Genomic DNA, 72,089 nt, shown 5'->3' with positions numbered 1-72,089 from the left:
GATCCCCCTGATGCCCTATCCCGTGGTACATATGCCAACGCACATGTGGACCGACTGCGGACTCTCCACTATGCCTCTGCCACCCGGGTCACCTGGTTCTTCCATTTTGTCAAGGCCCACAACCTGCCCTACTCCACTGAGGAGGTCAGGATCTTAACCAGAGACTACCAAGTTTGCGCAGAGTGTAAGCCGCACTTCTACCGGCCAGATAGAGCCATCCTGCTGGCCCTTTGGTCTAGAAATCTCCCGGTCTCCCGCTGGCAGGAGGTCCTCCCCGACACGCTGCCCTCCATCCCGTGGCTCCTCTACACTGCCACTAATGAGACCCCTCACGAACATGTGTTTGCCTTCCCTATGAAGGCCACCGCTGGGCTCTCTCTCCCAACATGGCTGACAGTTCCTGGACCCTTTCTCCTCCGGAAGCATGTGCGGAGCCATAAATCAGATACCTTGGTAGTGAAAGTCCACCTCCTCCATGCAAACCCACAGTACGCCTACGTGGTTCACCCCTCCGGGCGACAGAACACAGTCTCCCTCCGGGACCTGGCACCCTCTGGGTCCCCACCCAGAACCCCCGACCTGATACCGCTGCTCCCCCCCCCCCCCCTCCCACCAGCGAACCTCACCGCCGCCCCCACCCCAGCAGGATCCGTCCCTTCACTGGATCCACTAAGGGGTGACATGCTCTCGGCGTCGCAGGTGACCATGTCGGCACCCACACCACCACCAGGACTGAGGCGATCGTAGCGGAGACTCAATCTGTAATGTTGTTCTTCAACCCCGCCGGACTCTTTTTTTAATCAGGGGCTGAATGTGGTAAACACAACGAGTAACACATTTCATGTCTTACGGTACTGCCACTGCATTGCTGGTACAACAGTAAATCCCAGCCTGCTGGCTCCTCCCAGTAGGCGGTGTATAAAAGTGTGTGGTCTCCTGCGCTGCTCCCATTCTGGTGCCAGCTGCAGGAGGCATAACATCTTGTGCAATAAAGCCTCGATTGGTTCACCACTCTCGTCTCGTGGTAATTGATGGTACATCACAGAACATGTAAGGGAGAGACAAATACAAAGACAAAAGAGCATTAGGTGCGAGAAAAGCTTGCATAATGTCACCTCCAGCATGAGCAGCCACCACAACTGGCACTCTTCCTCTTCTTGCGCAGGTTTCTTCAATGGGGCTGGGGAGGGAAAGAGAGCTGACAAACAGCCTCTTCCTCCACGGTGGCAGACACTTGTCACAGAATCCCTACAGTGCAGAGGTGACCATTCAGCCCATCAGGTCTGCATGACCCTCCGAATGAGCACCCGAACTAGGTCCAAACTCTCCATCCACCCCGCCCCAACCTCATAACCTAACCTGCACATCCCTGGACACTAGGGACAATTTGTCATGGCCAATCCACCTAACCCGCACACCTTTGGACTGTGGGAGGAAACCGGAGCACCCGGAGGAAACCCACACAGACAGGGGGAGAGCATGCAGACTCCACACAGACAGTCACCGGAATGGAACCTGGGCCTCTGGCGCTGTGAGGCAGCAGTGTTAACCACTGTGTCATCATGTCTCGAGCTGAGGTGATCTTAACTGGTAAGATTAGGAAGAGTCTGTGAGATGTTAGAGAGTGTGTTTATGGTAAGGTCATGTGACCTGTAACTCCCCCTACGGTCAGTGACTTAGGTCACTGGTGCAGCGCACATGCATGAAGTGCAGGCGTATGGGCATGCGCCCTGGAAGCGCGGCCGTTTAAACTCCCGGTTGTTTTTTTCTCTGTTTGAAGCCCTTTGCTGCACTGGAGCTGTTGAATGAAAAATCCTGGGGCAACGCTAACTTGGACCACCTACTCAGATGTTAAATGAGTTTTTCCACCTTTTTATTGGCCCTTTTATTTTTTGGTCAAGCAGAGGCAGGAGACATCGGGAGACATTTTTTGGAAGGTTAATGTTTTATATTATAAGTGTTTTGGGTTTATAAATGGGTTTATAAATCGGGGGCAGCACGGTAGCATGGTGGTTAGCATAAATGCTTCACAGCTCCAGGGTCCCAGGTTCGATTCCCGGCTGGGTCACTGTCTGTGCGGAGTCTGCACGTCCTCCCTGTGTGTGCGTGGGTTTCCTCCGGGTGCTCCGGTTTCCTCCCACAGTCCAAAGATGTGCAGGTTAGGTGGATTGGCCATGCTAAATTGCCCATAGTGTCATAAAAAAATGTAAGGTTAAGGGGGGGTTGTTGGGTTACTGGTATAGGGTGGATACGTGGGTTTTGAGTAGGGTGATCATTGCTCGGCACAACATCGAGGGCCGAAGGGCCTGTTCTGTGCTGTACTGTTCTATGTTCTATGTTCTAAGGGGTGGCATGTGGCGCAGTGGTTAACACCGGGACTGCAGTGCTGAAGTCCCGGGTTCGAATCCTGGCCCTGGGTCACTGTCCGTGTGGAGTTTGCACATTCTCCCCATGTCTGCGTGGGTTTCACCCCCACAACCCAAAGATGTGCTGCTTAGGTGAATTGGCCACGCTAAATTGCCCCTTAATCGGAAAATGCAAATAATGTAATATGGGGGCGAGGCTGCATTCCTCCTGTGCCATGCTGGAGCTGGAGGCTGCCACACAGAGAGGAAAGTTCATTGCATTATCTGAGAGCAGGTCAGTGAGCATTTTAACTTCGAAAACCGACGGCCCGTGGCTGGCCAGCCGGATGTTACGGTTCATGGAGATGCAATGTGTCAGATCTGAGCTGTGGGGAAGTGAAAATCCTTTGCGAGTTATGCGATGCTCCAAATGGTATGTCGTAAATGTGATTTAATTACTGGAGTAGAATGAAGAGAATCTGCAGAGGAGAGTATTGTGAACAGCACAACTGGAGGTGGCGGCAATGTCAGCAGAATGTAAGAAAGAAGCAAAACTTACCTCGAATACTCAAGTGAGCTGATTGAATTCTTTCCAACTATATCCTTGGAGCTAATCTCCTGACATCTGCTAACTCTGCAATTTAGTCCCGCCAGCGATAGAATTGATGCCTGTAGGGATCTCTCTCCTGTCCATTGCCTCGACCAAGAGTGACAAAATATTTCCAAACCTGGGTAGTCTGATCAGCAACTATTTCTTCAATTCAGGGTTGTTTCCCTGGTGTTTGCTGCCTGAATGAAGTGCTGACAGTCTTTAAGTGGTGTTAAAGTGAATTGATATCTCGCTCTAAAACAGGAATATAGCCATTAATAGTGCAGGTTTGTAGCAGGGTAATAATAAAAATATTATATTATATGCTGTATGAATCAATGCTGAATAAACTCCTGAAGTACCTTTATCAACCTATTTTTTAGTGCAATCAAATTTTCGACCAATGTGTTAAAACATTTTTTTTTAAATTCTTGAAACTGGTTTGCAAAGCTTTCCATGGACTGGAAAGTTTACCTTTCTTATTCACTCAAACAAGATAGAATTAGTTCGTAAGGCACTTTATTATTTGAACTCTCGTGATGCAAAAATTTAATTTGATTGTGAAGTATGCACTATTTACTTTTCAATGTTTGAGGCTCTACTTTCTAAATTGGATCTCTGTCCATTACATTATCACCCAAGGGCTCCGATTTCCAATTAAGCACACAATAACAGCAACAACCATTTGCATTTATATGATACCTTTAATATTGTATGAACCTCCCATGTCACTGTGTTCAAACACAGTTTGTCAATAAGCCTCATAAAGCAGACAGTTAACTCAAAGCTTGGTCAAAGCATTCTTTTAAGGAGGAACTGAAAGGAGGTAGAGACAAACATGTTTAGGGAGGGAACTCAAGAGCTTTGGGCCTAATCTGCTGAAGGCATGCCTTCCAATGGCATAGCAACCAGAATCAGGGATGCTCGGAGGCCAGACTTAGAGAAGCACAGAGATCTGAGGGTTGTATTCTTCAAGGAGTTTGCAGAGATAGGGGAGGAGTGGGGGGATGGCAAACAAGGGTGAACATTTAAAATCCAATGTGTTGGCAAAACAGGTTCAGGAGCTCAGAGGAGGTGGGTGAATTGGATTTGGTCAAATCTGATCCACCTTCCCCCTATCTAGCCTACTCGTGGTCAGAATTGTAAGAAGTCTTACAATACCAGGTTAAAGTCCAACAGGTTTGTTTTGAATCATTACCTCAGGTGAATGAAGAAGTGGGCTCCAGAAACATATATATATATATATATATGGGCAAAGTCAAAGATGCAATTCGAATGCAAGTCTTTGCAGGTGCTTGAGTCTACAGGTCCAGACGGAGCAACTGGAGAGACGACTAATCCCAGGTTAAAGAGGTGTGAATTGTCTCAAGCCAGGACAGTTGGTAGGATTTCGCAAACCCAGGCTAGATGGTGGCGGGTGAATGTAATGCGACATGAATCCAAGGTCCCGGTTGAGGCCTTACTCATGTGTGTGGAACTTGGCTACAAGTTTCTGCTCGGCAATTCAGCGTTGTCGCATGTCCTGAAGGCCACCTTGCAGAACACTTTGATGAACCATCAATCGAACGCGAGACGAGTTGCTGTACAAAAGTTAGGCTTTAATAAGCTAGAAGTTAGCCCTGCGGTCGACTACAGTAAATGGACGACCGCCGGGCGTTCTGGTTATTTATACCTCGCTCTGGAGGTGTGGTTAACTCAGCCTCTCGACCAATCGGAGAGCCGTCACATGACTGGTCTCAACCAATTGGTCGAGAGGCACATGACCGACCAGGGCCAATGGTAAGCTGGTGTTCTGCACCAATGGCAGACAGCTATGCAAATCATACCACGACAAACTTACCTCATTCACCCATTGCGGAGAAAGAAGCCGCGGGGGGGGGGGGGGGGTATCAACGAGAGCCGGGGGGTGCGGGGGGGGGGGGGGGGGGAGAGAGAGAGAGAGAGAGAGAGAGAAAGAGAGAACTGGTGGTATGACTAGCAGCCAGAGAAGGGATAAAGAATTTTTTTTTGGCTTCCCACTGGCCCAGACTATTAGCAATAGTACAAAATGTCCCAACAAGGTCCATGGAGTTGTTGTAAATTAAATCGACTCGATCAGTCTTTTCGAGGCCCGTGATGTTCTGGCAGACCGCTGCAGTGGAGTAGGTGACGTCGGTTCAGCCGATAGTGGTGGTTCCGCTGACGTCCTGGAGTCCGGGAGCGATGGTCCTTGAACAGTCTCCGTCACCCGAGCTGGCGGTGGAGACGTCATGGATGGGGAAGGGGTGGCCAGGGTGGGGCACTGGGGGAAAAAAAACAGGGGGGGGTCTGTGGTGAAGGGGGGGGGGGGGAAGGCCGCATGCCGGCGGGTGCCAGGTCCCGGAGGGAGACCGTGTCCTGCCGACCGTCGAGGTACGCCACATACGCATACAGTGGGTTAGCGTGGAGTAACTGGACTTGTTCCACCAACGGGTCGGACTTGTGCACCCGCACATGCTTCTGGAGCAAGATGGGCCCGGGGGTGACCAGCCAGGTCAGGAGAGGGGATCCGGAGGACGACTTCCTGGGGAAAACAAGAAGACGTTCATGAGGTGTCTGATTTGTTGCGGTACAGAGGAGTGAGCGGATAGAATGTAGGGCATCGGGGATAACCTCTTGCCATCGGGAAATAGGGAGATCTCTGGACTGGAGGGCCAGTAGTACGGTCTTCCAGATGGTACCATTCTCCCGGTCGACCTGCCCGTTACCCCGAGGGTTATAGCTGGTCGTCCTGCTAGAGGCAATGCCCCTGTTCAGCAGGAATTGACGCAGCTCGTCGCTCATAAATGAGGACCCCCGATCGCTATGTATGTACGCGGGGTAGCCGAACAGGGAGAAGATGGAGAGGAGGGCCTTAATGACGGTCGATGTGGTCATGTAGGGGCAGGGAATGGCAAAGGGGAAGCGGGAGTATTCGTCGATTACCGCCAGGAACTAAATGTTGCGGTTGTTAGAGGGAAGGGGCCCCTTGAAGTCAATGCTGAGACGTTCGAAGGGGCGGGATGCTTTGATCAGATGTGCGCGCTCGTGGCGGTAGAAGTGCGGCTTGCACTCTGCGCAGATGTGGCAGTCACGGGTTACTGTCCTGACTTCCGCGATGGAGAAAGGCAGGTTGCGGGCCTTAATGAAATGGTAGAAACGGGTCACCCCTGGATGGCAGAGATCCGCGTGGAGGGAGCGGAGGCGGTCTATCTGTGCGCTGGCACAGGTACCGCGGGACAGGGCATCAGGAGGCTCATTGAGCTTCCCAGGACGATACAAGATCTCATAGTTGTACGTGGACAACTTGATCCGCCACCGTAAGATTTTGTCATTCTTAATCTTGCCCCTTTGTGCATTATCAAACATGAAGGCTACTAACCGTTGGTCTGTGAGGAGGGTAAACCTCCTGCCGGCCAAATAGTGACTCCAATGTCGCACAGCTTCGACTACGGCCTGGGCTTCCTTTTCCACTGAGGAGTGGCGGAGTTCGGAAGCCTGGAGGGTTCTGGAGAAGAAGGCCACGGGTCTGCCCGCTTGGTTCAGGGTGGCCGCCAGAGCTACTTCTGATGCGTCGTTCTCGACCTGGAAGGGGAGGGACTCGTCGATGGCGCGCATCATGGCCTTTGCGATGTCCGCTTTGATGCGGCTAAAGGTCTGGCAGGCCTCTGTCGACGGCGGGAAGGTCGTGGTTTGAATGAGGGGACGGGCCTTGTCAGCGTAGTTGGGAACCCATTGGGCGTAGTAAGCGAAGAAACCCAGGCAGCGTTTGAGGGATTTGAGGGTATTGGGGAGAGGGAGTTCCATCAGGGGGCGCATGCGTTCGGGGTCGGGGCCTATCACTCCGTTACGCACTACGTAGCCGAGGATGGCTAGACGGTCGGTGCTAAACACGTACTTATCCTTATTGTATGTGAGGTTAAAGAGTTTTGCGGTTTGGAGGAATTTCTGGAGGTTGGCGTCATGGTCCTGCTGGTCGTGGCCGCAGATGGTGACATTATCGAGGTATGGGAAGGTAGCCCGTAATCCGTACTTGTCGACCATTCTGTCCATCTCCCGTTGGAAGACCGAGACCCCATTTGTGACACCAAATGGAACCCTAAGGAAGTGGTAGAGGCGCCCATCTGCCTCAAACGCGGTGTATATGCGGTCACTCGCGCGGATGGGGAGCTGGTGCTAAGCGGACTTAAGGTCCACAGTGGAGAAGACTTTGTATTTCGCGATATCATTTACCATGGCGGAAATATGGGGGAGAGGATACGCGTCCAGTTGCGTAAACCGGTTGATGGTCTGGCTATAGTCGATGACCATCCGGTTTTTATCCCCTGTCCGGACCACCAGCACTTGGGCTCGCCAGGGACTGTTGCTGGCCTCGATGACCCCTTCCTTCAGCAACCTCTGGACCTCGGACCTGATGAAGGTCCGGGTCTGGGCGCTGTACCGTCTGCTCCGTGTCGCGACGGGTTTGCAATCGGGGGTGAGATTAGCAAACAAGGAGGGGGGGTCCACTTTGAGGGACGCGAGGCTGCAGACAGTGAGGGGGCTATAGGGCCACCGAATTGGAAGGTCAAGCTCTGCAGGTTACACTGGAAGTCCAGTCCTAGGAGTGCCGGTGCGCAAAGGTCAGGGAGGACAAGGAGTTTGTAATTTTAAAAAATCTTCCCTTGGACCGTGAGGTCCGCGATGCAGCAGCCGGTGATGCGGACGGAGTGCAAACCTGAGACTAACCCGATTTTGTGTTTTACAGGATGGACAGGGAGCGCGCAGCATCTTACCGTGTCAGGGTGAACGAAGCTTTCCGTGCTCCCGGAGTCCAGCAGGCAGCCCATCTCGTGGCAGTTGAGGTGGATCAGCGTTGTTGTTTTGGCGAGAGTGCGTGGTCGTGACTGGTCGAGTTGAATGGCCGCGAGCTGTGGAGAAAAACCATCATCGCAGTCGTCGTCGCCCGAGTAGGCAGAACCTGGCAGAACCTTGCGTGCCAGTCCAGGAAGGTGGTGCCCAGTATCCGCACGTGGAGTCGGGGCCCCAAGATGGCGGCGCCCAGGACCCGCACGTGGAGTCGGCGCCCCAAGATGGCAGCACCCAGGACCTGCACGTGGAGTCGGCGCCCCAAGATGGCAGCACCCAGGACCTGCACGTGGAGTCGGCGCCCCAAGATGGCAGCACCCAGGACCTGCACGTGGAGTCGGCGCCCCAAGATGGCGACGCCCGCGGGGCCCTCGTAGTTGAGGGGGGCGGAGTTAGCGGTGCCGGCAGGCCGACCGGAACGGCTGAGAGCGGGGGCAGAGAGGCGCGCAGGCCAGGCGCAGGGGCCCGGGGGCGGCGAGGAGTGAGTTGCGCAGTGCGCTGTGGGGGCCCGGAAGGGCCGGAGGAGAGGGGGAGGCGCGCAGGCCGGGTGCAGGGGCCCGGGGGCGGGGTGGAGAGATCGGCGCAAGGGCCCGGAGGGGGGGATCCCCAGTCGCTGCGCGGTACAGCAGCGACTGATTTGGCCTGGCAGACGGAGGAGAAGTGGCCCTTCTTCCCGCAGCTCCTACAGTGAGCGGAGCGGGCTGGGCAGCGCGGGCGAGGGTGTTTCACGAACCCACAGAAATAGCAGCGGGGCCCCGCGGACTTGTCGGGGCGTCCCGCAGCACAGGCCTGAGGGGGGTTGGGAGCGGCGGATGGCAGTGGGGAAGCGTGCCAGGAGGCCCAGGGTGCTGCAGCGCGGCTGGGGACATAGGCGCGGGCGTTTAAATCGGCGACCTCCAGGGAGGTGGAGAGAGTCCATGCCTCAGTTAGGCTGAGGTCGTCTTTCTCCAGCATCCGCTGGCGGATAGCGGCAGACTGCATCCCAGCTACGTAAACATCTCTGATCAGCAGTTCCATGTGCTCCGTGGCTGAAACTTGGAGGCAGGAGCAATTCCTCCCCAGGATGACGAGGGCCTGGTAAAATTGGTCTAATGGCTCACCGGGGAGCTGTTGTCTGGTAGCCAGCAGATGTCGGGCGAATACTCTGTTGACTGGTTTAAGAAACTGTCCATTCAGCTTAAGCATGGCCGCATCGTAATCTTTTTCTTCCCTGATCATCGCGTAGGCTGGCGTGCCCACGCTGGAATGGAGGATGTGAAGCTTCTGTGCCATGGTGGAGGGGCTGTTTGCGGATTCCAGGTATCCAGGTATCCCTCGAGACATGCCAGCCAATGCTTGAAGATTTCTGAAGCGTTCTGAGTTTGCGGGCTGATGCGGAGGCATTCGGGCTTGATCCGGAGCTCCATCTTCAAAGTTCTAGCTTATTAAATTGATGAACCATCAATCGAACGTGAGACGAGTTGCTGCACAAAAGTTAGGCTTTAATAAGCTAGAAGTTAGCCCTGCGGTCGACTACAGTTAATGGACGACTGCTGGGCGTTCTGTTTATTTATACCTCGCTCTGGAGGCGTGGTTAACTCAGCCTCTCAACCAATCGGAGAGCCGTCATATGACTGGTCTCAACCAATCGGTCGAGAGGCACATGACCGACCAGGGCCAATGGTAAGCCGGTGTTCTGCACCAATGGCAGACAGCTATGCAAATCATACCACCACACACTTACCTGAAGATCAGAGGCTGAATGCTCTTGACTGCTGAAGTGTTCCCCAACTGGAAGGAAACATTCCTGCCTGGCGATTGTCGCACGATGTCCGTTCATCTGTTGCCGCAGCGTCTGCATGGTCTCGCCAATGTACCATGCTTCGGGTCATCTCCATATTGTGATCAGAATTGACAAGAGTATTCACAGGAATAGTAAGACATTGTGAACACAGAGCTGCAAACTATAGATATTCTGAAAATATAAATTAAACAGAGTTACGTTTACTGTCTCTCTCTCTCTCTCAATAGATGCTCCAATTCTTGCTGAGCGTCTCCAGCATTTTCTGTTTCCATTACAGGTACTCGGTAAAAACTCAACACCTCAGGTCCTCATTAATAGTGGAGTGGCTGTTAATGAGCAAAATCAAAAACATAATTAATGCTAGTTAATAGTTGCAGTAATTTCCCTCATAGGTGATATTCATGGCTTCATTATTGAGCTACGTTTTTCTCATTGATAACCAGTATTATAAAATCAGAAACAATTTGATGGCTTGACCTCCTTTATTTCCAGAATGCAGGGCCTTAAAATAAACATAAGCTCCCTAATTAATTATTTACAAAGCCTGAAAATGTTGACTAGTCCCATGTTCCCCTTTGATCGGTTGAACAACTCGATATATCCATTTACTTGCAAGGGTCAGGGCTATTGAATTAGTTTCATTGCACTGAAGCTTTCTAAGGACAGAAAAGGTTGGCAGCTTCAGGACCCTGTATGTACAGCATGAGTGTTCTCATGCAGGCCGAATCCTGAAGGACATAAACACCGAACTGGGATTGTGGCAGATGGTGTGAAAGCAAACTGCAGGGAAAATAAACTACTTAAAAACATCCTCATCAAATTGCCTGTTGCCGATGCATCTGCCTGTGTCAGTATTGGTCAGCCTGACTCCCAGAACTTCCTTTTGAAAACAAAGTCTGAGCTTCACACTGAAGATAATCTTCCATCCTGTTTGTGGCAAGCTACCGTGCTAAATTGCAATAATTTCAGGACAGATCCAGCAGCTCAACACTGTTATTGTGGGTTAATCTCAGACTTTACTGAGTTTTTTAATCTAGAAGAGATCTTGCTGGAGGCACTGTTCTTTTCTTCAAAATCATTTATTGTCAGGCTAACTATTTACAAAGGCTAAATAAGACCAAGGCATAGCTGGAGCTACTCTCGGAAATGCTTCACATCATCTCCTCTCAATGAGTTACATTATTATGACTAAAGGTCCTTACACACATGTTCAGTAGCTATCTTTACAGTTAACTCTATATTGTGCAAAAGCTGGGCATCCATGAGGTACAGTGGGCCATCAGTAGCAGCAGAATTGTATTCACCCTCAATCTATAACCTCATTACCCAGCATATCTCTCATGTTTACAACAGCAGAAAGCCAAGGAACCAACCCTGTCTCAATAAAGGATGCAGGAGGGCATGCTTGGAGCTGCATCAGGCATACGTAACAATTAGGTGCCAACCAGTTGAAGATACAACACAGGACTAAATGCATGCTAAACAGCAGATAAAGCACGTGCTAAACAGAGCTAAGTGTAGTAGAACGATCGGGGACCTAAAGGGTTAACATGACACTGAGTCGAAAACAATCCACAGGATGTTGCATGAAGCCATGTGACCGAGAGCTAGGGCCAGTCTAGATATGATCAATGTGTAAGGATGTAGAAAGGAGTCCTCTCCATACCTGCTGTAAATCTGTGGATAGTGTTACAACACCCTGGGCGAGTGCGCAATCAAATTTCAGCCTCACGGAACCCGGAATCCCAACACAAGTGAATTAACCAATAATTTATATATTTTCCTGAGATATTTAACATTTGACTGGTCGAATGAATTATAGGCACAAGATTTATCTGTAAAACATTTTAAAACTTTATTTATAACAAGAAAAACGATGAATATATAATGGTAAAAACGGAACAATGGTCTGCTAATCTAACTATTCCCCAAACCCCGTTGCGCCCTCCACCAGACACACACAAGACAAACATGTGGAAGGGGTAGAGAAAGGATTGAAAATAACAAGGATTAAAATACGTGAGATGGCTCTTTGCTGCCAACGTAGTGGTCCTTGTAGCCAGCGATCATCTAATAGTGGTCTTTAACCTGCAAGCTTTACAAAGCTCTCTTTATGTCACTTTCACTTTTCACACTCAGGTCTTCACATTGAGATTTCCCCCTCTGGGAACTGCAATTATAGTCTTTAACCGACCTAGCTGCAAAGATTAAAGGCAGAAGTTACTTCTCCTGCCTGGATGGTAGCATTCAAGTCACCCAGTTGGGAGTTGAGAGAGAGAGAGCGTAGACTGGTTGTGTGCTGATTCCTAGGATTTCACAGAACTGAGACAAAACGGAGCTTGCTTCTTCTGCCCCAAAACCTCCTGAAAGGCTCCACCAATGCCAAAGGAGAATCCGTCAAAGGCCCGGATTTCAAATGAGCTGATTGACTGCCGGCCAAGGTCATCGACATGACACCACGGGCTTTGCCAAAGAACATCAAGGGGATACCTGGGTTAGTACATTCGCCCAGGGGTCTGCAATCTGAAGAATTGCAAACTTTGTTCCAGTCAGTTAAATTCAGTTTTGTGTTGTTGTAAATCATGCTCAGGGTGGTAAAGATCTCTCCCTTTTCTGTGACGTAGCACATAGACATAGACATAGAACAGTACAGCACAGAACAGGCCCTTCGGCCCTCGATGTTGTGCCGAGCAATGATCACCCTACTCAAACCCACGTATCCACCCTATACCCATAACCCAACAACTCCCCCCCCCCCCCTCCCTTAACCTTACTATTAGGACACTACGGGCAATTTAGCATGGCCAATCCACCTAACCCGCACATCTTTGGACTGTGGGAGGAAACCGGAGCACCCGGAGGAAACCCACGCACACACGGGGAGGACGTGCAGACTCCGCACAGACAGTGACCCAGCCGGGAATCGAACCTGGGACCCTGGAGCTGTGAAGCATTTATGCTAACCACCATGCTACCATGCTGCCATAGTTGTAGTTGTTGCAGTGTAATCACCTCAATCCCAGAACATTGATACAGTAGGTGAGACACAGGGTAAAGTCTGTGACCTAATCATTTTCTGCTGCTTTCCTCCATCATAAAGGCAGTAATGAGGGCATTCACTAACAATTGGGCTTTAACACTGAGTATTTTCAATTCTTCAAATAGCAAAATAGTCTATTCTGACATGTAACAAGACCAGACAATGTTCATACCTAGGCTGATTCGTGGCAAAGTAACTTTGTCTTCATGCAAGTGTCAAGAAATGACTATCACAAACAACAGAGAGTTGAACCACCCCTCTTTGATATTTCGTGGAATTATGAGCATTAAATTGCCCATCATTAATTCTGGGGATCACCATTGAACTGAACCTTAAAACATAAATTCTATGGTTACAAGAGTAGGTCAGAGGCTGGATCTTCATTGACATTGCTGGGACAGGGAAAAAGTAGTTTAAAAAAGCCATATGGCAATATGGGATTTATAAATAGAAGTTATGATGAACATTTATTAAACACTCATTTGGCCTCAACTGGAATTGTGTCCAATTCTGGCCAACTCACTTTAGGATGGGTATGCAGGCTTGAGAGATGGCCCAGGAAAGAGTTGTGAAGAATGGTTCTAGAATGTCTAGAATGAGAGACCAGTTACTCATTGGAGAACCCGGAGTTGTTCTTCTTAGAAACAAGGACCTTGAGAGGAGTTTTAATAGATATGTTCAAAATCATGAGGAGATTGGAGAGTGTAGTTCGAGAGCGTTCTCTTTGGGGAAAGGATCGAGAACCAGAGGACACCATAAGGTGTTTGGCAAAAGGAGCAATTACAACGTAACAAATGCATTTTTAAAGCAGCAAGCCATTGGGCTTTGGAATCCACTGCCTCAAATTGTGGAGTAGGCATATTAAATCATGGCTTTCAAAAGAGAATTAGATAAGCATCTGAAGAATAAACAATTGCAGGGCTATGGGAAAAGGGTAAGGGAATAGTAGTAGTTGAGTTGTTCTTGCACAGCCCAGCATGGACGCAATGGGCTGAATGACCTTCTTATGTGTTGTAACTATTCTGTGCTTCTGTGGTTCAATGATTCTGTGGCAAGTGACTCCAACTCCTGACTCCGCAAAGCCTATCCACTACCAACAAGAATAAGTTAGGAATATTATGAAATAATCTACAATTGCCTGGAGAAATTCAAAACACTCAAGAAACTTAACAACGTCCAGCACAAAGTGGTCCATCTGGTTGTCACCACATCTACCAACTCAAACACTCATTTCATGCACCATTGAACAGTGGCACCAATATGTATCATTTACCAGGTGTACTGCATCAATTGCACAGTTTCTTTGACAACACCTCACAAATCTGTAACTTTTACTGTTTGGAAAGACAAGGGCAGCAGGCACATATGGGAGCACAACCACTTCCAAATTTAATCGAAGTTACACACCACCCTGATTTTTAAAAAAAACTGCTTGTTCCTTTATTGTCATTTTGTCAAGATCTTTAATCTCCCTGAAACCACACACACTGCAGTGATTTAAAAAGACATCTCACCATCAGTTTTCCAAGGACAATTATGGTTGAGCAATAAATGTTGACTGTATTGAATATGCCTAGCAACAGCAGTAAAATGAATTTAACAAAACATAATAGGATGCAAGATGTCCGGCAACAAGTAGAAATTTGCCTGGAGGCACCAATAGCGAGTATTCAAAAGGCCCCAATGTAATGCGTCTCCCCCCCACAACAAATTTAAAAGGCAGTTTAGATAAGAATCAGATGTGAATGGCTTATGAGAGACAGCTTATATGCATTTTGGAAGATCAATGAGATATACATATGTTAATGTATGGTCAAGGAAGTTGATAGCGGCAGACATCCAAATACACAGAAGGCATAATTAAAGCGGTACAAAGGTATATTTGGCTGCACGATCAGAAGCCAGGAAGGCAGTGAACATCTATTAGCCTCAGAAGCAGACAAGCTAATTTTCCAGCAAGCAGCCGAGAGGTTAAGTTTACATGAAAGAAACCTCTAAGTCTCAGAGCCAAGGCAGTGCAGAAATCCTTCGTGGTCGCAGTTTGAAATATCTTCGCTGGGCCAGGAAAAGACGTTTCTCAGACTTGAGTATCATCCCTGTATTGTGTGGTAACTAGAACATAGAACATAGAACGATACAGCGCAGTACAGGCCCTTCGGCCCACGATGTTGCACCGACATGGGAAGTCAAAAACTATAAGGTGGTTATTTAATATGAATACTGTTTGGCTAAGTCTTATGGCGATCGGATAAATTTCGGAATAAGGAGTGCGTTCTACATAAACTGGATATGATTTAGTAATTCATATATCGTATTGACTAAGAGTAGAGTAGTCCTGTTGGTATGTGTTTGTCTTTTCTTTACTTCAATACGTAGTCTTTAATAATTGTTACACAATGACTGTGCTGGTTATTCTCACTGGGGTTTCACTTGTCTCCTCACACCAAGGCAAAACTATACACCCCCATGAACCAGTGTTTCAAGTTGGGATACCGTTGCAAATAATGTCAGTATGCTTCATGATGGCCTTGCCATCAATGTTAACATTTGGTGAAGGACTAAATAACAAACAAAGATGACTCCTGCCTGACTTCTCCATTCATTCTCATTGCATTTAGTTCAGACAATTTCAGTGTTCTTCACCAAAACCAAAACAATTTAGTGGAATTTAATAACATCTATTAACAATTTCACTAAATTAACCATTTTTAATGACTCTATGGCAGTCAATTCTTTGGTCCAAACCATTTATTACAATTAATAGTCAATGCAGGATAAATGTGCAGATTCAGTGATGAATTTATAGTTGGGTGATTTCAGATCTATTATCAAATTGAGGAGGGAATTTAATCTTTTAAATGAAGGTCTCGAAGTATTTACAATTCTGTCAAGCTATTAATGTGATGGATGGATCTCTTGCCTTCCCTCAGAGGTAACTATAGAAAGATTATTTCATTAAGCAATCAATAAAGGTACACAGCCCAATGATGAGCAATTAGAAAACAGAATACTCTGTGGCAAATCTACGGCAGATGCCCTTGAAAGTGTTCAAGTGCCCCCTATCAACTTTATGCTGTGGATCATTGAAGAGCTAATTGAGTTTTTCCAAGGCAGTGAGAGAAATAATATTTTTGAGCTGTATTCAAACCCAGATTCAGCGTTAACAACCCAGTCTGTACTCCATCCCAATTTAACAAAAGTAACCAAAATAAGGATCATACAAATTCAGATTAATCCGATGCTTAATATATTATCATAACATCAAAGGTTTACAGAATCCGACAGCACAGGAGGCCAGTCAGCCCATCATTCTTATGCCAGTTGGTTGAAAGCCATTCGATTAGTCCCACACCACTGCTCTTTCCTCATAACTCTGTTAATTGTCCCTTCCAAGTACACATCTAATTACCTTTTGAAAGTTACTATTGAATCTACTTCTACTGTCCTTTAAAATCAGGTTAAAGTCCAACATGTTTGTTTCAAACACTAGCTTTCGGAGCACTGCTCCTTCACCTGAGGAAGGAGCAGTGCTCCGAAAGCTGGTGTTTGAAGCAAACAAGTTGGACTTTAACCTGGTGTTGTAAGACTTCTTACTGTGCCCACCCCAGTCCAACACCGGCATCTCCAGATCATGTCCTTTAAAATGGTACACTCTAAATCAAGCATTTAAACTCAAACAACCGGCTTCTTCAAAGAATTCACCTTCACTCCTCTCCAATTCCTTTGGCAAATATCTTGGCAATTCCTTTTGGAAAATATTGGGCGGCATGATAGCATAGTGGTTATCACAGTTGCTTCACAGCTCCAGGGTCCCAGGTTCGATTCCCGGTTTGGGTCACTGTGAGGAGTCTGCACGTTCTCCTCGTATCTGCGTGGGTTTCTTCCGGGTGCTCCGGTTTCCTCCCACAGTCCACAGATGCGCAGGTTAGGTGGATTGGCCATGCTGAATTGCCCCTCGTATCCAAAAAAGGTTAGGTGGGGTTACTGGGTTACTGGGATAGGTTGGAAGTATGGGTTTAAAAGGGTGTTCTTTCCAAGGGCCGGTGCAGACAAGATGGGCCGTATGGCCTCCTTCTGCACTGTAACTACTCTATGATCTTAAATCTGTGACATCTGGTTACCAATCCCCCTGCCAGTTATTCCTTATTCACTCATTCAAAATGCATCATAATCATAAGCCGCCCTTTAACCTTCTCTGCTCGAAAGAGAACAATTCCCAACTTCTCTACACAACTGAAGTCCCTAATCCCTCGCATTATTCTAATGAATCTCTGCTGCACCCTCTCCAAGATCTTGACATCCTTCTTAAAGTTTGCTGCCCAGAAAAAGACAAAATACCCCATCTACTCCATCTACTTCAGTAGACTTTGAACACCTTGTATATTTCCTTTAGATTTTTTGGCTGAAGAACTCTGTTCTGAGATGCCTATGTTTCGGGGGCACAGATCCCATATCATGGCCAACATAGCATTTGCACTGAATGGAGGATTCTATTTGTGACCACACTGGATCTGGTTTTGGATAAGGCTGCAGCTGGGGCACTGGATGCAGAAGATGTAGATTTTGATGTCAGTCATTGTGTAACACTGATTTTACTCTCAACCCGAATGCCCCCAGCTAAGCCTCACACAGTTGACCGTGCAAATTGGCATCATTAGGTGCGCAGCCGTAACGCCGTTGGCGCATCATCAGCCGGCCCACCCGCGATGCTCTGCCCCCGATGGGCTGAGTTCCCAATGGCTTGGGTCAGCGATCGGGAACCTGGCGTGCTGGCAGCGGACAGTGTCCAGTGCTGCCACGCTCATTTGGGATCCGTGCTGTTGGCGGGGGGCCTGCTGCTGGGGCTGGGGGAGGGCTGTGGGGTCAGGGTGGGTGGGTTAGGGTGCTGTTGGCGGGGGGCCTGCTGCTAGGGCTGGGGGAGGGCTGTGGGGTCAGGGTGGGTGGGTTAGGGTTCCAGCACGGCTGGGTGCCATGTTTGCCGGCGCGACTGGTGCAGCTCGTCAGCTCTGCACATCCGGGTCCCGGCAATTCTCTGGCCGTTTTCCGTGCGATCCGTGGGTGTTCCACGCGGCACCGGTGCTAGCCCCTCACCAGTCACCGGGATAGGTGAAGGGTTCATGCCAATATTCCTGTCGTGAATCACCCATGGTTTCTCCGGTGGTGCCGGCACTTAGCCTCAGGGAGAGAGAATTCCACCCAAGGACTGCAGCAGTTCAAGAAGGCAGCTCACCATCACCTTCTGTAAGGTAACTAGGGATGGACAAAAAATGCTGGCCTAACCAGCGATGGCCACATCCTGTCAAATGAATGTTTAAAAAAGGACCACCAAACCCTTCCACACTAGTCCCATTTAACTTGACTATTAGACACTCTCAGGTTAGTTGCTGATTAATTTCTATGGACTGCCACTGAGTTGAAATGTTCGAGGTTTGGATTGTGAGGTGAAATTGAGGAATTCCCCAAGGAATGTTTAACATATTGTAAAGGCCTTGGATTTTATTTCAAGGGCTTCATTCAGATCATTACTCCCAGATATGGGTGCTGCAGTTCCCATCACTATTGGCCTGCAGCCTGACAGTTGGAGTGAGAAGAGGTGGCACAGAAGAGTGCAAGTTTCTTGACTGGGGAGGTGGGATGGAGTGGGGATGGGCTCTTTGCAGAAACTTAAACCCAGCCAAAGTCTTCAGGGAAGAATTCCCCTGCCTCAACCTTGTCTCCATTTCACTAAGCAGATGGTCACTGAGATTCACCACTGATTGCAGACAGACTTGCCTCAGTGCAAATTTACCTTGCTGCCATGCACACTCAGACTGGTACCATCACCGCCACAGACACCAGTGGCTGTGAAAGTGATCACGGACATGAACTATTTCACGTTGGGCACTGTCTGGGCTGGAACAGGTGAATTTCCAGCATTTTGCAGTTCACTGTCCTATGTTCTAACAGGAGGATGACTGATGCAACAAATGTAGAGAGAGGGAAAACATGTCTTCTATCCAGAGTAAAATAGACAAAGACTGCACTCATCTGGGTAGTAGTCCTGTGTATTCATTGCACACTCTTTGGGCTTCCTTCTCCGTCAACGGGATCCTCCATTTCACCGGCAGCGCACTCATGCCTGACGGATTTCCCGACCGCATGGGTGTGCCCACAACGGGTAATCCCATTGGCCAGCTGCCGGGATGGAGAATGCCACCCACGGTGTTGCAGGAACTACATTTAAATTCAGGACTGAACCGCAACTGCAAAGGGTTCCACTTCCTTAATGTTCATCCAGAGTATAACCATACTCAGCGCATCATGAAAGTCAATACCTGCTGTCCTGTAAGCAATCATGGTGCCTTCATTATCTTTATAACCATGGCACCATTAGCTTATCGGCTATAATGAGAGACCAGGGGAAAGGGCTATCCATGGACAATCTGGTTTATGATTCTGGTGCACAACCCATTCACTCGGGGGTAGCATGCAAATAATAACAATACTCCCATATGGAATTGCAGCGAGCAGATCATTGGGGTGCTTGGACTGCTGTGGAAGAACCTGTAGTACTTTCCAGAGTGTGGATATTGATTTGTCAAGGTTTGCTGCATCTTGTATCACCTAATAGTCATGAGAAGACATCTCTTGCCGCTCGCTGAAAAGGAGGAGGAAGAGGAAGTGACAGAAGAGGGCAGCACGGTAGCATTGCGGATAGCACAATCGCTTCACAGCTCCAGGGTCCCAGGTTCGATTCCGGCTTGGGTCACTGTCTGTGTGGAGTCTGCACATCCTCCCCGTGTGTGTGGGTTTCCTCTGGGTGCTCCGGTTTCCTTCCACAGTCCGAAGATGTGCAGGTTAGGTGGATTGGCCATGATAAATTGCCCTTAGTGTCCAAAATTGCCCTTAGTGTTGGGTGGGGTTACTGGGTTATGGGGATAGGGTGGAGGTGTTAACCTTGGGTAGGGTGCTCTTTCCAGGAGCCGGTGCAGACTCGATGGGCCAAATGGCCTCCTTCTGAACTGTAAATTCTATCTATGAAAAAGAGGAGGAAGGCGACGAGGCAAACATTTCCCCTTCCTGGTCAGGGTGTCTGTGATTGGATGATCTGACCCAATTCCTCGTTCAGGAATCGTCACTCACCTTCTGTTCCTTTTGTCACTTCTGCATTCTCATGACTACGGTATTTAAAATATATACCGCAAAACAAATACCCTAAATCAACTTTATCAATCAAACCATCAAATGTTCCATGCAAAGGTTAAGTAACCGCCTTGTACATTCCCTGAGTGGCTATCTTTCATGTGCCTTTGTCGATCTGAATGCACCTGTGCACTTGCTATTCCAGTGACAGCGGGATGGTTGCTGGAAGGTTACTGATTTGCTCTGGGCAGATAGCCTTGTGGGATCAGGCAGTTCCATCCCTTGGCTGCTGGTTTTGGAGTGCAGTACTTTGCCATGGACAGCAGCTGTCTGGGCTGGCTGGCTGCCTGGCAGGCAACAGCAAGGGCACTGGCAAAGTAGCAGTGGTTGGAGGATGAAATCGCCACACTGGGAGAGAACAGAGTGCTCGCGCTCCACCGATTCAGTCAGCGCCCAGTATGGTGTCTCACAAATCATTTAACTTGCTAAAGCACAGACTCCTGCACTGCTGAGAGTCCCTGCAGGCCTCTTCAAGCACCGGTATCTGCAGTGATGATGGTACCAGTCTGAGTGTGCATGACAGCAAGCTGAGTTTGCATTATTTCAGTCTGAGTCTTTCAATGCAGCACTCAGTTGTGGTGTGTCTTCTGCTCGTATTGCAATGGAAGTTGAGGCATGTGATGCTCGGATCTGTGGATAATCTCATGGATTTGGCCCCTAACTCCTGCTGGGAAGGATAGATTTCAAGCTCTGTACAGCTCTGTGTCAAGTTGGAGTTGAGCTTCACAGCAGTGCCAGCAGGTTTTCTGACAGACCTGCCAATGCATCAAGACGTTTTGTGAATGCTCACCAGGTTTTTTCTTCACCTTGCACCAAACTCCTCACTCCAGATCTCTGCAACAGAACTCATGTGTGACTCACTCTCTGTCAAGCTGGCTCCTGTGCCATTCTTTCCCCCTTGCCCCGACTGTGGGCCATGATGTCTCACCATGTGCCAACCCTGCCTCTATATGTATAGTGTCAGTTTTTGAGAGGCTGGCTTTGAGTGAGAGTCAGTAATGTTGTTCTTCATCATCAATGTCTTTGTGCTCTTCCACTTCTTGCACCTACTGCAATGCCTGGGCGAGGTTGGGGTTTATAGTAAACTGAAAGCAGAAAGGCACAAGGGTAGCATCGCCTGTTTTAAATCTGAAGAGATTGTGACTGAGGAGAAAGTGAGGGGAGCGTCAGATATAAGCGAATTATCATCTTCAAAGGATTCAGTGCTGCTGCTGATCATGGCCTCAATCATGGCCATCCCAATAAAGTTGAGCACTATCCTCTCCAGTCGACCCTGCTGTCTCCTGCCAGTTAGTTTTGTTCCTTGTTCTGTAAGAGGCACGGACATTTTTCAGTGGGTGTGGTGCAATATGTTCGGGTGATGTTTCTGACATAATTGAATAGCTGCAAGCTGAGATGTGTATGCGAGGGCTTGCAGCAGTGCCAAGTGTGTCGGGTGAGGTGTTGCAATGAATGTGTTTGATAGAGTTTGTTAGTAGTTAAGTGTATGGGGCTCGAGGTTCAGCTGTAACTGTATGACAGTTCTGAATGAATTCTCTGACCACGGACACTATTTTTAAAATGTGTTCCTGGGATGTGGGCATTGCTGGCTAGGCCAGCATTTATTGCCCATCCCTGATAGAATTTTTCAAGAGTTAACCACATTGCTGTGGGTCTGGAGTCACATGTCGGTCAGACCAGGTAAAGGTGACAGAGTTCCTTCCCTAAAGGACATTAGTGAACCAGAAGGGTGTTCATGACAATCGACAATGGTTTTGTGGTCATTAGACTTTCATTTGCAGATTTTTATTGAATTCAAATTCCACCAACTGCCCCGGTGGGATTTGAACCCAAATCCCCAGACCATTATCCTGGGCCTCTGAACTACAAGGCCAGTGACAATACCACTCTGCCACTGCCTCTCCTACAGACATGATATCACTTGTGAGATCACTTGTCTTTCTACACCACATCCAAATCCTCAAAGACACACTTCTTAAATTGACACGGACGACCACCTGGCCCAACTGACTTTGTAAAGTTTGTCTGTATGGCCTCCAATCCCCCTGTTAGGAGAGGGCCTCTTTCCTCCTATCCACTACCTGCAACAAGACCACCAGTACTGTATCGGAGACTTGGAATGTACCAGCTCTCTGGCCTGCAATCATTCTTCTTGCAAGCCAGACACCCATCTCCAGCGACTTCCAGCACCTGTTGCAACCAGAATGCACTCCTCTTTAAGTGAAACAGGTTGGCTTTAAGAAATGTAGGTTGGATCGAAATATCCTTGCACAAAATGGAGACCCATGCTGAAACATGCAGTCATACAAGGGGCTGCACGTGACTAATGGTTCAAGTAGCAGGCAGCAGGTAAATCCTCAATTGCAATCCCCGTGCAGCTATTCAGGGGTCATCAAAATTGTATTTACCTACATAAAATAAAACACTAGCTGCAAAATCGATTATTAATAATAATAATAACAATAATCTTTATTAGTTTCACAAGTAGACTTACATTAACACTGCAATGAAGTTACTGTGAAAATCCCCAGTTGCCACATTCCGGCATCTGTTCGGGTACACAGAGGGAGAATTCAGAATGTCCAGTTCACCTAAGAAGCAAGTCTTTCAGGACTTGTAGGAGGAAACCGGAGCACCTGGAAGAAACCCACGCAGACACGCAGGGAGGAGGTGTTTTTTATCCCTGGTAGGTGACTGGTAAGTAGTTTTTCTTTTCATTTTTCTATTTCTTTCTTTTCTTTTCTGGGGGAGAGAGAGAGAGAGAGAGCCGGGGAGCAGCTTGGGAACAGGTTAGGGCGATAGTCGTAGGGGATTCAATTGTAAGAGGAGTAGATAGGCGGTTCTGTGGTTGAAAACGAGACTTCCAAATGGCATGTTGCGTCCCAGGTGCACGGGTTAGTGATGTCTCAGATCGGCTGCAGAACATTCTGAAGAGGGAAGGTAAACAGCCAGTTGTCGTGATGCATATAGACACCAATGTTATAGGTAAAAAACGGGATGAGGTCCAACAAGTAGAATTTAGGGAGTTATGAGTGTCATGTGAGAGTACCTTTAAGAAATGAAGCAGCTCATATTACTGAAGTGATGTCAGAGGGTGGGGGAGCTGAGCTCACTTCTGCTTTTAGTTTCAGTTTCAGAGAGAGTAGCTGAAAAGTGCCTGGATGGTTTGCTGTGAGCTGTTTGAAAGGAGAAAGCCAGTTTTTGAGGAAAAGAGCTTGGGTGTGTCTGTGTTTTGCTGTGAGCTGGATTTGCTGTGATCTCTGCCATGAAAGACAATCCTTGAATTATTTGGGTGATGTAAACTCATAATAATAATGTCTTTAACCTGATGTGTTTCTGTTTCAAGGTGTTAGGTCTTTTGGAGGTTTGAAGAAACATTTTGAAGGATTATTTAGTGTTGTATTATTTTCGGGGTTATCTTTGAAGTAAGGGGTGTTAAGGGATCCAATGTTGATTTAAAAGGTTAGGTTGAATTCATGGAATAAACATTGTTTTGTGTTTAAAAAGCAACATGTCTATAATTGTAATACCACACCTAGGGAACAAGCCGTGTGCTTTAAAAGCAACAATACATTGAAGGGTGTTGGTGTTGGTTGAACACCATGATACATTTTGGGGTTCTGAAAACACCGCTCCCATAACAGGAGCCAAGCTAAAAAATCAGACCTCAGAGTAGTAATCTCAGGATTGCTACCAGTGCCACATGGTAGTCAGAGTAGAAATGAAAGAATAGACAGGATGAATGCGTGGCTTGAGAGATGGTGCAGGAGGGAGGGTTTCAGATTTTTGGGACATTGGGCAGGTTCTGGGGGAGGTGGGTCCATTACAAATTGGACGGTATACACCTGGGCTGGACTGGAACCAATGTCCTTAGGGGTGCTTTTGCTAACGCTGTTGGGTAGGGTTTAAACTAATGTGGCAGTGGGATGGGAACCAAATGAGGAGGTTAGTGGTAAGTAAGGAGGTAGTAATTAAAGCCTGTAAGAAACTAGATCAAGAAGTCAGCGTGACTCAGGGGAAGAGTAGGCAGGGAGCAGATGATGAACACAAAGGAACTGTTTTGTTTTAATGCAAGAAATGTAGTATGTAAGGCAGATGAACTTAGGGCTTGGATTAGTACCTGGGAGTATGATGTTATTGCTATTACTGAGACTTGGTTGAGGGAAGGGCATGATTGGCAACTAAATATCCAAGGATATTGATGCTTCAGGTGGGAGAGAGATGGAGGTAAAAGGGGAGGAGGAGTTGCATTACTGGTCAGAGAGGATATCACAGCTGTGCTGAAGGAGGGCACTATGGAGGACTCGAGCAGTGAAGCGATATGGGCAGAGCTCAGAAGTTGGAAGGAAGCAGTAACTATGTTGGGGCTGTACTACAGACCTCCCAACAGCGAGCGTGAGATAGAGATATAAATATGTAAACAGATTATGGAAAGATGTAGGAGCAACAGGGTGGTGGTGATCGGAAATATTAATTTTCCCAATATTGACTGGGATACACTTAGTGTCAGAGGTCTAGATGGAGCAAAATTTGTAAGAACCATCCAGGAGGGTTTTCTAGAGCTGTATGTAAATAGTCCAACTTGGGAAGGGGCCATACTGGACCTACTGAGCCAGGCCAGGTGGTTGAAGTTTCAGTTAGGGATTACTTTGGGAATAGTGATCACAATTTCGTAAGTTTTAGAATACTCATGGACAAAGACGAGAGTGGTCCTAAAGGAAGAGTGCTAAATTGGGGGAATTATGCAGGAGCTGGGGAGTGTGGATTGGGAGCAGCTGTTTGAATGTAAATCCACATTTGATATGTGGGAGGCCTTTAAAGAGAGGTTGATTGGAATGCAGGACAGACACGTCCCTGTGAAAATGAGGGATAGAAATGGCAAGATTAGGGAACAATGGATGACCGGTGAAATTGTGCGACTAGCTAAGAAGAAAAAGGAAGCATGCATAAGGTCTAGGCGACTGAAGAAAGACTAAGCTTTGGAAGAATATAGGGAATGCAGGACCAATCTGAAATGAGGAATCAAGTGGGCTAAAAGGGGTCATGAAATATCTTTAGCAAACAGGGTTAAGGAAAATTCCAAAGTCTTTTATTCACATATAAGGAGCAAGAGGGTAACTAGAGAAAGGGTTGGCCCACTCGAGGACAAAGGAGGAAAGTTATGCGTGGATTCAGAGAAAATGGGTGAGATTCTTAACGAGTACTTTGCATCGGTATTCACCGAGGAGAGGGACATGGCGGATGTTGAGGTTAGGGATAGATGTTTCATTACTCTAGGTCAAGTCGGCATAAGGAGGGAGGATGTGTTGGGTATTCTAAAAGGTATTAAAGTGGATAAGTTCCCAGGTGCAGATGGGATCTACCCCAGGTTACTGAGGGAAGTGAGAGAGGAAATAGCTGGGGCCTTAACAGATATCTTTATAGAACATAGAACATAGAACAGTACAGCACAGAACAGGCCCTTCGGCCCTCAATGTTGTGCCGAACAATGATCACCCTACTTAAACCCACGTAACCCGTATACCCATAACCCAACAATCCCCCCATTAACCTTACACTACGGGCAATTTTAGCATGGCCAATCCACCTAACCCGCACATCTTTGGACTGTGGGAGGAAACCGGAGCACCCGGAGGAAACCCACGCACACACGGGGAGGACGTGCAGACTCCACACAGACAGTGACCCAGCCGGGAATCGAACCTGGGACCCTGGCGCTGTGAAGCATTGATGCTAACCACCATGCTACCGTGAGGCCCTTTGTAACATCCTTGAACACGGGTGAGGTACCGGAGGACTGGAGAATTGCTAATGTTGTCCCCTTGTTTAAGAAGGGTAGCAGGGATAATCCAGGTAATTATAGAACAGTGAGCCTGACGTCAGTGGTAGGGAAGCTGCTGGAGAAGATACTGAGGGATAGGATCTATTCCTATTTGGAAGAAAATGGGCTTATCAGTGATAGGCAATATCGTTTTGGGCGGTGAAGGTCAAGTCTTGCCAACTTAATAGAATTCTTTGAGGAAGTGACAAAGTTGATTGATGAGGGAAGGGCTGTAGATGTCATATACATGGACTTCAGTAAGGTATTTGATAAGATTCCCCATGGTAGGCTGATGGAGAAAGTGTAGTTTCATGGGGTCCAGGGTGTACTAGCTAGATGGATAAAGAACTGGCTGGGCAACAGGAGGCAGAGAGTAGTAGTGGAAGAGAGTTTCTCAAAATGTAGAACTGTGACCAGTGGTGTTCCACAGGGATCCATGCTAGGACCACTGTTGTTTGTGATATACATAAATGATCTGGAGGAAGGTATAGGTGGTCTGATTAGCAAGTTTGCAGGTGACACTAAGATTGATGGAGTAGCAGATAGTGAAGGGGACTGTCACAGAATACAGTAGAATATAGATAGATTGGAGAGTTGGGCGGTGAAATGGCAGATGGAGTTCAATCCTGGCAAATGCGAGGTGATGCATTTTGGAAGATCCAATTCAGGAGCGAACTATACGGTAAATAGAAAAGCCATGTTACAGTTGTCTAAGACTTTGGTTCGGCCACATTTGGAATACTGTGTACAGTTCTGGTCGCCACATTACCAAAATGATGTGGATGCCTTGGAGAGGGTGCAGAGGAGGTTCACCAGGATGTTGCTTGGTATGGAGGGTGCTATCTATGAAGAGAGGTTGAGTAGATTAAGATTATTTTCATTAGAAAGACGGAGGTTGAGGATTGACCTCATTGAGGTCTCCAAAATCATGGGAGGTATAGACAGGGTGGATAGCAAGAAGCTCTTTCCCAGAGTGGGGGACTCAATTACCAAGGGTCATGAGTTCAAGGTGAGAGGGGAAAAGTTTTAGAGAGATATGCGTGGAAATTTCTTTACGCAGAGGGTGGTGGGTGCCTGGAACGCATTGCCGGCGGAGGTGGTAGAGGTGGGCACGATAGCGTCACTTAAGATGTATCGAGACAGATACATGAATGGGCAGGGATCAGAGGGATACAGATCCTGAGAAAATAGGTGACAGTTTTAAATAGAGGATCTGGATCGGCGCAGGCTGGGAGGGCCGAAGGGACTGTTCCTATGCTGTAATTTTTCTTGGTTCTTTGTTCTCTGTGTAAGTGATATAAAAACTTACCCCCTGGTTCCAGCGGCCTGCATTTTCGGGAGCGGGAGAGAAAGAGAGAGAGAGCCGGGGAGCAGCTTGGGAACAGGTAAGTGATAGGTATTCTGCTATTCTGAGTGTTCCGGCTGGGGGGGAAACAGAAAAGTGACCTGATTGGCTGGTAGGGAATCTGCACTAAATTTAAAAATTAAACATTGCTAAACCAATTAAACATAATTAATTCATTTCTCAATCATAATTTAGAGGGGTATCTGAGCCAGAGACCGGAGAATACTGTATTTAGCATTTACATTTATGGTAGAAATCTAGTGCTCGGAAACATATGGTTAACAGTAACTTTTAGGTTTTTTTAATTATATTTTTGAAATTAATTAATTTATTAGTTAACACAATGTCAATTAGAGGGGTGCAGTGCTCTGACTGTGAGATGTGTCAGGTCCAGGAGGCTACCAGCGTCCTGGATGGCTACATCTGCAGAAAGTGCACCCAACTGCAGCTCCTCACAGACCGCTTGGTTCGGTTCGAGCAGCAGTTGGATGCACTTAGGAGCATGCAGGTGGTGGAAAACGTCATAGATAGGAGTTACAGAGATGTGGTCACACCCAAGGTGCAGGTAGAGAGATGGGTGATCACCAGAAGGGGCAGGCAGTCAGTGCAGGAATCCCCTGTGGTTGTCCCCCTCTCGAACAGGTATACCCCTTTGGATACTGTCAGGGGAGATAGCCTATCAGGGGAAAACAGCAGCAGCCAGAGCAGTGGCACCACGGCTGGCTCTGATGTTCCGAAGGGAGGGTCAAAGCCCAGAAGAGCAATAGTCATAGGGGACTCTATAGTCAGGGGCACAGATAGGCGCTTCTGTGGACGTGAAAGAAATTCCAGGATGGTATGTTGCCTCCCTGCTTCCAGGGTCCAGATGTCTCAGAACGGATAGCAGGCGTCCTGAAGGGGGAGGGCAAACAGGCAGAGGTCGTGGTACATATTGGTACTGACGACATAGACAGGAAGGGGGATAAGGTCCTGCAGCAGGAGTTCAGGGAGCTAGGCAGAAAGTTAAAAGACAGGACCCCTGGGATTGTAATCACGGGGTTACTCCCTGTGCCACGTGCCAGTGAGGCTAGAAATAGGAAGATAGAGCAGCTAAACACGTGGCTAAACAGCTGGTGTAGGAGAGAGGGTTTCTGTTATCTGGACCACTGGGAGCTCTTCCAGAGTAGGTGTGACCTGTATACGAAAGAAGAGTTGCATATAAACTGGAGAGGCATACATATCCTGGCCGCAAGGTTTGCTAGTGTCACATGGGAGGGTTTAAACTAGTATGGCGGGGGGTGGGTACTGAAGCAATAGGTCAGAAGGTGAAAAAATTGAGGGAAAACTAGGGAATAGGGCCAGTATGGCTCTGAGGCAGAGCAGACAGGGAGATGTTGCTGAAAACAGCAGGACTGGTGGCCAGAAGCACATATGTTTTAATGCAAGAAGTATAACAGGTAAGGCAGATGAACGTAGACCTTGGATTAGTACTTGGAACTATGATGTTGTTGCCATTACAGACGCCTGGTTGAGGGAAGGACAGGATTGGCAGCTAAATATTCCAGGATTTAGATGTTTCAGGCGGGATAGAGGGGGATGTAAAAGGGGTGGCGGAGTTGCGCTACTGGTTAGGGAGAATATCACAGCTGTACTACGGGAGGACACCTCAGAGGACACGAGGCTATATGGATGCAGATCAGGAATAAGAAGGGTGCAGTCACAATGTTGGGGGTTTACTGCAGGCCTCCCAAAAGTCAGCGGGAGATAGAGGAGCAGATAAGTAAACCGATTTTGGAAAAGCGTAAAAGCAACAGGGCTGTTGTGATGGGAGACTTTGGGCAGAATTCTCCGATAATCGGCGCGATGGCTGGAACCTGGCGCCAAAAACAGCGTGAATCAGTCTGGCGTCGGCCCCCCCTGCCCCCCCCCCCCCCCCCCCCCGAATGGGCTAGCAGCGGTGTGACACCATTCACAATGGCATCACAGCACAAAAGACGCCGCATCCCCCCCAGCCCCCCGGAGACCCGTCAAGATGGTCGCCCGCCGCACAACGCCAAGGTTCCAGGAGCACGACATCGAGGGCTAGACGCAGTGGAGCAGAGGAGGGAGGCCCTGTACCCCAGACACGGCCGCAGGGTCGCTCCACGCCTCAGCCGGCGCCTGTGGAGGGAGTTGCCAGAGGCCGTCAGCGCCGTGGCTGTAACACCAAGGACAGGCGCCCAGTGCCACAAGAAGGTCAATGACCTTGCCAGAGCAGCCAGGGAGACCACCAACCATTCATGAGGAGAGGGCCCTGGAACTCGCAAGCGGACCCGAGGAATGGGAGGTTGCGGATGCAGAAGTCGGGGGCGCACCACCAAGTGAGACCCCCATGGCCTGTCCCCCCCCCATTTTCCCCTTCCCCCATATCCCCCATATACCCCTTCCCCATATCCCCTTCCACATATCCCGCATGTCCCCCTTCCCCCATATTCCCTTCCCCATATCCCTCATGTCCCCCTTCCTCCATATCCCCCATACCCCCCTTCCCCATATCCCCCTTCCCCAATATCCCCTTCCCCCATATCCCCATATCCCCCTTCCCCCATATTCCCTTCCCCCATATCCCTCATGTCCCCCTTCCTCCATATTCCCTTCCCCCATATCCCTCATGTCCCCCTTCCTCCATATCCCCCTTCCCCATATCCCCCTTCCCCAATATCCCCATCCCCCATATCCACATATCCCCCTTCCCCCATGTCCTCCATATCCCCCATATCCCCCATGTCCCCCTTCCCCCATATCCCCCTTTCCCCATATCCCCTTCCCCATATCTCCCTTCCCCCATATCCCCATCCCCCATATCCCCATATCCCCCTTCCCCCATATCCTCCATATCCCCTTCCCCCATATCCCCCATATCCACATTCCCCCATATCCCCATATCCCTTCCCCCATATCCCCATCCCCATATCCCCCTTCCCCATATCCTCCATATCCCCTTCCCCATATCCCCCATATCCACATTCCCCCATATCCCCATATCCTCACGGTAGCATGGTGGTTAGCATCAATGCTTCACAGCTCCAGGGTCCCAGGTTCGATTCCCGGCTGGGTCACTGTCTGTGTGGAGTCTGCACGTCCTCCCCGTGTGTGCGTGGGTTTCCTCCGGGTGCTCCGGTTTCCTCCCACAGTCCAAAGATGTGCGGGTTAGGTGGATTGGCCATGCTAAATTGCCCGTAGTGTAAGGTTAATGGGGGGATTGTTGGGTTACGGGTATACGGGTTACGTGGGTTTAAGTAGGGTGATCATTGCTCGGCACAACATCGAGGGCCGAAGGGCCTGTTCTGTGCTGTACTGTTCTATCTATCTATCCCTTCCCCCATATCCCCTTCCCCATATCCCCATATCCCCTTCCCCCATATCCTCAATATCCCCATTCCCCCATATCCCCATATCCCCTTCCCCCATATCCCTCATATCCACATTCCCCCATATCCCCTTTCCCCCATATCCCCTTCCCCATATCCTCCATATCCCCATTCCCCCATATCCCCATATCCCCCTTCCCCCATATCCCCCATATCCACATTCCCCCATATCCCCATATCCCCATATCCCTTCTCCCATATCCCCATTCCCCCATATCCCCATATCCCCCTTCCCCCATATCCCCATATCCCCCTTCCCCCATATCCTCCATATCCCCCTTCCCCATATCCCCCATATTCCCAGTCCCCCATATCCTCCTTCCCCCATATCCCCCTCCCCCATATCCCCCATACCCCCTTCCCCCATATCCCCATATCCCCCTTCCCCCATATCCCCAGTCCCCCATATCCCCCTCCCCCATGTCCCCCATAGCCCCTTCCCCCATATCTCCCCTCCCCCATATCCCCCTTATCCCCCGATTCCCACCTGCGTGTCTAACCATGCATTCTGTATTGTGTATTGCAGGACCAAACGTCGAGGCACCCGTCCCCGTGGATGCCGACCACCCCCAGTACAATCCAGGGCCGCCACGGGACAGGGAGAGACCTGGACCATCAGGCATACGGCACCGCCAGGACATCCCAGAGCGGCCACGGGATAGGGAGAGACCCGGCCCCTCCGGCATACGGCACCGCCAGGACGTCCCAGGGTAGCCACGGGACAGGGAGTGACCCGGCCCCTCCGGCATACGGCACCGCCAGCACGTCCCAGGGTGGCTACGGGACAGGGAGAGACCCGGCCCCTCCGGCATACGGCACCGCCAGGACGTCCCAGAGCGGCCACGGGACAGGGGCAGACCCGAAGCACCAGGGAGACAATGCCCCTGTCGCAGCCGACCCAGGACATCGCTACCCAGGACACCCCTACCCAGGACACTCCTACCTAGGACACCCCTACCCGGGACACCACTACCCAGGACACCGCAACCCAGGACACTCCTACCCAGGACACCGCAACCCAGGACACTCCTACCCAGGACACCGCAACCCAGGACACTCCTACCCAGGACACCGCAACCCAGGACACTCCTACCCAGGACACCGCAACCCAGGACATTCCTACCCAGGACACCGCAACCCAGGACACCCCTACCCAGGACACTCCTACCCAGGACACCCCTACCCGGGACACCACTACCCAGGACACCGCAACCCAGGACACTCCTACCCAGGACACCGCAACCCAGGACACCCCTACCCAGGACACCCCTACCCAGGACAGCCCTACCCGGGACACCGCAACCCAGGACACCCCTACCCAGGACACCGCAACCCAGGACACCCCTACCCAGGACACCGCAACCCAGGACACACCTACCCAGGACACCCCTACCCAGGACAGCCCTACCCAGGACACTCCTACCCAGGACACCCCTACCCGGGACACCACTACCCAGGACACCGCAACCCAGGACACTCCTACCCAGGACACCGCAACCCAGGACACCCCTACCCAGGACACCGCAACCCAGGACACACCTACCCAGGACACCCCTACCCAGGACAGCCCTACCCAGGACACTCCTACCCAGGACACCCCTACCCGGGACACCACTACCCAGAACACCGCAACCCAGGACACTCCTACCCAGGACACCGCAACCCAGGACACCCCTACCCAGGACACCGAACCCAGGACACACCTACCCAGGACACCCCTACCCAGGACAGCCCTACCCGGGACACCGCAACTCAGGACACCCCTACCCAGGACACCCCTACCCAGGACAGCCCTACCCGGGACATCGCAACCCAGGACACGCCTACCCGGGACACCGCAACCCAGGACACCCCTACCCAGGACACTCCTACCCAGGACAGTCCTACCCAGGACACCCCTACCCAGGACACCCCTACCCAGGAACTCCTACCCGGGACACCGCAACCCAGGACACTCCTACCCAGGACACCCCTACCCAGGACACCGCAACCCAGGACACCCCTACCCAGGACATCACTACCCAGGACACCCCTACCTAGGACACCCCTACCCAGGACACGCCTACCCAGGACACGCCTACCCAGGACACTCCTACCCAGGACACCCCTACCCAGGACACCCCTACCCAGGACATGCCTACCCAGGACGCTCCTACCCGGGACACCACTACCCAGGACACGCCTACCCAGGACACTCCTACCCAGGACACCGCAACCCAGGACACCCCTACCCAGGACACACCTACCCAGGACGCTCCTACCCGGGACACCACTACCCAGGACACGCCTACCCAGGACACTCCTACCCGGGACACCACGACCCTGGACACCGCTACCCAGGATACTGACACACACAGGACACTGACACCCAGGGGACAGGTGGACAGGAACCACCATCCCGGGGGACCATGGACTTTGGGTCGGATGAGGAGTACGACACAATGCCACTGCTATCCCCTACACCCTCCACCATCGCAGAGACACTCACCTCAGTTGGACACTTTAGTGATGAGGCTTCTGGTACACTCACTGGTGCGCACAATACTGCTGTACCGGTACAGCAGGTGGAGGTAGCTGCGGGGCCGGGAGGTCGGTGGGCATCCCGGCGCGAGCAACCATCTGCCGCCCAGACGGGTCCCGGGTTCCTGGAGTTACCACACCCACCCATAGACCTGATGCAGTCACGGACCCAGGGACGATCGAAGGGGGTGACGGTTGGCTTGCGGCAGCTGCAGACGCAGGTGGAGGAGTTCACCCGTGTCCAGGAGCTGGGAGTGGTGCCGGTCATGCGTGCCACCCAGGCCGAAACCGCAAGGGTGGCATCCGCGGTGGAGGCATTGGGGGTGACGGTGTCAGGCATGGGGAGCAGTATGCAAGGCCTGGGACGTTCCGTGTTGGCAGCGTCCATGGCCCAGGACATGGCTTCCCTCTCACAGGAAACGATGAGCCAGAGCCAGCAGCAGATCGCAGAGGCGCTCAAAGCCATGGCTCAGTCTCAGTAGGCCATGGCTCGGTCTCTGCAGGCCATGGCCCGGTCTCTGCAGGCCATGGCTCGGTCTCTGCAGGCCATGGCCCGGTCTCTGCAGGCCATGGCCCGGTCTCTGCAGGCCATGGCCCGGTCTCAGCAGGCCATGGCTCGGTCTCTGCAGGCCATGGCCCGGTTTCAGCAGGCCATGGCTCGGTCTCTGCAGGCCATGGCTCGGTCTCTGCAGGCCATGGCCCGGTCTCTGCAGGCCATGGCCCGGTCTCAGCAGGCCATGGCTCGGTCTCTGCAGGCCATGGCCCGGTTTCAGCAGGCCATGGCTCGGTCTCTGCAGGCCATGGCCCGGTCTCTGCAGGCCATGGCTCAGTCTCAGTAGGCCATGGCCCGGTCTCTGCAGGCCATGACCCGGTCTCTGCAGGCCATGGCTCAGTCTCTGCAGGCCATGGCCCGGTCTCAGCAGGCCATGGCCCGGTCTCTGCAGGCTGTGGCCCTGTCTCAGTAGGCCATGGCCCGGTCTCAGTAGGCCATGGCCCGGTCTCTGCAGGCCATGGCCCGGTCTCAGCAGGCCATGGCCCGGTCTCTGCAGGCCATGGCCCGGTCTCAGCAGGCAATGGCCCAGTCTCAGTAGGCCATGGCCCGGTCTCTGCAGGCCATGGCCCGGTCTCAGCAGGCAATGGCCCAGTCTCAGTAGGCCATGGCCCGGTCTCTGCAGGCCATGGCCCGGTCTCAGTAGGCTGTGGCACAGTCTCTGTAGGCCATCGCTGAGGGCATCAGTGCCATTGCCCAGGTGCTGTCCAGCGTCGCCCAGACACAGACAGGGATGGCCAACTCCCTGAGCTCCATGGCTGCAAACGTTCAGGCCCTTGTTGATACCAGGACGGGACTCGAGGACTGGCAGCGCCAGGTGTCAGGGGGGCATTGGATGGTCGGCCCGTGCACATCCCCGACCCATGTAGAGGCCCGGGGGACATCGGGCACCCCGAAGGAGGAGGAGGTGCTGAGGCCCGTTTGGGCCCCCCTGTAGGGGAGGTCCCGGAACACCGCGACACCTGGGCCACGGACGCCGCCAACACGGAACGCCCCAGGTGCATCTGGTGGGCAACAAGCAGGACAGGCTGGCAGCTCGCCATCCCAGTTGCCCAAGCCGCAGCCTGGCCCATCTGGGCCGGGCCGCCCCAGGAAATGGCCGCCAAAGGGATCGCAAGTCACAGGGCAGAAATCACAGGAGTCCACCTCCAGTTCTGCTGTACCATCTGGGGAACTACCTAGATGTGTTCAAAGGGCCTGTAAGGCCAAACAATTAGACACTGAGTAAGTTGGCATGGGTGCAGGGCACAGATGAGTTATGGGGGCTCCAGCACGTGTATGGACTGTTTGTTATTAAAATCACTTTCACACCTACAGAAGCTGCCTCAGTGCTCTGTCCGAAGTGTGCGGGGGTGTGGTGTGAGGTGAGCACCAGTGTGTGTGTGAGGGGTGATATTATGTCGGCCCCAGAGTGAGTGTGCCCCCCCCCCCCCCTCCCTGCCTCGGGTCGCCCTCGCCACCCTCCCGGGCAGAGGATGGGACCGTGCGCTGCAGTGTCACGGCCGCTTGCAGGAATGGTCCAGGTGGAGGGTGTTACTGTGGCCATGAGTCAGACATTGCCTAACGATGTAGAGCCCGGAGCTCATCGCAGAGCGGGTCGTCATCATCCTCCATGGCCTGCAATAGGCACTCTCCCACCGGCATCCGTGTGAGCCCGGCCCGTTGTGCTGCAGGTGGATGTGCAATGGAGGGCTGGTGTGCATGCGGGTGGGGTGAGGGTGGTTGGTGGTGGGTGGGTGTGTGGGGTGAGGGTGGTTGGTGGTGGGTGGGTGGGGGATGTGGTAGTATGGCTAGAGAGATCATATTACCGGAGAACCAGGCTGTCATTGGTACAGCAGCCTCGCTGCCCATTGGCCCAGGCAAGTCATGTGCCTCTCTGCCAATTGGTTGTGGCTGGTCATGTGACTCCCCGTTGATTGGCTGAGAGGTTGGTAGCTCCGCCTACAAGGTGGGGTATAAGAGCTTGTGTTGGCTGGCAGTCGGCCTTTCTCTGTACGACCACTGCCTGGCGCACATCTAGCGTATTAAAGCCTGTTGTTTGGAACTTCACTACAACTCGAGTCCAATTGATGGTGCATCAATTTAATACGCTAGACTTTGAAAATGGAACTACGGATTAAGCCAGAATGCCTCCGGATCAGCCCGCATGCTGCAAATGCGTCAGCAACTTTTAAACATTGGCTGGCGTGCTTCAACATCTACCTCTCTACTACAGAAAATTAACCAACAAAGGAGCAGAAACTCCACATCCTCCACTCGTGCATTGGCACCGCCGTTTACTCGATGATAGAGGACAAACTGGACTATGATGTCGCAATGGATCTCCTAAAAGGACACTTCATCAGGCCAATAAACCAAGTCTACGCGTGGCACCTCCTGGCAACAAGGCAACAATTCCCCGGTGAGTCCCTCGATAAATTCTATCGGGCCCTCATTGCCCTAGGGAGAAACTGCGCCTGCCCGCAGGTCACTGCTGTGGAGCACACCGAACTCTTGATTAGGGATTCCTTTGTGGCGGGCATGCAGTCACCACAAATACGGCATAGACTGTTAGAGAAGGACGCTCCCAGCCTCACTGAGGCACGGAGACTTGCATCCTCTTTGGAGGTCGCTGACCGCAACGCGCGTGCGTATGCCCCCGGCCGCGCGATAGCCCCTTGGGCAGTGTGGCACAGCCCCCTCACCCCCGCCGACTCGGACCCCCAGACCTGCGCTGCAGGACGCCCAGACAAGCCCTTGGGCCCCCGCTGCTATTTCTGCGGGCAGGCCAAGCACCCCCGCCCGCGCTGCCCGGCCCGCACCGCAGTCTGCAAGAACTGCGGCAAAAAGGGCCATTTCGCCGCCGTCTGCCTCTCTAAGTCGGTCGCTGCCGTTCCAGACAGCGACCGCGGGGCCCCCCACCTGCACTCCTCTAGAGCCCCGTGCGGCCCGCGGACCTCACTGCCTCCACTCCCCACCACCACGAGTGATCCATGGCCGCTGCCATTTTGGGCCCCCGACTCCACGTGAGGGCCCCGGGCGCCGCCATTTTGTGCCCCCGACTCCACGTGTGACCCCAGGGCGCCGCCATCTTGTTCATCCCCCACCATGTGCGGCCAACGGGCGCCGCCATCTTGGATCGGCACGGAGGACCCCGCAAGCGATTACTCCGTCCTGGATGACAACTCCGCGTTCCTGCAACGACTCGCCTCTGTGACACTGGACCAGACACGGCCCCGCACGCTTTCCACGGCGACCACACACATCCACCTCAACGGTCGCGAAACAAGCTGCCTACTGGACTCCGGGAGCACAGAGAGTTTCATCCACCCCGACACGGTAAGACGCTGCGCGCTCCCCGTTCACCCCGTAAAGCACAAAATAGCTCTGGCATCTGGTTTGCACTCCATCCAAATCACCGGGTGCTGCGTAGCGGACCTCACGGTCCAGGGGAGGGTTTTAAAAAATTATAAATTCCATGTCCTCCCCCACCTCTGCGCACCGGCACTTCTTGGACTGGATGTTCAGTGCAACCTGCAGAGCCTAACTTTTAAATTTGGCGGCCCTATTCCCCCCCTTACTGTTTGCAGCCTTGCGTCCCTCAAGGTCGACCCCCTTTCGTTGTTTGCGAACCTCACCCCGGATTGCAAACCCGTTGCCCCCAGGAGCAGACGGTACAGTGCAAAGGACCGGACTTTCATCAGGTCCGAGGTCCAAAGACTCCTGAAGGAAGGGGTCATAGCAGCTAGCAACAGTCCCTGGCGAGCACAAGTGCTGGTGGTTAAAACTGGGGAGAAAAACCGGATGGTCATCGATTACAGTCAGACCATCAACAAGTTTACGCAGCTGGACGTGTATCCTCTCCCCCGTATCTCCGACCTGGCTGACAGGATCGCGCAGTACAAAGTCTTTTCTACGGTGGACCTTAAGTCCACCTACCACCAGCTCCCCACCCGCACGAGTGGCCGAAAGTACACTGCATTCGAAGCGGATGGGCGACTCTACCACTTTTTAAGGGTTCCCTTTGGTGTCATGAATGGGGTTCTCGGTCTTCCAAAGGGAGATGGACCGAATGGGTCACCAATACGATTTACGAGCCACCTTCCCGTATCTCGATAATGTCACCATCTGCGGCCATGACCAGCAGGACCACGACACCAACCTCCGTAAATTCCTCCGAACCGCAAAACTCCTTAACCTCACGTACAATAAGGATAAGTGCATGTTTAGCACCGACCGTCTAGCCATCCTCGGCTATGTAGTGCGTAACGGAGTGATAGGCCCCGACCCCGAACGCATGCACCCCCTTATGGAACTCCCACTTCCAACTCCCTCAAAGCCGTCAAACGCTGTCTGGGCTTCTTTTCTTATTATGCCCAGTGGGTCCCTAACTACAGGTCAGCACGGTAGCATGGTGGTTAGCATAAATGCTTCACAGCTCCCAGGTTCGATTCCCGGCTGGGTCACAGTCTGTGCGGAGTCTGCACGTCCTCCCCGTGTGTGCGTGGGTTTCCTCCGGGTGCTCCGGTTTCCTCCCACAGTCCAAAGATGTGCGGGTTAGGTGGATTGGCCACGCTAAATTGCCCGTAGTGTCCTAAAAAAAAAGTAAGGTTGGGGGGGGGGGGGGTTGTTGGGTTACGGGTATAGGGTGGATGCATGGGTTTGAGTAAGGTGATCATTGCTCGGCACAACATCGAGGGCCGAAGGGCCTGTTCTGTGCTGTACTGTTCTATGTACTATGTTCTACACCGACAAAGCCCCCTCGTCCAATCCACCACGTTCTCCCTGTCGATGGAACCCCGCCAGGCCTTTAGTCGCATCAAAACTGACATTGCGAAGGCCACGATGCGCGCTGTCGATGAGTCCCTCCCATTCCAGGTCGAGAGCGACGCGTCTGATGTAGCTCTGGGGGCCACCCTCAACTAAGCGGGCAGACCCGTGGCCTTTTTCTCCCGGACCCTCCACGCTTCCGAAATCCACCATTCCTCGGTGGAAAAGGAGGCACAGGCCATAGTAGAAGCTGTGCGACGTTGGAGGCACTATCTGGCCGGCAGGAAGTTCACCCTTCTCACAGACCAACGGTCAGTAGCTTTCATGTTCGACAATGCACAAAGGGGCAAGATCAAGAACGACAAGATCTTGCGGTAGCGGATCGAGTTGTCCACGTACAACTATGATATCTTGTATCGTCCGGGGAAGCTCAACGAGCCTTCTGATGCCCTGTCCCGCGGTACCTGCGCCAGGGCGCAGATTGACCGCCTCTGCACCCTCCATGCGGATCTCTGCCATCCAGGGGTAACCCGCTTCTTTCATTTCATTAGGAACCGAAACCTGCCCTACTTCATCGAGGAGGTCAGGACCGTGACCAGGGATTGCCACATTTGAGCAGAGTGCGAACCGCACTTTTACCGCCCCGAGCAGGCGCATCTGGTAAAGTCTTCCCGCCCCTTTGAACGTCTCAGCATGGACTTCAAGGGTCCCCTCCCCTCCAACAACCGCAACATATACTTTTTAAATGTGATTGACGAGTACTCCCGCTTCCCTTTTGCCATCCCGTGCCCCGACATGACCACTTCGGCTGTCATCAAAGCCCTCCATTCCATTCTCTCCCTGTTCGGTTACCCCACGTACATCCAAAGCGACCGGGGGTCTTCCTTTATGAGTGATGAACTGCGTCAATTCCTGCTCAGCAGGGGCATCGCCTCTAGCAGGACGACCAGTTATAACCCCCGGGGTAACGGTCAGGTCGAGAGGGAGAACGGTACGGTCTAGAAGACCATCCTACTGGTCCTGCGGTTCAGGTGTCTCCCAGTCTCCCATAGACATAGACATAGAACAGTACAGCACAGAACAGGCCCTTCGGCCCTCAATGTTGTGCCGAGCAATGATCACCCTACTCAAACCCACGTATCCACCCTATACCCGTAACCCAACAACCCCCCCTTAACCTTACTTTTATTAGGACACTACGGGCAATTTAGCATGGCCAATCCACCTAACCCGCACATCTTTGGACTGTGGGAGGAAACCGGAGCACCCGGAGGAAACCCACGCACACACGGGGAGGACGTGCAGACTCCACACAGACAGTGACCCAGCCGGGAATCGAACCTGGGACCTTGGAGCTGTGAAGCATTTATGCTAACCACCATGCTACCCTGCTGCCCTCCCACTGACATCCCTGACATCCCACTGGCAAGAGGTTCTCCCAGACGCCCTCCACTCAATCCGGTCACTTCTTTGCACATCCACTAATCAAACGCCTCCCGAACGCCTTCTTGTTTTTCCCAGGAAGTCTTCCTCAGGGACCCCGCTCCAGACCAGGCTGGCTACCCCCGGGCCCATCCTGCTCCGGAAACAAGTGCGGGTGCACAAGTCGGACCCGTTGGTCGAGAAAGTCCAGCTGCTCCACGCGAACCCGCAGTACGCATATGTGGAGTACCCCGATGGCCGACAGGACACGGTCTCCCTGCGGGACCTGGCACCCGCCGGATCCCAGCCATCGCCAGCGCCCCCACCCACCCCGCAACCACAACTGCTTCCGGCAGGCGCTCCTCTCCCTGGCCTGCCAACACCCTTACCCATGCAGCATAGAGGACAGGACGACCCTCTCCCGGCCCAGCCCTCGCCAGCTCCGACTAGGGGTACAGACGCAGTCACAAGGACCGGATCATCGCCCCCGGAGTCACGGACGCCCACGACTCCAACGTCTCCAGTGAAGCTCCGCAGGTCGCAGAGGACGTCCAAGGCCCCCGATCAGCTGATCGAATCTATGTGAACTGTTGATGGACCTTTTTTCTTTCTTGTTCTCTCGTTTATTTTTCTCTCAAACCTGTATGTAGTTACGAAGTTCTGACACGACCCTGTACATAGTTTTCGGGCCAGTGGGCAGCCACCGTTGGAGAGGTAAGATCCGACATCACTAGTCATACTACCAGTCTCTTACACACTTGCACGGGACACCCCCCCCTCTCCATGCCAGCATCCCCCGTACACGCGCCCCCCACTACCCCCCCCCCCAGTTCCATTCTCAACAAGGGGTGAATGTGGTAGTATGACTAGGGGTATTACGGTACCTGGGAGTGTGAGCTGCCATTGGTGCAGAGGGCTCGCTGCCCATTGGCCCAAGTATCGTGCTCTCTGTATTCTTATTGGCCAAGAGGAAGGTAGCTCCACCTACGAGGCGGGGTATAATAACCCGTGTACCCCAGCAGCCAGGCCATTTCTGTACGTCTGCTGCCGGGCTCACTTCTTGCTGATTAAAGCCTTTCATTTCGGACTTCACCTACATTTCGTGTCCATTGATTCTACATCACCCGGCACTGGCCTTTTCCTCCCCAGCACTCGCCCTCGCCTCTCAACCTCTCCACCCCCCCACTCCACCCCCCTCCACAGACACAACCCCCTCCACACACACACACACCCCCTCCACACACACACTCCCCCTCCACACACACACTCCCCCTCCACACACACACACACACACACACACACACTCACACACACATCCCCCCTCCACACAGTCACCCCCACCTCTGCACAAAAACCCCTCCTCCCCACCGACTGCAGCCGTGCCGTCACTTCTCCTGCGGCCACCCCACACCGAGACCTACCTCCGCGCTGGCCAGCATCAACCATCACGACAGGTTGATTCCATTAAATAGGTGGTTTAATTTATGCCGGCGTGACTCGTGGTCATGTCGCCGGGACTTCGGCCCATACGGCCAGGAGAATTCGGGCAGCCCTGGGGCCCATAGCGTCGCGCCGGTACCCCGCCATTCTCTTTATCGGGCAGCACGATTCACGTCGGGGCAATTTTTGGGGGGGGTCGGAGAATTCGGATGATGGCAGGAGCAGGATTCACGCCGACCCCTGGAGATTCTCTGACCTGGCGGGGGGGGTCAGAGAATCCCGCCCTTTACCTTCCCCAATATTGACTGGGACTCAATTAATGCTCAGGGCTTGGACGGAGCAGAATCTGTAAGAAGCATCCAGGAGGGCTTCTTAAAACAATATGTAGATAGTCCAACTCTGGAAGGGGCTGTACTGGATCAGATATTGGGGAATGAGCCTGTCCAGGTGGTAGAGGTTTCAGTAGGTGAGCATTTCAGGAACAGTGACCACAATTCAGTAAGTTTTAAAATGCTGGTGGACAAGGATAAGACTAGTCCTAGGGTGAAGGGCAGCACGGTTGCATAGTGGCTAGCACAATTGCTTCACAGCTCCAGGGTCCCAGGTTCGATTCCCGGCTTGTGTCACAGTCTGTGTGGAGCCTACACGTTCGCCCCTTGTGTGCGTGGGTTTCCTCCGGGTGCTCTAATTTCCTCCCACAGTCCAAAGATGAGCAGGTTAGGTGGATTGGCCATGATAAATTGCCTTCAGTGTCCAAAATTTCCCTCAGTGTTGGATGAAGTCACTGGGTTATGGGGACAGGGTGGGGGTGTGGGCTTGGGTAGGTGCTCTTTCCAAGAGCCAGTGCAGACTCGATGGGCCAAATGGCCTCCTTCTGCACTGTAAACTCTATGATTCTATGAATGTGCTAAATTGGGGGAAGGCTAATTATAACAATATTGGCGGGAACTAAAGAAACTAGATTGTGAGCGGATGTTTGAGGGTTAATCAACATCTGACATGTGGGAGGCTTTCAAATGTCAGTTGAAAGGAATTCAGGACTGTGCAGAAGAAGGATAAATATGGCAAATTGCGGTAACCTTGGATAACGAGAGATATTGTAGGCCTCGTCAAAAAAAAGGAGGCATTTGTCAGGGCTAGTAGGCTGGGAACAGACAAAGCCTGTGTGGAATATAAGGAAAGTAGGAAGGAACTTAAGCAAGGAGTCATATGGTCATATGGGGTTCAGGGTGTACTAGCTAGATGGATAAAGAACTGGCTGGGCAACAGGAGACAGAGAGTAGTTGGTGGAAGGGAGTGTCTCAAAATGGAGACGGGTGGCTAGTGGTGTTCCACAGCGATCCGTGCTCGGACCACTGATGTTTGTGATCTACATAAATGACCTGGAGGAAGGTATAGGTGGTCTGATTAGCAAGTTTGCAGATGATACTAAGATTGGTGGAGTTGCAGATAGCGAGGAGGACTGTCAGAGAATACAACAAAATATAGATAGATTGGAGAGTTGGGCAGAGAAATGGCAGATGGAGTTCAATCCAGGCAAATGCGAGGTGATGCATTTTGGAAGATCAAATTCAAGAGCGGACTATATGGTCAATGGAAGGGTCTTGGGGAAAATTGATGTGCAGAGAGATCTGGGAGTTCAGGTCCATTGTACCCTGAAGGTGCTAACGCAGGTTGATAGAGTGGTCAAGAAGGCATACAGCATGCTTGCCTTCATCGGACGGGGTATTGAGTTGGCAGGTCATGTTACAGTTGTATAGGACTTTGGTTCGGCCACATTTGGAATACTGCGTGCAGTTCTGGTCGCCACATTACCAGAAGGATGTGGATGCCTTGGAGAGGGTGCAGAGGAGGTTCACCAGGATGTTGCCTGGTATGGAGGGTGCTAGCTATGAAGAAAGGTTGCGTAGATTAGGATTGTTTTCGTTGGAAAGACGGAGGTTGAGGGGGGACCTGATTGAAGTCTACAAAATTATGAGAGGTATAGACAGGGTGGATAGCAACAAGCTTTTCCCAAGAGTGGGGGTGTCAGTTACAAGGGGTCACGATTTCAAGGTGAGAGGGGGAAAGTTTAAGGGAGATGTGCGTGGAAAGTTTTTTACGCAGAGGGTGGTGGGTGCCTGGAACGCTTTACCAGCGGAGGTGGTAGAGGCAGGCACGATAGCATCATTTAAGAAGCATCTAGACAGGTGGGCGGGAACAGAGGAAAATAGACCTTGGAAAATCGGAGACAGGTTTAGATAAAGGATCTGGATCGGCACAGGCTGGGAGGGCCGAAGGGCCTGTTCCTGTGCTGTAATTTTCTTTGTTCTTTGTTCTTTGTTCACGAGGGCTAAAAGGGGTCACAAAAAGTCATTGGCAAATAGGGTTAAGGAAAATCCCAAGGCTTTTTACACGTACATAAAAAGCAAGAGGGTAACCAAGTGAAAGGTTGGCCCACTGAAGGACAGGAAAGGGAATCTATGTGTGGAGACAGAGTAAATGGACAAAGTACTAAATTAATATTTTGCATCAGTATTCACCAAAGAGAAGGAATTGGTGTATGTTGAGTCTGGAGAAGGGTGTGTAGATAGCCTGGGTCACATTGGGATCCCAAAAGAAAAGGTGTTGGACATCTTGAAAAATATTAAGTTAGATAAGTCTCCAGGGCCTGATGGAATCTACCCCAGAATACTGAAGGAAGCAAGAGAGGAAATTGTTGTGGCCTTGACAAAATCATTGGATCCTCATTGTCAAGTGATGTCCCGGAGGACTGGAGAATAGCCAATGTTGTTCCTTTGTTTAAGAAGGGTAGCAAGGATAATCTAGAGAACTACAGGCCAGTGAGTCTTACGTCAGTTGTAGGGAAATTACTGCAGAGAATTGTTCGAGACAGGAGCTACTCCCATTTGGAAGCAAGTGGACCTATTTGCACAGTTTTGTGAAGGGGAGGTCGTGTCTCACTAACTTGATAGAGAGTTTTTTGAGGAGCTCACAAAGATGATTGATGCAGGTAGGACAGTGGATGTTGGCTAAATGGACTTCAGTAAGGCCTTTGACAAGTTCCTTCATGGCAGACTGGTACAAAAGGTGAAGTCACACAGGATCAGAGATGAACTGCAAGATGGATACAGAACTGGCTAGGTCACAGAAGGCAGGGAGTAACAATGGAAGGGTGCTTTTCTGATTGGTGGTGTTCTGCAGGAATCAGACCTTTGCTATTTGTAGTATATATAAATGATTTGGAGGTAAATGTAACTGGTCTGATTAGTACGTTTGCGGACACAAAGGTTGGTGGAATTGCGGATAGCGATGAGGACTGTCAGAGGATACAGCAGGATTCAGATTGTTTGGGGACTTGGGCGGAGAGATGGCAGATGGAGTTTAAATTGGACAAATGTGAGGTAATGCATTTTGGAAGGTCTAATATAGGTAAGGAATATACAGTGAATGGTAGAACCCTCAAGAGTATTGACAGTCAGAGAGATCTAGGTGTACAGGTCCACAGGTCACTGAAAGGGGCAACACAGATGGAGAAGGTAGTCAAGAAGGCATACTTACCTTCATTGGCCGGGGCATTGAGTATAAAAATTGGTAAGTCATGTTGCAGCTGTATAGAACCTTAGCTAGGCCACATTTGGAGTATAGTGTTAATTCTGGTCGCCACACTACCAGAAGGATGTGGAGGCTTTCGAGAGGGTGCAGAAGGGATTTACCAGGATGTTGCCTGATATGGAGGGCATTAGCTATGATGTCAGGTTGAATAAACTTGGTTTGTTCTCACTGGAACGATGGAGGTTGAGGGGCGACTTGATAGAGGTCTACAAAATTATCAGGGGCATAGACAGAGTGGATAGTCAGAGACTTTTTCCCAGGGTAGAGGGGTCAATTACTAGGGGGCATAGGTTTAAGGTGCGAGGGGCAAGGTTTAGAGGAGATGTACAAGGCAAGTTTTTTACACAAAGGGTAGTGGGTGCCTGGAACTCGTTGCCAGAGGAGGTGGTGGAAGCAGGGACGATAATGACGTATAGGGGGTATCTTGACAAATACATGAATAGGATGAGAATAGAGGGATAAGAACCCCGGAAGTGTAGAAGGTTTTAGTTTCGACGGGCAGCGTGGTCGGCATAGGCTTGGATGGCCGAAGGGCCTGTTCCTGTGCTGTACTTTTCTTTGCTCTTTGTTCTTTGACAAGGGGAAATGTGCAGACTCCTCACAGACAGTGACCCAAGCGAGAAATCGAACCTGGGTCCCTGGCGCTGTGAAGCAACAGTGCTAACATTAATTGAATCCCTGAGTGGAATCACAATCGTCACATAATTTCTAATTATGTAATTAAAAATGTAATTAGAAATAAGCTATTACCTGCTGCTTTTAATAAACGTAACTGCTATATTTATGCGACCTACCTGTCCCAAAAGTAGGTTGTCAGGAGACAATGTTGAAAATAATATTTATGCATTGAAAAATTAAACCACATTATTGTTTTATATATATATATACTTTTAAAATCAATCATACTTAATATTCTAAGCTCAACATGATCTGTCTCGCCACTGATGTAATGCAAAATAAAAAATGTTTTTCCCATTCTTATGCCTCCAGAAGAGAAAAGATGTTATGAAAGTAGGAAATATAATTTAATGCATGGAACTGGATAATCAAACAATATTTGATGTATTTATTCTCGATTTGCAGTCCCTCCAGTTTGTTGTGATTACAGATTATTTCAATCAGCGATTTTAGCATTAGAATTAATAATGGACGGCATTATTAGAACATAGAACATAGAACAGTACAGCACAGAACAGGCCCTTCGGCCCTCGATGTTGTGCCGAGCAATGATCACCCTACTTAAACCCACATACCCGTAACCTAACAATCCCCCCATTAACCTTACACTACGGGCAATTTAGCATGGCCAATCCACCTAACCCGCACATCTTTGGACTGTGGGAGGAAACCGGAGCACCCGGAGGAAACCCACGCACACACGGGGAGGACGTGCAGACTCCACACAGACAGTGACCCAGCCGGGAATCGAACCTGGGACCCTGGAGCTGTGAAGCATTGATGCTAACCACCATGCTACCGTGAGGCCCCTATTGTTCTGTATAATCTACATGAGAAAGAAATTAAACTGTGACACACACAGGTATCCTGCTCCATGCTTCAGGGGATGCCAATTTAGCCAGGCTGCTGGACACCATGGAGGCAAAACGGGACACCTTGTTCATGGCAGACAAAATGATCCTTCCCCCTCATGTCCATTCTCTCGCCGGGTCACCACCTGATGGAGTCGGGCTATCCAGGGTCACCCTCTCAACCCCTCGCCATCCATAAGCTATTACCTGCTGCCTTTAATATATTAAAGAAATAACTAACCTAAATAAAATCTGCAGGATCCTCCGCTCGGAAGGCAGTGCTCCCACGCCCACGCGTTTCCCGACGATGTTGGGTGGCCCATAATGGGAAACATGGGCCGGCTGCTGGGATGGAGAATCCCGGCCAATATTTATAGCAAGAAGTCTTACAACACCAGGTTAAAGTGCAAAAGGTTTGTTTCAAACACTAGCTTTCGGAGCACAGCTCCTTCCTCAGGTGAATGAAGAGGTTTGTTCCAGAAACAGATAGATCGACAAAGTCAAAGATGCAAGACAATGTTTTGAATGCGAGGGTTTGCAGGTTATTAAGTCTTTACAAATCCAGAGGGAGGAGCAACCCCAAATTAAAGAGGTGTGAATTGTCTCAAGCCAGGACAGTTGGTAGGATTTTGCACGCCCAGGCCAGATGGTGGGATGAATGTAATGCAACATTAATCCCGGTTGACTGGGACCTTGGATTCATGTTGCATTACATTCATCTCCATGGCTACTAATATTTAGAGTAACATTTGTATTGTGAGGAGAAATGTTTTATAATGGAATATGTTTGAGATTTCCAGAAGGATAAAGCATGTATTCAAGCAGTGTCATGTTGGATTGTCAGAGTGTATTTTAAAATCTGAAACCTAGCTATTCACAATACATTTCAAAAGGCCATTTGCATTTTATCCATGCTAATTAAAGTGTTTTGTTGTTTTTGAGAAACTAGGATGGGGCCAGATTTCTCCGGCCATTGGAATTCTCTGGGTGGAATTCTCCGACCCCCCCACCCCGGGTGGGAGAATTGGCGGGGATCGACGTGAATCCTGCCCCCGCCGTCCTCCCAATTCTCCTGCCCTCCAAAACCCAGCCCGGCGTGAGTCGCGCCGCCCGCCTCGGAGAATGGCGGGGTCCGGCACGACTCAATGGGTGTTGGGACCGCCCGAATTCTCCGGCCCGCGATGGGCTGAAGTCCTGCCCGTCTGTAGCCGGTCCCGCCGCCGTAAATTAGAGTAGGTCCCTTACCGGCGGGACCTGGCAGCTCGGGCGGACTCCGGGTTCCTGGGGGGTCGCGGCGAGATCTGGCCCAGGGAGGTGCCCCCACGGTGGCCTGGCCAGCGGTAGGGGCCCACCAATCCGCAGGCGGGCCTGTGCCGTGGGGCCACACAATTGTTCCGCACCGGAGGCCGTGGTCCTCCGCCATTCCCGGTGCGAAAACAAATCCCTCTGCGCATGCGCAGGGATGATGCCAGCACGCGCTGGCACTCCCGCGCATGAGCCGACTCCCGCCAGCCGGCGGGGCGCCAAGCACTCCATGGCGGGCCTAGCCCCTGAAGGTGTGGAGGATTCCGCACCTTTGGGGAGGCCCGACGCCGGAGTGGTTCACGGCACTCCGTCCCGCCGGGACCCCCCCCCCCGCCCCGCCGGGTAGGGGAGAATCCCGCCCTCTGTTCCTGCCAGCAGCAGATCCCCGCTCATAGCTTTCCTGGCATCATGGGATAGCTTCAATGGAAATTCCCAATGATAATCCCGCTGCCAGAGAACGGCGTGCCATCGAGAAACATGCGGCTGTGAGACCGGAGAATCCAACCTGTACTTTCTCCAGAGAAAATATTCAGTCAGGGCGCTATTTAATGGTAAAAGTTCCAGGTGCCGTATCCTGGGGACTTCCCAACAGCTGAGCCGACGAGACCGCAGCCCATATTTAATGGCTCTTAGTACCAGAAATGATCCCCATGAGCTTCACGGCAGAACTGGCTGTCCCATCAGCTGATTGGCCTGGACCGTGTCCGGCAGCTCTCTACGAACAAGGGAAGCTGCTCATAAACTGCTCTCTCCAAACCAGCTCCTAGACTGGACACAGCCAAGGCACCACATAGACCTGCTCCATGCTTCAGGGGATGCCAACTTAGCCAGGCTGCTGGACACCATGGAGGCAAAACGGGACACCTTGTACACCGAAGGGGTAGGAGGACCAGCTAAAAGGCCACCTTTGCCACCTAGTAGGCAGTGGCAGCGGCCAACAGATTGGGTAGCGTGACCAGGAGGATTGCTATCCAATGCAGGAAGAAGACCTCCACTGGGCTAACAAGAGTAAGTTAACACCAGCCCCCTGGCAACCTCCTGACCACCACCACCCCCTCCCCTAAGAAGGCAGCAGCTAGTACCTCACACCCTCCACAGCATATTACCATGCCTCTGCCATGTCAGACCCTGGGGCACACCAGTACAACCCTCCATGCCCGTGAGCGATGTCTGTACATGCTACCTTCCATCTACCACCTCCATGCATCAAACATGTGGCTACAATGTCCTGTTTCAATCCCCACAGGAGAAGTTATCCCATAATAAGCAGGAAATGACCCAGATGGGTAGTGGGGTTCGGTCCTCACTCCCAATGAGGAACGGGCCCTGGATAACACGGGTTGGCCAAGGAGAGTGCAATAACCGACAACGAGGTTGGCCTGCGTTGCAGAGGTGAGGATCCACTGCCCCTTCACCGAGGTGACCTGTTACAAGTGGGCGGCATGGTGGCACAGTGGTTAGCGCTGCTGCCTCACAGCTCCAGGATCCCAGGTTCAATTCCCGCCTCTAGTGACCTTTTGTGTGGAGTTTCCATTTTCTCCCCATGTCTGCGTGGGTTTCCTCCAGATGCTCCGGTTTCCTCCCATAGTCCAAAGATGTGCAGGTTAGGTGGACACGCCATGCTAAAATTTATCCTTACTTATGTCGAGAGGGCTAGAATACAAGACCAGGGATGTACTTCTGAGGCTGTATTAGGCTCTGGTCAGATCTCATTTGGAGTATTGTGAGCAGTTTTGGGTTCCATATCTAAGGAAGGATGTTCTGGCCTTGGAAAGGGTCCAGGGGAGGTTCACAAAAATGATCTCTGGAATGAAGAGCTTGTCATATGAGGAACTTTTGAGGACTCTGGGTCTGTACTCATTGGAGTTTAGCAGGGTGAAGGGGGATCTTATTAAAAATTACAGGATACTGCGTGGCCTGGATTGAGTGGATAGAGTTTCTACTTGTAGGAAATACTAGAACCAGAGGGGACAGCCTCGGACTGAAGGGATGATCCTTTAAAACAGAGGTGAGGCATTTTTATCAGCCAGAGGGTGGTGAATCTGTGGTACTCTTTGCTGCAGAAGGCTGTGGAGGCCAAATCACTGAGTGTCTTTAAGACAGAGGTAGATAGGTTCTTGAATAATAAGGGGATCAGGGGTTATGGGGAGAAGGCAGGAGAATGGGGATGATAAAAATATCAGCCATGATTTAATGGCAGAGCAGACTCGTTGGGTCCAGTGGCCTAATACTGCTCCTGTGTCATATGGTCCTGTCGGTTGATGGGTTACGTGGATAGGCTGGAAGCCTGATCTTAAGAAGAGTGCTCTTTTCAAGGGCCGGTGCAGACTCGATGAGCCGAATGGCCTCCTTCTGCATTGATAACTCTATGATTCAATGATTCTGTTGTTCATGGCAGACAAAATGATCCTTCCCCCTCATGTCCATTCTCTCGCCGGGTCACCACCTGATGGAGTCGGGCTATCCAGGGTCACCCTCTCAACCCCTCGCCATCCATGAGAACACCTCAGAGGAGAGCTCTGAGGTGACCATCATTGAGGTGTCACAGCTGTCACCCACCCTCCACCAGCACAGAGGTACACACCTCGGTTGACAACACTGGTGGACAGATATTTGAGTCGCAATCTGGTGAGGAACCCCAGATACATAGATTCATACATCGTAGAAAAGGCCCTTTGGTGCATCAAGTTTGCATTTACAATACATACCCCTAATCTCGCGCTAATCCCACTTGCCAGCACTTGTCCCATACCCTTGACTGTGATGGTGTTTCACGAGCTCATCCAAGTTCTTTTTAAAGGTTGTGAGGTTTCCAGCCTCCACTACATTCCCAGGGAGGAGAAAGCAAGAACATCCAAGTTGGAGGTCTGCTGGATCGCAGGACCCAGCTGAGTCCCAGTCAGATGCCAAGCCTCTGGGCAAAGTTATTCCAGAGCTGAAGCAGACACTTGGACAAGGCTTTCAAATTCAGGAAGAATGTCAGCAACACTCGGGTGAGTGCGTAACTGATTAGCAGAGACCCCAAGGCTACGGGCGCAGGAGTTCATGCCGACAATTTGTGGCACTGAGGCCAACACTCCTCGGGTGGAAACCTCAGTGAAGAGCCTGTAGCACAAGGTCAGAATTATGAGTGGTGGTGTCCAAGGCATGGCTCAGCCTGTGACGGCCATAGCTGAGGATCTCGACGGCATGTCCCAGTCACTGAGGCGCATGTCCCAGGTGGAGGTGGACATTGCTCAGGCTCTACGGAGCATATCTCAGTCAGTGAGGACTATCACTGAGGGCATCAGCAACATGGTGTCGACTATGAAGAGACGCCCGGGCCAGCAAGGCCAGATGGCACTGAGACCTTTGGAGCTCAGTCCAGCTGCCCATCCATCACATGGAGACCCCAAGGGCCCCTTGGCACCATCCGGGGAATGGAGTGCTGGAAGCTGGTGTTCTGGGGCCTTCCAGCAGTGAGACGACGACAATCTCCATGTCATCTGAATCCAACCCCTCTTGAAACTGGCATGTCACAAGGGTAGCGGGCAGAACAGGGTGACACCGCGATGCCAGTGACACCGGCAAGTTGACCAGGGCCGACCGGCTACAGGTCACCCAGAGGATGCTCGCCAAGGGCACCAAATGCCATCAGGCGCGAGTAGTAGGATGCGTATCTTGGGGAAATACCTACACATAGCAGCAGAGCACTCGAGCTTAAGATTGAGGATTGCTGAGCGGGCACTGGCGGGCACTGGTGGGTGCGGTATGGGGGGCACAATCTATAGCTGGGGACGATGAGGGTTTTGAATGTTCACAATTGAAACATGTTACACCTGATGCATCTTATTCTTCACAGTGGGCCGGGCCATATCCAAACCACCTGATGCCCTCTCCTCCCCCAACCACCCCGGGCACAGTGGTCTTACAGCAAGAACCCCTGATGCAGACTACGTGCTGGTAATGGGTGTCGACGTGCTATCAACAGAAAGGCAGGATTCAGACCTTGGCACAGACTGAGGAGCATCAGAGCTTACCTAACAGTGAGTGACCAGCACTCTCCTGACTTGTATATTGACCAGCTGACAGTGCTGACCACCCTGGACTGATGTTACACAGGGTGGAGCAGAGTAATTGGGGAGGGAGTGTAATGTGTGGGAGGATTGCCGATGGGGTGGGGTTGGTCAGTGGGGGAAGGGAGTGATTTTCGGGTGGTAAGAGGGATTCGGAAGGTATTTAGGAAGGAAGGATTGGGATTATGGAGGGATGGGGGGAGAGGGTGGTGAGCTGATGAACAAAGCCTCATCCTGTGAAAAGCAGGCGAGCATGAGGGCCTCCCTGGTCTTCAAGCATGCTGGCCCCTTGCCACTGCTTGTTCTCCTACCACTGGCTGCTGCCGTGGGTCCTTCGTGGGCTCCTCCTCCAGCCCCTCCTGGTCCAGCTCCTTCTCATCCTCCTCAGGCGAGGTCACATGTTCCTCCTCCAACAGCATGTTGTCCCGCTGCTGTGCCAGGTTGTGAGAGGGCACAGCAGACCACCACAAAGTGGGAGACCCTCTGGGTTGTACTGCAGTGCACCATCAGAGTGTTCCAGGCATCGGAACTGTACCTTCAGTTGTCCGATGTACCTCTCATTGACAGCATGGGTGGCAGCATGGGCCTTGTTGTGCTGGGTCTCAGTCTCCGGCCTTCGCCAGGACCTCAGCGGGTACCCCTTATCCCCAAGAGCCAACCGTCATCCTGGGGTAGTCCTCGAAAATGCCAGGGATCTCTGTGTGTCCCAGGATGTAGCTGTCAAGCAGGCTCACTGGAAAGTGTGCACATACATGCATGATCTGGAGGTGGTGATTGCACATCAGTTGAACATACATGGAGAGAAATCCCTTCCTGTTCATGAAGGGCACTTCCTTATCCCCAGTGCATGCATAAGGCGACATGTGTGCCATCAATTACCCCCTGGATCTGGGGCATCCCAGGGATGGCAGAGAATCCTGCTGCCCGGGCATCTTGATGGTCTTGGTCCAGCTCAAAGTTGATATAATCACCTGCCCGAGCAAACAGGGCAGCCATGACTTACTTCATGGATGCACTTGTGGGGCTGTTGGCTGTGAATACCCCACACGTCCCTGCTCAAGCCCTGAAATGAACCCATTGCATAACTGTTCAGGGCTGCGGTGACCTTCACAGCCACCGGGAATGGCTATCTTCCTTCTCCACAGGGTGCCAAGTCTGCAAGGACATGTCACAGGTGCCACACCGTCTTCTTGCTGATGCAGAGCCTACTCCGGCACATGCTGTCCGACATCTCCTCAAATGACCAACGACATCTATACACCTTGGGCCGTATTGAGCGTCCCGCTCTGAGTCCCTCTCTGTCCTGATGGGCAGCAGGGTCTGCAGGGTGTGCAGCGGCCCTCTGCTCCTGGGGTGTTGCCTCAAGTCTGCGTCGACACTGCTGCTGCCTTCTCCAGTGTCCCGCTGCATGGGCTGCCATCCAGTACCATGAGGGCTGCCACTACCGGGTCAAAACCATCTTGGTTGCTGGAAGGAATTGGTGAAGGAGTGAGAGTCCGACAATCAGTTAAGGCTTGCACCCCAGAACAATCAAATTCCCCAAGCCTCTCCTGCCCTGCGTGTCGCACCTACTCTCAGAGTGCCATCCAACTAGCTAGTTGTGCTGGAGGACCACACCCTACACACTCACTCCAGGACACATCAGGTGCTCCTAGATCCCAGACTCCAGACTCCTGCCAGGAACATTGTGATCAGGTAATCTCCCCTGATCCACACACTCACTCTCTAGTTGGGGCAATATAATAATACAATAATGATCTTTATTGTTGTCACAAGTGGGCTTACTGCAATGAAATATTACTGTGAAAATCCCCTAATCGCCACACTCCGGCGCCCGTGCTGAAGCCCAGCTCTTGGGTGTTTGATTGTTGGATGCTGCCTTTATGGTGCTGACACCCCCAGGGTCCTGACAATATTGGAGAATGACCTTTACGATCCGCAGGCGTGAGCCCCTCACCCCCAGCCCCGTGGTGACTCCCAATCAATGGCACTCAGCCCCCCGACCATCACCCCCCGGAAACTCTTCCACCCCCCATGGGCACTCGAGCAGCAGCTCCCTGGACTGCTACCCGAAAATGAAAATGGTGACTCACTTCCTCCGAGCCCCTCAGTAGCCATTGGTGCTAGGTTTCCATTTTTAAATAGGAGTGCTAAACGGTGGCCATGTGGCCTCTTGCTGGGGAGCCGGGTAGCTCAGAGAACAGTACAGCACAGAACAGGCCCTTCGGCCCTCGATGTTGTGCCGAGCAATGATCACCCTACTCAAACCCACGTATCCACCCTACACCCGTAACCCAACAACCCCTCCCCCCCCCCAACCTTACCTTTTTAGGACACTACGGGCAATTTAGCATGGCCAATCCACCTAACCTGCACATCTTTGGACTGTGGGAGGAAACCGGAGCACCCGGAGTTCCTGTGAGGCCAATGAATTGGGCTTCCATCTTACTAATTGTTTTTTAAATTTAGAGTACCCAATTCATTTTTTCCGATTAAGGGGCAATTTAGCATGGCCAATCTACCTGCGCTGCATATCTTTGGGTTGTGGGAGCGAAAACCATGCAAACACAACGAGAATGTGCAAACTCCACATGGACAGTAACCTGGTGCCGGGATTGAACCTGGCACCTCGACGCTGTGAGGCAGCAGTGCTAACGACTGCACCACCGTGCTGCCATTTCCATAATGAGATGGAAATTGCTCCAAATTGGTCTCAAGTGGAATATCGCCAGGTCCGAGCGTGATCTGGAACCCTCCAACGGGAACAGGCTGGTTAGATCGTGAATCGATTTGCGCCCAGCGCGGACTCCGATTTTGGCCTCTCCCGCTATTTAACCGGCTGCTATTTAACCGGCATGCATGGATCTGCGTTCTTATTCAAAATTCTTATTAATCTCAGCATCATCAGAGACATCACAAAATGGGTGATTATTGAGAAGGTACGATGTATATTATTTCCTTCAAAATGCAAAGGGATTGAAACACATACTCAATGTGAAATTCGGGTATTCCAACACAAAATGCTGCTCGACTATAAAGTGTTACATAGGCTCAATGGAGCAGCTGGATTTTCCTCTTCTCTCAATTTTTGAATGCTTGCTTGTCAATAGTAATAATAATAATAAGAAGAATCTTTATTAGTGTCACAAGTAGGCTTACATTAACACTTCAATGAAGTTAGTGTGAAAATCGCTTAGTTGCCACACTACTTGTGAATCAGAAACTTGGGCAGGCCTCAAGACACTGTTCATGGAAACTAGAGCCATGTCTCCCCAGCTGCATTGGCTGCTGCACCACCTTTTGAATTGTTAAATTGGGGCCATATATTTTCTGCCAGTTCAGACCAAAGAAAACCTAATGGCACTTTGTCTAGTTGGAGAATTCTCCTGCTGCTGGAGCCAATATTCAACTCTAAACCAACATCATCAAACACAGATTATTCATTTATTTCATCACAGTGTACTTTGCGACATCCTGAGTTCAAAGGATGCTCAATGTGTTTTTCTCGCTGAAGTGCCTGTTTTAAGGCAGTATTTCATCACTGATTTCTAAAGTTTAAAATGAGGACAGGTTGAATGATCAGATAAACAGCAATAGGAATGTAAATGTTATGCACCCGTTCCCTTTCAGAATCTCCAACACCACATTCATAAACACAAATTAAAGCAATCAAATCCAGAATGAAGAGGAAACAGCCATTCTAGCATTGTCGTTGAACCTCAGCGTCAAAGAGTGGTACCGAGCACACACTATAACATAACATAGAACATAGAACAGTACAGCACAGAACAGGCCCTTCGGCCCTCGATGTTGTGCCGAGCAATGATCACCCTACCCAAACCCACGTATCCACCCTATACCCGTAACCCAACAACCCCCCCCGCCCAACCTTACTTTTTAGGACACTACGGGCAATTTAGCATGGCCAATCCACCTAACCCGCACATCTTTGGACTGTCCTTGCACTATCCTTGAAATAATGTACAACTCATACCCTTCAGAGAAACTCATTTTAAGGAGGGATCTGGAAAGAAACTTTGTGAAACTCCTACGTTGCTGTTTATCTGATCATTCAACATGTCCTCCCTCAGTTCCTGCTATGTTCTGCAAAACCAGCCATAACTGCTGACCGTGGCAAGCGGGGGAGAGGGGGGAGTGGGGGTGTGTGGATTTTCCAGCCATTTACGGCAGTAGGATCATCCAGTCGCACCGATGGTGAACCCTTCCCATGGGTTTCCCGGTAGAGTGGGGGGGGGTGGGGAAGGGGGGGACTCAATGGGAAATTCCTTTGACAGTGGCGGGTGGGACCCGAAGATCCTTCCATGGACCAATGGACCGTCTTCTGCTGCTGAGAATTACACAGCAGGGGATGTGGAAAATCATTGACAGCTGAAGGTGTTTTAACGCGCAGCTTCCTTTGGCAATGTAGATTTATTTGTGACTATGCCGGCGTTGGACTGGGGTGGGCACAGTAAGACGTCTTACAACACCAGGTTAAAGTCCAACAGACTTGTTTCGAATCGCAAGCTTTCAGAGCGTAGCTCCTTCATCTGGTGACTCACGTGGAGGTATTGCAGGTATTCCCACTCCCGCAAACACGGAGATATCGCAGGCATTCCCACTTCCATCACGCAGAGGTATCGCGGGCATTCCCATCCCATCAGGTGGACGCATTGCAGGCATTCCCACTTCCATCACGCAGAGATATCGCAGGCATTCCCACTTCCATCACGCAGAGGTATCGCGGGCATTCCCATCCCATCAGGTGGACGCATTGCAGGCATTCCCACTTCCATCACGCAGAGATATCGCAGGCATTCCCACTTCCATCACGCAGAGGTATCGCGGGCATTCCCATCCCATCAGGTGGACGCATTGCAGGCATTTCCACTACCGTGGAGATATCGGCGGAATTCCCTCCCCCACCACCACGGAGGTAAGGTCGGAATTCCCTTCCCCACCACCACGGAGGTAAGGTCGGAATTCCCTCCCCCACCACCATGGAGATAAGGTCGGAATTCCCTCCCCCACCACCCCAAAGGTATCGTAGGTATTCCCTCACCCTCTGCCGTGGAAATTCCAGCAGCATTTCTGCCCTTCTGCCCATCACCATGGAAGTACCCCCACCACCACCGTAGTATCGCAAATATTTTTTTTTAGAACATACAGTGCGGAAGGAGGCCAGTTGGCCCATCAAGTCTGCACCGACCAAGCTAAGCCCTCACTTCCACCCTATCCCCGTAACCCAATAACCTCTCCTAACCTTTTTGGTCACGAAAGGCAATTTATCATGGCCAATCCACCTAACCTGCACGTCTTTGGACTGGGGGAGGAAACCGGAGCACCCGGAGGAAACCCACACAGATACGGGGAGAGCGTGCAGACTCCGCACAGACAGTGACCCAGCAGGGAATCGAACCTGGGACCCTGGCGCTGTGAAGCCACAGTGCTATCCACTTGTGCTACCGTGCTGCCCCAATTCTTGCTCTACCCCCACCAACTCATATAAATGAACTCCCCTCAACACCCACCAAAGGGCTCTCAATAGGGCTTGCTCCTGACACTGCCCCAAGATACAGGTTGACACTGTCAGGTTGGCACAGTACCAGCTTGGCAGTCACAAACTGCCAACTGTGCCAGGGGGCAGCTCTAGGGCAATGCCTGGGAATGTACCTCCCCCCCCCCACCCCCCCGGAGGTGCTTATGTACATCTGCATGCCCTAAGGGATCCACTTGTCTACTTGACTAATTATTTTTCAGCCAAATCTGTTGTGAACCTCGCTGAGTAATGCCACATCGGTCAGGTATGAATATTTTGCGAAGGGGATGACATATGGCGGGGTGCCTGGTAATGATATTTAAATTCATTAAAATCTATTTAAATGACATTCCCAACTTTTGTGAGCCTGAACCTCGTGATGTCACCAGCGAGGGGCGGGGAAAATGAGGAAACACTATCTCCAGAGAGGATTGTATTTCCCGATTCCTCCGGGACTTCCACCGACTCTCCGTTCCCGAGCACGGCGGGTGCAGGCCCAGATTCGGTCCCATAGTCTCAAATGTTCTATGGACTGAACAAGGAATGTTTAAAAAAAAACCATAGGGCTTTGTGCCTTAATATTCACAATGAAATGGTTGAGGGGTAGTATGGTGGCGCAGTGGTTAGCACTGCTGCCTCACAGCGCCGAGGTCCCAGCTTCGATACCGGCTCTGGGACAGTGTCTGTGTGGAGTTTGCCCTTTTTTCCCGTGTTTGCTTGGGTTTCGCCCCCACAACTCAAAGATGTGCAGGGTCGGGGGATTGGCCACGCTAAATTGCCCCTTAATTGGAATGAATTGGGCTCTCTAAATTTGTAAAATAAAACAATGAAGTGGTTGAATTAATCGTGCAAATAGATGTAAACAGGTGTGATATAGTCGGGATTACAGAGACGTGGCTGCATGGTGACCAATGATGGGAATTGAGCATCCAGGAGTATTCAGTATTTAGGATGGACAGACAAAAAGGAAAAGGTGGTCTGATTGCATTGGAAAACTAGCGCAATAGTAAGGAAAGATGTTAGAACCTGCCCGGGGACAATTGGTTACACCATGTTCCTTGGGGAAATTGAGCTCCCCCAATGAGGGGAGTGGAGTAATCGTAAACAGCAGCAGCTGTATAAATAGCGCTGGCCTGTGTGGCACTGGTTAAAGAGGGGACCAGTCGTGGACAACTGGTAATTTATACATATTGTAAATAAAGTTACTTTCAGTTCGACTCTGCAAACTCGTGCTCGATTCTTTGTGGCCCTCACAAAAAAAGATATTAGCTCCGGTGATGTGGAATCTGGATGGGTAGAGCTGAGGAAAACCAAGGGGCAAAATCACTCCTCAACTTTGATTAAACATCTTTTTAAAAAACTTTTATCAGAGATTCTCCATTTTAAAATAAATTTTATAACAAAACCCACATTACCCACAGCAGATGATACACAAACCCAACATAACAAAAACCCCAACCAATGATACCCACCCCACCCACCAAGAGAAGAAAAATAACTGAAAATCAAACAAAATGGAACAAACCCCAAACCCCCCCCCCCCCAGCATCTGACGGTGACTAATACCTTAAAGTAGGTAAAGGATGGCTGCCATCTGTGGCAGAACCCTTCAACTGACCCCCTAATGGTGTACTTGACCTTCTCCTGGTACAGCTAACCATACCTGGGCGGAGTAGGAGACCTCCACCCAGCAGAGCATACCTTTGAGTGATCAAGGAGGCGAAGGTAAGGATATCGGCCTTCCCTGCTGTCTGCAGTCCCAGTGAGTCCGGCGCTCCAAAAGCGGCCACCAGAGGACAAGATCCATTGATATTCAGAATCGCTGACATGATTCTGAAGAAGGAGACTCAAACCTTACCAGTTTGCAGTAAGAGCAGAAAAAATGTGTGATTGGCCGGCTCCCCCGAGAACACTGCTCGCACCTGTCTTCAACCTCTGAAAAAAACCCACTCATCCTAATTTTGGTGGGGTGTGCCCTGTGAACCACCTTAAGCTGGATGAGACCAGACCACCCACATGAAGACGTGGAGATCACCGCACGTAGGCTTCACTCTGTCCTTCATCATCCACTATAGGCCCAGCTCCCTCTCCCACTTCGTCTTCACCCCATCCGCCAAGTCCAATTCCTCAAGGGCAGCACGGTGGCGCAGTGGTAGCACTGCAGTCTCACGCCGCTGAGGTCCCAGGTTCGATCCCAGCTCTGGGTCACTGTCCGTATGGAGTTTGCATATTCTCCCCGTGTTTGCATGGGTTTCACCCCCACAACCCAAAGATGTGCAGGGTAGGTGGAATGGCCGCGCTAAATTGGCCCTTAATTGGAAAAAAATGAATTGGGTACTCTAAAAAAAAAATTTTAAGTCCAAATTCTCAGACAGAATTCTCCCATGAATACCAGATGTGCTAACCTCCTCCGACCCCATCAGCGAAAGTATTCTTTCGAAGAGAGAAGTCTACAGTGTCTCGGGAAATATTGGGATGATCCCTCATCCAAAATTCCTTATCTGGAGGAATCTGAATGAGTTTGACCTCACAAACGCAAACTTAGCCGACAATTTTTCCAAGCTGGCAAACCGTCCGTCTATAAACAAATTCCCGAATCTCTCAAGTCCCTTCCCTTCCGGAATCCCGAATGTGGCATTCAATCTCAACGTCGCAAATAAGTGATCGATACAGATAGAAGCCAACATTGACACGGATCTGGCTGAATTGTCTCCATATCCTTAAGGTAGACATGACCACCAGGACAGAGGGGCACCTAACTGGAGAAAAGGGAAGCAAGGCCATCACCAAACCACCCAGATCAGATCACAACAAAGAACAAAAGAAAGAACAAAGAAAAATACAGCACAGCAGCAGGCCCTGCGGCCCTCCACGCCTGTGTCAACCATGCTGCCTGTCTAAACTATGCATTAGACCTTCCAAAATGCATCACCTCACATTTGTCCGGATTAAACTTCATCTGTCATCTCTCTGCCAAAGTCTCCAAACGATCTACACCCTGCTGTATCCTCTGACAGTCCTCATCGCTATCCGCAATTCCACCAACCTTTGTGTCATCTGAAAACTTACTAAGCAGACCAGTTACATTTTCCTCCAAATCATTTATATATACTATGAACAGCAAAGGTCCCATCACTGATCCCTGTGGAACACCACTAGTCACAGCACTTGAATCAGAAAAGCACCTTTCCATTGCTACTCTCTGCCTTCTATGACCTCGCCATTTCCGTATCCACCTTGCCAGCTCACCCCTGATCCCATGTGACTTCACATTTTGTACAAGTCTGCCATGAGGGACCTTGTCCAAGGACTTGATGAAGTCCATATAGACAACATCCACTGCCTTACCTGCATCAATCATCTTTGTGACCTCTTCGAAAAACTCTATCAAGTTAGTGAGACACGGCCTCCCCTTCACAAAACCGTGCTGCCTCTCGCTAATATGTCTATTTGCTTCCAATTGGAAGTTGACCCTGTCTTGAAGAATTCTCTCCAGTAATTGCCCTATCACTGATGTAAGGCTCACTGGCCTGTAGTTCCCTGGATTATCCTTGCTACCCTTCTTAAACAAAGGAACAACATTGGCTATTCTCCAGTCCTAAATTTATTTTTTAAAAATATCAATATATACAAACAGTATATAACAATCTGGAGTTATCCATGACTTACAAAGCAACTACTGTCAATACACATTACATAGTTTAATTTTGCCAAACCATTCAGTGAATGAGACCAAAGGACACACGTTAGATTCAGACCGAAGGACATTTTATCTAATTAGTTCTTGTGGAACATAGAACATACAGTACAGAAGGAGGCCATTCGGCCCATCGATTCTGCACCGACCCACTTAAGCCCTCACTTCCACCCTATCCCTGTAACCCAATAACCCCTCCAAACCTTTTGGACATTAAGGGACAATTTAGCATGGCCAATCCACCTAACCTGCACGTCTTTGAACTGTGGGAGGAAACCGGAGCACCCGGAGGAAACCCATGCAGACACAGGGAGAACGTGCAGGCTCCGCTCAGACAGTGACCCAGCGGGGTATCGAACCTGGGACCCTGGCGCTGTGAAGCCACAGTGCTAACCATTTGTGCTACCGTGCTGCCCAATGGGAAGATAGTTATTAATCTGATTTCCAAGTTGGTTCAGCTCAATTCAATAACCAAAAGACCAGGAATTATTCAGCCGGCCCTTCACACAATGTAACAGTGAACTTTAACCCATGCCTGAATGCTCCCTGGTAAAATGAGACTGATGACTCATAGCAAAGACTCACTGTCATTGCAAATTGATCCGCATATTTGAAAAGAAGACCCAAGGCAGACCTCCAGCAGGGGTTCTTCTCCTTTATTGAAAAGAGCTGGTTAAACTGCAACCAATTGGAACGTTGTGGGGGGGGCAAATAGCGATGCCTTGTGACCAATTTAACTGCCCACCTGTCTGGTTTTAAGAGATGGGTAGGGTAAAAGCTATCCTCTCGGGTGCAACATTCAAAATTGTTTTAGAACATGCAGTGCAGAAGGAGGCCATTTGGTCCATCGAGTCTGCACCGACCCAATTAAGCCCTCGCTTCCACCCTATCCCCCGTAACCCTATAACCCCTGCTAACCTGTTTTGATTTATGGCAGATTGTAATGAAATAATTATAATAGCTGCAGGTGGGATGCTGCACCGTTTTAAGTGTGTGATGTAGGTGTAGGTTGTTGTTGTAAGAACATGCCAATTGCAGCTGCAGTCATCGTATGCCACATTAGCAGCTCTGAAGAAAAGTCACGGACCTAATATGCTAATTCCGTACCTCCATAGATGTTGCCAGAACTGTTGAATATTTACAGCATTCCTGTTTGAATTTAACAGTCAGACTCTTTGAGGGGAAATCGTGCTTCAGTTCCCTCTCATTGGATCTTTTGCTTCAGACTTCCTACTTCTGATTGCTATCAGAGTGATAATGGAAATGTTGTGTCAGAACAGAGCTGGGCTCCCCAGAGGCTGCCAGCTAATGCAGGGGCAGCTTATTTATAACTCAAAACAAGATTAGTTCTGCAGCTGATCAATTTTGAAATTATTTTGGATAAACCAAAAGAGGTTATTCTGAAACAACTGCATCTGTTTGGGGGTGGGGGAGGGGTGGGGAAATAAAGACCTGGAATATCTTGGAACAATACTGGCGAGGCTATTGGTGCCATTTTGACATTTGCTTTCTGTCTCTTTTTCTCTCTCTCTTAATCCATCTTCTTTTCCCTTTATTTCTCTTCCTCAAGGTCGCCAGCAGAGAGCCCTGGAGCAGATTAATTCTAGGAGCATACTCTCATACCGAAGCCAACAACGTCTGTGCTGGTTCAGCCATGTTCATTGAATGGATGATGGCCGTATGCCCAGGGAACTTGCCATGTGGTCACAATCTTTTAGGGCAGCACGGTAGCATTGTGGATAGCACAATCGCTTCACAGCTCCAAGGTCCCAGGTTCGATTCCGGCTTGGGTCACTGTCTGTGCGGAGTCTGCACATCCTCCCCGTGTGTGCGTGGGTTTCCGCCGGGTGCTCCGGTTTCCTCCCACAGTCCAAAGATGTGCAGGTTAGGTGGATTGGCCATGCTAAATTGCCCGTAGTGTCCAAAATTGCCCTTAGTGATGGGTGGGGTGACTTGGTTATGGGGATAGGGTGGAGATGTTAACCTTGGGTAGGGTGCTCTTTCTAGGAGCCGGTGCAGACTCTATGGGCCGAATGGCCTCCTTCTGCACTGTAAATTCTATGATCTATGATCTGTATTAATCCCGACGAGACCTATGGGGATGACCCGATTGATCTTCCCGTGGGACACATAAAATACGAGCTCCCTGCTAATGGGCGGAGTCCCATCAGCTGGGGCCCGTATAATCACCTCTTAAAAGCCAGCTTGGATTGGGAGTGGTTTGAGATAGGCTTAATTGGTAGTCCCGATTGGGACCTATGTGCTGTATACCATGTTACGGCCTTTTCATTTTGCTGAAAGTAAACTGCCATTTTGATTCACCTTCTGAGCTTTTACAGCAGCCATGTCCCTGCCAGAAGGACACCTGTAAGTGAGATATGAAGATGACGGACATTGACAATTGAGAGTTAGTTGCTGAGGGCCGTTGTGGTCTTCTTTGTGATTCTGTTATCAGGATGAATGTGGCAGTGTTCACAAAGACCACAGAAGCTAAGTTCATGAATGAAGCAAACTTTTATTTACACTCCTATAGTAAACAATAATTTAGTAATCTACAATCTACCCTTTACTAACACTAGTTTGGGCAGCACGGTAGCACAAGTGGATAGCACTGTGGCTTCACAGCGCCAGGGTCCCAGGTTCGATTCCCCACTGGGTCACTGTCTGTGTGGATTCTGCACGTTCTCCCCGTGTCTGCGTGGGTTTCCTCCGGGTGCTCCGGTTTCCTCCCACAGTCCAAAGATGTGCAGGTTAGGTGGATTGGCCTAGATAAATTGCCCTCAGTGACCAAAAAGGTTAGGAGGGGTTATTGGGTTACAGGGATAGGGTGGAAGTGAGGGCTTAAGTGTGTTGGTGCAGACTCGATGGGCCAAATGGCCTCCTTCTGCACTGTATGTTCTATGTTCTAGTCTCTACACTCTATCTATAACTGTACTCTACACTCTCTAGACCTTTCCTCTGCACTCTCCTTTCCAGTCTTCTTCCAAAAGCCTGTGAGTCAGTGCTTTTTATAGTTCTGCATCTAGCTCCATCTAGTGGTTAATTATGATATGACATTAACCCTTTGTATTCTGAACATTTCACATATTGTCACAGCCATGACTTCTGGAGACTAACTGTTTGGAAGAGCATCGGAAGAGGTGAGTAGAAATAAAAGGTCAGAAGAGGGTCCGGAGAAACTGAGGCCAGTGAAGTCTGCACCTTCCCATCCTCTGCAGAAAATGAGGCAGAGGCTGCCTTACAATAGTGGGGCTATAGAACCACACCAGTCGCTGCTCAACACAGAGTTGACCATCAAGGCACAAGCCACCCCTTTACGGACTGGTTTTACGGACAAGGCTTATTTAAACTTCTCTTTCTGTACTTTATTTGACATTGAATTCACCCCATTTAATTGACTTGACTTCTCAGTTTTCCTGCTGTTAATTCGACAATTCTTCAGCCTGATTGGTTTTGGAAATACACAGTTGGTTGCCCTGTTCAGTCAGGTCTCAGGTGTCCTATTTGTATGCACAATATTTAAAAAGCTGAACATGCAATGGCAAATCTAAATAATGGCAGGCACCATTAGATGCTCTGCTACTGCAAACGCTGACCCGATTACACTAATTGATCCAAAAGAGACATATGTTCAGTGCATTTGAAATTACTTCATACTTTTGAAATGTTAATGGATGTAATCTGGCTGGCAAGATGAGGAAATGAAACTCTGAGGTAGGCTTCCCTCTGGTCTGGTTTCCAGGTGGCCAACTGGCTCAGTTGCTGATTGAATACTAACTAAGGCAAGTGGGAAAATTGGCTTGTTTGGCAGGCCGGGCATCACTAACATTTCTGCAGGTGGGTTGCAGGTTGGAACTGAGCATCCAGGGCTCTCTTAGCCAAAGACTGCCACAGAATCTTAACTGACTCAGCCAATCTGCAGACCCAGAAAATGATGGTACCATTCCCTAGTGGTTGCGCTGTGGGGGGCCGAAAGGAGATTAGCATGCTGATCATTAATTCTCCATCCCGCCTTTCTAATTTCCCATTCAATACAACTATTTTGATGCTCATTTACAGTTCTATTTTTGATGTGCTTCAACTCCTTCAAGTATTTCATCTTTCCTTATTGGGTCGAAACATACGGCGGGATTCTTCGTTCCTGAGACACTGCCACAGGATTCGTGGTGTTCCACGAATTCAACACTGGCGCCGCACCTGGACTGATTCAGCTGCCGTTAAGGGGCTTGCACCAATGCCATGTGGAACACAATCAATTCCAATAGGAAATGGTACCGGATTCGCCAGTTTCGCGATTGGCCCTCAGAGGGTTGACAAGCTGCAGCCGTCTATACGCATCCATTCCCCACACACGTCAGCCCAGCCAACAGGATGGCAGCGAGGAGAGCAGCCCCGAGATTCACAGGCATCGGGCTGGAGACCCTCCTGGACTTGGTGGAGGCGAGGCGGTTGATCCTGTACCCGGCCTGGGAAAGAGGCTGCCAAGCTGCAGCTGACCGCCGTGCCTGGCGCAGGTGACAGAGATGGTCAGCGCCATCAGCAATTCTGTCCGGAAGGGCCAGCACGGCAGGAAAAAATTGCACAACACAAAATTGCAGGGGCAGCAGGGTAGCATGGTGGTTAGCATAAATGCTTCACAGCTCCAGGGTCCCAGGTTCGATTCCCGGCTGGGTCACTGTCTGTGTGGAGTCTGCACATCCTCCCCCTGTGTGCGTGGGTTTCCTCCGGGTGCTCCGGTTTCCTCCCACAGTCCAAAGATGTGCGGGTTAGGTGGATTGGCCGTGCTAAATTGCCCGTAGTGTCCTAATAAAAGTAAGGTTAAGGGGGGAGGTTGTTGGGTTACGGGTATAGGGTGGATACGTGGGTTTGAGTAGGGTGATCATGGCTCGGCACAACATTGAGGGCCGAAGGGCCTGTTCTGTGCTGTACTGTTCTACGTTCTATAACCTTCTCAGGGAGGCCAGGGTGAGTACAAAGAACAAAGAACAAAGACAATTACAGCACAGGAACAGGCCCTTCGGCCCTCCCAGCCTGCGCTGATCCAGATCCTTTATCTAAACCTGTCTCCTATTTTCCAAGGTCTGTGTTGCCGTCCGTTCATATACCTATCTAGATGCCTCTTAAATGATGCTATCGTGCCCGCCTCTACCACCTCCGCTGGTAAAGTGTTCCAGGCACCCACCACCCTCTGCGTAAAAAACTTTCCACGCACATCTCCCTTAAACTTTCCCCCTCTCACCTTGAGCACTGTAAGCAGCACTGTGCCCCTGGCACTAACCCGCATCCCACACATCCATAAACTGACCCTCCCCACCAACCCAGAGTGCTGAACCCCCACCCTGTACCACATAATGGCACCCATATTGGCCGCCATGACAGGGTGCACTTGGCCACTGAAGACACCAGCTACCCACCCCCTGGACATGGTCGGCGTCCCAGAGGAAAGAGAGGTCCCCAAGGTGGCGGTCCGCCCGGGCAAGGAAGTGAGACACTGTTGAGTTGCGGTTCCCCGTGACACCTATGTCAACCCCTCCCCCAACGCCAGCCCCACACCACCCGCAAACCAACCTCACTTTCACCCCCACACCACCCTCACCGTCAATATCAACCTCACCCTCATCCCCGTAACATCCTTACCCCCACACCACTCACCATTGCCCTCACCCTCACCCCCACCCCACCCTCGCCTTCACCCACACGCCACCCTCATCCTTGCCCTCTCCTCCGCCCTCACCCCCACACCAACCACACCCCCACCACCCCCTCTCTCCCCAGCCTGCGGTCTAATCATGCATCTTGACTTGTGTACTGCAGGACCTGCTGGTGATGGAATAGGTTGTCTGTCTCCCCTGCCCCCAGTCTGTGCCACAAGCAGAGAACCCCCCCCCCACCCCCATGGGAGCCAACCAGTGACCAGGAGAGCAGCACGGACAGCAGCCCTTGAATCATGACACAGGACATCCCGGAGCTCGAGTCCAGGGATGACACAGATTTCCCATCACAGCTGCCTCCAACAACCTCCACCATCCCAGAGACACTCACCTCGGTTGAGCACTTTAGTGAAGAGGCTTCTGGGACGCTATCTGCTGATCCGATAGATCAGATAGAGGTAGGGATTCCCGAGGGGGCGGATGGTCGGAGGTCAGGCCAAGCCCAGGAACTAGCTGCCACCCAAATGGGTCTCGAGCTTCTGGAATGGACAGTCCCATTGATTGTGGAGACGCAGTTGCAGACCCAGGGACCACATGGGTTGGTGAGCATCCAGCGCCTGCAGGCGCAGGTGGAGGATTCCAACCGGCTGAAGGAGCAGGAAGTGGTGCTGACCATGCGTGCCACCCAGGCCAACACCGCATGACTGCTGTCCGTGGTGGAGGCATTGGGGATGACAGTTTTGGTGTGGATCATCATGTCCAAGGCCTTTGGCATTCTGTGCAAGTGCCAGCCAAGGCCCAGGACAGGTTTGCCACCACACTGGCAGCCATGGTCAAGAACCACCTGGACATCACAGCGGCACTCCTGATTGTGGCCCAGTCACAGCAGGTCATGGCTGGGACCAACGGCCGCATTGCCCAGGCGCTGGCTGAAGTGGCACAGACACAGAGAGAGGTCCTAAATTGCCCTTAGTGTTGGGTGGGGTTACTGGGTTATGGAGATAGGGTGTTGACCTCGGGTAGGGTGCTTTTTCCAAGAGCCGCTGCAGACTCGATGGGCCGAGTGGCCTCCTTCTGCACTGTAAATTCTATGAAGGGTCGGTGCAGACTTGATGGGCTGAATGACCTTCTTCTGTACTGCAGGGATTCTATAAAAAAAACGATGCATCTCATTGCAAACTGGTACCAGACCCGGTGTTACTGGCAACCCAGGGCTCACACCCCGTAGTGCGGAAGGCATGTATCACGGAGAAGGTTGCATGTGGAGGTGGGGCTGGGGTGGGGGTGGGGGGTGGGGGGGGGGGGGGGGTGCGGTGGGATCACATGATGTTCATCCTCATCCTCCAGCATGTTTCCCCTCTGCTGCGCAATGTTGTGGAGGACGCAGCAGGCCACCACAATGCGGGCGACCCACTCACCCTCATACTGCAGGGCCCCACCAGAGTGGTTCAGGCACCTGAACCACCTCTTCAGGAGGCTGAAGCACTGCTCGATCACGCTCGTGGTTGCTGCATGGGCGTCGTCGTAGCGAGACTCGCCGTCGATCTATGGCGTCATCATCCACGGCCACAGTTGATAACCCCCGTCACCCTTGAGCCAACCCCTCAGCTGGGGGTCATTTCAATCATGTCAGGAAACATCGAGTGTGCCAGGATTAAAGTGTCATGCGCACTGCCAGGGTATCGGGCGCAACCTTGCATGTTGCGCAGCTGATGGTCACATATCAGCTGAACGTTCATTGAGTGGAACCCCTTTCGGTTTATGTCGAACGGCCTGTCACCTGCAGGGGTACTTCGGGGAAATTGCATACTGTCGATTACCCACTAGACCTGGGGCATGTCGGCAATGGCGGTGAACCCTGCTGTCTGGGCATCCTGGTGGGCTTGGTCCACGTTGAAATGGTTGTATTTAACTGACTGATAAAAAGGGCTTCCAAGACGGTACGGGTGCACCAGTGCTCCAAGGTATGTGGGATCCCTGACAGGTCCCCAGTCAGCACCTAGAAGGATCCTGAGGCGTAAATATCAGGGAGACCGTCACCTTGATGCCCATCGGGAGCAGGTACCCTCCCCATATCCCCGCGGTGCCATGTGCAAAATGATCCAGCAGATATGTTGCACTGTCCCCCTGCTGAGTTGGAGCCTTTGACAGTATGCCCAGTCTGGCAGGTCATCGAATGACAGACGCGGCCGGTACCCGCAAGGCCTCATGCTGTGCGTCCTTGGCACCTCCTTATCCTCGGCCTTTGGGCTGCCAGCTCTCCATCCTGAGCGGCTGCGTCCTGTCTCTCTGGGGCACACTCCGCTGCTGCAGCTAACACATTCTCGTACAGCCCTAGGGCATCCCCCCAGGGCTGCGGCAACCAGCAGGAAGGCCACCATTGCTGTTTCAATTCCAATATCCATTGTCTGTTGGGGTTCAAAGGCCGACATTTTAACATGGTATGTACCCTCCCTGTGCCCAACAGGCTACATGGTGGCCCCAGTTCGCCCCACAGGCTCTGCTCCCTCGTGCCCCCCCCCCCCCCCATCTTCGCACCACTAAGCCCGTCAGTGCCTGGCCCTGGCACCCGTCCCTGAAAGCAGTGGTACTATCGGCTGGCGCTGCCCTTGCCAGCGGTACGCTCTACGGCCCCCATCAAGTTCCCCCGTAGGGACTACAGTGGATGTTTCCCCGGGTAGGCCGCCTTGTGCTCCCTGGTGGATAGCGGCTGGTTGGAGGGGCGTTTGTGAAGATTGGACTGGGGGGTAGGGGTCTAGGGGCACCCATATGGTTGGGGTCACCCTGCAGAACCAGGGGACAAGGTCGGTGGTCAGTTGGATGCGCAGCAAGATGGCTGCCTTGGAGGCAGCAGCAATGGCGGTCTATGGTCCACGCCTGGGCACCACACCAGTCCCGTGGGGGGTTCACCCCGGCCACTCGGCCCATTCCCCCAACACCCCCACTCCGCCCCAGCCCTGGCAAGGTCCCCCACACCAGCCAGCCCGTACAATGTCTGGCCCTGCAGCCCACAGTCGTGTCTCTCTGTGTCCTACCTCCTCTCTCTCTCTCTCTTCAGCCTCGACGCTGGTTTCACAATTTTTAAAAGCACAGGTGAACTGCGCCGTCAGGAACTTGGCCAATCGGAGGCAGAGAATCGCGGAAGCCTCAGAGAATATTGGGTCAGGGACTCTAATGAGATGCAAATGGTGTTTAATGTACGTGCGTTCCAGACCACATTGACGCCGCTGTCGAGGGGAAGGAGAATTGCGATTTGGTGTAAAATCGGCACCCGCCGCAATTTCGGCATCGGAACCTATTCTCTGACCAATCGCATTTGCCAATTTCGGGAACAGCCAGCAGTAAGTCACACCCATAGTTTTCCAGCGAGCGGTCATGGATACCAATGAGAAACATTGTCACTTACACTGGACAAAGTGGGCGGGATTCTCCCCTACCCGGCGGGGCGAGGGGTCCCGGCGCCGAGGAATGGCATGAACCACTCCAGCCCCGGGCCGCCCTATAGGTGCGGAATCCTCTGCACTTTCAGGGGCTAGGCTGGCGCCGGAAAGGTTTGCGCCGCGCCGGCCGGTGGGGAAGGGGCTTGGCGCCATGCCAACCGGCATCGAAGGGCCTCTGCCGGCCAGTGCGAATTGGCGCATGCGCGGGAGCGCCAGCGTGTGCTGGCGTCATCCCAGCACATGCGCAGAGGGCTTCTTCTCCGCACCGGCCATGGCGGACCACTACAGCCGCCGGTGCGTAGGAATAGAGTGCACAGGCCCGCCCGCGGATCGGTGGGCCTCGATTGCGGGCCAAGCCACCGTTGGGGCACCCCCATGGCCAGATCCCCCCGCGCCCCCGCCGAAGATCCCGGATGACGCTGACACAGCTACTCCCACCGGCAAATACCTGGTGTAACATACGCTGGTGGGACTGGCCGATTCCTGCAGTGGGGACGAGATTCACACCGCACCCCGGCGATTCTCCTACCCGGCGGTGGGGGGGTGTCGGAGAAAGCCGCCCAGAATGTGGTCAATCTTGCAATTATTAAGAACATCCAGGCCAGGATTCTCCGATCACCAGAGAATCGGTGCCAATCGTGCCCGCTCAGTTGCCGCTACGCCGGTCGGGGGGCGGTTGAAAGCGGCCCCAGGGTCGATTCCCCGCGCTAGAGGGGCCGAGTGCCTGCCGACTCCCTCCGGCGTGGGTTACGTATGGTCCCACCCGGCGGGACCTCGGAGTTCTGGCTGCCGGGCCCAGACCTCCGCTCGCAACCCGTCTCAAAGAGTATCCTGGGGGACATCAGGCACCTCGAGGGAGGAGGGTGATGGGACCCATGCCGATAATTCCCGCAGGGGAGGGGCCGGAATACCACAGCGCCTCAAACTTCCACCCCCCCCCACCCCCCCACCTCCTATCCCCGGTGCAATCTGATGGACAACAGGCAGAATAGGGTGGCACCACGCCACCAGGACACCCAAGCAGCAGCCGGCGTTCCCAGGCTGGGTTGCACCAGAGGACGGCCACCAAAGGGGAACCAGGTCGCAAGGTGGGAATCACAGCGGGCGTCTCCACTCCTGATGTACCATCTGAGGATCCAACTAGATGTAGCATTGGTGCCCGTAACGCCAGAAAGGTAGACACCAGTTAATTTAGCATGCGTGCATTATAGCGTTCGGGGCTCGTGCACAAACCTGTACATAAACGTTCATCATTTCACAATAAACTCCTGTTCACAATGTTTCAACCTGCCTTGGTACACTTTCAGAAGGGTGTGAGGGATGTGCTGGGCTGGGTTGGCTGCAGAGGTGGCCCTGGGGGGTGGGAGGGAGATTGGCAGACGTTGGGGTTGGGCTTAGACCTGGGACCCCAGTTCAGTCAGCGCTCACCACCCTGGTGCTCCACCCTATCCTTCTCCACCCCATACGCCCTGCCCCTACCACCCCCACCACCCACGGATTCGATGGGACCTTGTGATGAAATGGCCAGTTCGCATGCAAGGATCTTCCAGGTGGATGGTGGAAAGTGCTACTGTAGGCAGGAGTGAGCCATTGTCAAATGATTCATTAACATTGACATACAGAGGAATATGGGCATGCTGGTCCACAGTACCCTTAAAGTAGCAACACAGGTGGCCAAGCTAATTAAGCAGGTGAATAGCATGCTTACCTTCATCAGTTGGGTCATTGAGTTGGAAAATCATGCTGCAGCTGTATAAAACCTTAGTTAGGCCGCATTTGGAGTATTGCGTGCAATTCTGGTCACCACATTATCAGAAGGACGTGGAAGCTTTGGAGAGAGTGCAATGAAGGTTCACCAGGATGTTGCCTGGTCTCTGGGGTGTTGGCTATGAGGAGAGTTGAATAAACTAGGATTGTTTTCACTGGAAAGATGTAGGCCGAGGGGAGACCTGATAGAGGTGTACAGAATGATGAGAGGCATAGACAGAGTGGACAGTCAGAGGCTTTTACCAAGGGTGGAAGTGTCAATTACAAGGGGGCACAGGTTCAAGGTGGGAGGGGGAAAGTTTAAAGGAGATGTGCGGGTTAAGATTTTCATGCAAAGAGTGGTGGGTGCCTGGAACCCAGGTCCAGAGGATGTGGTGGAAACAGCCACATTAGCAACATTTAAGAGGCATCTGGATGGGTGCATGAATATGGAGGAAATAGAGGAATATGGACCGAGTAATGGCAAAAGGGCTAGGGCATCATGATCGGCAC

This window comes from Scyliorhinus canicula, chromosome 8, assembly GCF_902713615.1.
Source record: "Scyliorhinus canicula chromosome 8, sScyCan1.1, whole genome shotgun sequence".
NCBI classification, from domain to species: domain Eukaryota; kingdom Metazoa; phylum Chordata; class Chondrichthyes; order Carcharhiniformes; family Scyliorhinidae; genus Scyliorhinus; species Scyliorhinus canicula.
Note: the sequence above shows the minus strand (reverse complement) of the source record.